The 71,669-nt window shown below is 44.3% G+C and overlaps 2 protein-coding genes across 8 annotated transcripts; both read left to right on the top strand.

Moving 5' to 3' along the window:
* The first annotated feature begins 981 nt into the window (after positions 1-981).
* On the top strand, positions 982-29,767 carry GTF2A2 (general transcription factor IIA subunit 2). Of its 7 annotated transcripts, none has more exons than XM_033920654.1 (6): positions 1,003-1,038; positions 2,651-2,762; positions 5,889-6,060; positions 19,345-19,449; positions 27,123-27,249; positions 29,293-29,767. In XM_033920654.1, the coding sequence occupies exons 3-6, from the start codon at positions 5,989-5,991 to the stop codon at positions 29,316-29,318; spliced, it is 330 nt and encodes a 109-aa protein (XP_033776545.1). In that variant the 5' UTR covers positions 1,003-1,038; positions 2,651-2,762; positions 5,889-5,988; the 3' UTR covers positions 29,319-29,767. The 7 variants fall into 7 exon arrangements, with proteins under 7 accessions (XP_033776547.1, XP_033776545.1, XP_033776550.1 ...); XM_033920655.1 differs by lacking the exon at positions 1,003-1,038 and adding an exon at positions 1,072-1,090; XM_033920656.1 differs by lacking the exon at positions 2,651-2,762 and having other exon boundaries at positions 982-1,038.
* Positions 29,768-62,532: 32,765 nt separating this feature from the next.
* LOC117348549 (beta-1,3-galactosyl-O-glycosyl-glycoprotein beta-1,6-N-acetylglucosaminyltransferase 3-like) lies at positions 62,533-64,900 on the top strand. The gene has a single exon (XM_033920799.1). It carries the CDS (start codon positions 62,533-62,535, stop codon positions 63,838-63,840), a length of 1,308 nt encoding a protein of 435 aa, XP_033776690.1. The 3' UTR covers positions 63,841-64,900.
* The last annotated feature ends 6,769 nt before the right edge of the window (positions 64,901-71,669 follow it).

Raw genomic sequence — 71,669 nt, forward strand, 5'->3', positions numbered from 1 at the left:
AAACCTGATGGAGAGATAGTAGTACAAAATGGTTGAAAGCGGTGTGTGGACTGGGTTTCGTTTACAAGCCTCCCTATGTAGTACTTAAGAGTAACAGACTCAGAATGCTGGATTGCAAGATCACCCCCCCGTCCCCGTTTCTCCTACCGATAATCATTTTTGTTACAGAGCTACTCTAGTCACTTCACACCCAGTTACCTCGCATACAGTGTTGATTTGTAACTTACATTTGGAAAGGTGAAAAATTAAATCTTGTATAATCCCAAATCCTCTTTTAGAAGTATATGGTAACCGGTGGTTACCTAGTCAGAAGCTCGTCTAAAATAAACGGCCGTCCACCGTTAGCTCACTACTCAGGTGTACAGAACCCCTTCAAAACTAAACCCATACGCTTAGTCTGAAAGTTAAATGTGTGACTAAAACATTCATTTTAAAGAAACTGTCAGCGCGAATGCTTTATGAAATTATCTTTAAGAGCCAGCAATGTTGCAAGATCACAACAGCAACATATAAAGCTACACAGCAAGTTTACAGATTCAAAAGTGGAAAGGGACGGACTATGCAGTGCACGTGCAAGCGTGCATACAGCTGAGCGCACTACAGGCTAGGAAAGGTTGATAGGCAAGTGATGCCCTTTATTGGACACACGCACGGCCTATCAAAAACCGGTTCTGGATCTTACGGGCCAGATTTGTTAAGAATGTCCAAGGACGGGTCTTCATCCAGACAACCCTACCACAGGGACGTCCAACCAGACCAAAGCCAGCCCGTTAACAATATCTCCGAGTGCGGTGAAAGACAATCCAGAGGAACTGAACAACCGAAACCCACCTTTCCTCAACCGTACCTCAGAGGTAACTGGCAGGAGTAGTAATTCATACAAATACCCTACGGCCAACCCCGAAGCGTTCTCTCTCCCTAGTCCCGCCTCCTCTGACGCAACTTTCATTAACCTTCGCCCCCCCCCCCCTCTGATGGCATTTCCTACTTCCGGGAGGGCGGGGCGTGGCTAAGGGGAAGTTCCGGAGGCTTTCGCAGGTACTTGTATAAATTGTTGCTGCTGGAGGTGGCTTTAGGGGCAAGTGTGGAGGTATGGCTTGCGAATGGATGAGGGCGGATAGTCATGTTGGACTGGGGAAGGTGGAATAGAGCAAGAAGAGAGAGATGCTAGACTGCGGAGGAGGGAGCACGGGATCCCTGAATGTGTGTGAAGAGAGCTGCTTGGCGTGTGAGGGCAGCCAAATGAGTGCGATTTGGTATCGCTGCATTTTTATATACTCGCGTGCAATTTCATTTTACATCCTGTTCTGGGTGGATGAAATAAGTCAGTACAAGATTGATCACTTGCTGTTTCTAAAATTCACACATTCCGCCTTCCCTCAAAATGGAGTTTGTGCTAAACACTTTGAGTGATATCTGCAGAGAGGGATGAATGTTGTTGTATACCTCGCAGGTCATACTAAAATCATATGCTCCAAACATGAGCCACCTCATCTCCCTCCCACGAGCCTGTCCCATTCTTGAATTCAAACACAATCAGGAGACTATTCCACACATCTACCACCCTTTCTGTACAAAAATATTTCCTTAGATTACTTGACAGCCCTTGGCTTGTACCTTACCTCTTAACTTCATTCTATGCTCTCTCATTTTGGAGCTTCCTTTTAAATGAAAGAGATTTGCCTCATGCACAATTATGCCACATAGGTATTTAAACATCTCTTAAAATAGCTCCCCTCTTATGCCTTTCCTTCAAAGTATAGGTATTGAGATCTTTAAGTCTGTCCACATATACCTTATGACAAAGACACTGACCATTTTAGTAGCCTTCCTCTGGACTGACTCCATCCAATTTAATATGTTTTTGAAGGTACAGTCTTCAGAATTATACACAATAATCTAAATGAGGTCTTGCCAGAGCCTTATACAGCGGCATCAATACCTCCTTTTTCCTACTTGCCATACCTCTTCCTATAGCACCCCAGCATCCTTTTAGCTTTTGCTGTTGCCTTTTCACATGTTGGTCACCTTAAGATCATCACATACTATCACACCCAAGTCCTGCTCCTCTTACGTGCACAAAAGTTCCTCACTTCCTAAATGCACCATTCCCTCGGGTTAATGTAGCCCAAATGCTACTTTGTCACTCATTGATGGGATGTTCAAAAGCATTTGCAAGTCAGGAAAAAACCATTAAGGCCCAGATTCTATAAATGGCACCAGTGGCCACCGATCGTGTGTCAGTCACAGAACGGTGCCGTTTATAGAATTGCAGCTTTGTGAAATACAAGTGCTGAAAATATAGGCCAGGGTTTTCAAGGCCTACATTTCCAGCACCTACCTTTTATGTAAATCATGGCTATGGAAGTGCTTTATGATGCCTAACACCACTTCTGGCATTAGCTACGCCTATAGTGGCATTAGGTGCTATAAAGCACCTCTGTAGCTTTGATACAGATGTCAGTTTAAAAAAACAAACAAACACTTTTAATCCTTTTTAAATGGTGTTTTCCACTTAAGTTAGGTGCCAGTAGGGTACCTAACTTAGGCTCACATTATGTAAATGGCGCCTTGAGTGTATTTTTGTAAAATCTGCAGTTTAAACAATTCTGTTATGCTGTGCCTTTTCTTGTTTTGTGCTTAAATAAAGCTTGACAGCCCTTGGCTTGTACCTTGCCTGGCTATCAGGAGTGGAGCCTAGGTGATGAGGTAGCCAATTTTGCTAAATTGGCAATGGCTTAGCCACCACTGATCAACGCAAGGTAATTAACATACCACAGTTTTGCAACAACTTTGATGACTAATTTATGAAAAATAATTGAGCAAAAATGTGTTATAAGCTTAAAGAATGGTAAGCACAAGCTTAGCTGCATTGTAAAATGTCATATCTCTAGCTCATTTGCATGTTACTCAATAGGGCACCAAAGATGGCTCTGTATAACATAGTGTTTCTGCACATACAAATGATGCATGTTTTTAGGACCTTAATTCTAACCAAAGCAAGGCTGGGTCCAAGATGAATCAAGGTGGCTTTTGCAGCAAAAAAGATGCTCTTAAAAGTGATATAAAAAAGGAAAATATTAAAAACTGTACAATAGAGAGATATTTGTTCCCCCAAATGGCAAAAGTTTGCATAAAATGGTGACATCATGTCTTTGTCATTAAGTTTGCTACCAGTTAGCTGCAAAGCCTTCTAAAGCAAATCCTAGAAATACATCATAGGCAATGACTACGACTCAGATCAAAGTAGAGGTCAGGAGCAAAGAGGAGTCAAAGTAGGTCTTAAATTTTTTATTGTAATATTTTATAGTTTGCTGGCCTATAAAAAGGGAAGCAAGGTCATGTTAGATTCCAAACTTTGCACAAGAACTTAGGGGTTGTACTAATCCCCCCAAAATTTAGCCCCCCTGGCAGGTTTTGTCGGTGTGCAGTTCCTGCACAAAGTGATTATTTTGTGTTATGCAGAAGGTGACCTCCATTCAGCTGCCTGAAAGGTTCAACCATATAGAGATCCAGCTGAAAAATGTTGCATGATTTAGTTTGAGACCTTAGTGAATGTCAACACAAAATTTTATCCAATCTGGAAGAGGTCGATTGTAGACGATTTTTAAAATTGGTGTACTTTACGTGGAATGACTCATCTAAACCATCCATTTTCTTGAGGTAGGGAAAGCTTTTTTTTGTCAGACAACTAGAGGTTTATTCCTTGAAAGTGCATGACGAACAAAAACTCCACAATGGTTGCTTTAACATAAAATTTCAACCAAGAACACTTGTAAGGTAGCGTTTGACAAAAGGCTGTATTGACACTTGCCTTGAAGAAGCATATTAGACAAAATGGGACCCTTTGGGACTTTAGTTTTTTAACCACTTCTGACCGCGTTTCTTGGCAGAGAGTGCACTTGCTCAACAGCACACGTAACATAATTGTTCTTATTTGAACTTTTATGTTTAAAGTAAACCCTTGTGGAGTTCTTGTTAGTCATTCTATATTTTTCACAAGGACTCTGCTGCACTTTTTATCAACGGTGGTTATCATCCAACATACTAAGGGCTAGATTCACTAAACCCGATCGGGCCCGATCCGGGCAGATCCGATGAATTCACCAAACTGCAACATGCAGATGGGGACAATCGAAGGAACACCCCCATCTGCCGGCACACCCCCATCTGCCGGCACAGATCACTCTATAGCGATCCCCACACATGTGCAGACCATCTTTAGATGGTCTGCGCATGCACTGAACCTCCAGCCCGGCACTTTTTTTATTTTTTATTTTTACAGCCTGTGGTTTTAACCCGCTTTAAAACCTGCGGGTTAAAACCACAGGTTTACACTGCAGGGAAGGGTGGGAAAGTCGGGGCAGGCAGGTGATCAGGGCAGAGTCGGGGCATGCAGATAATTAGGGCAGCTACAGTTGGGGCAGGCAGGCAGGCAGAACGGGGAAGTAGGAGATCGGGACTGAGAGCAGGGCGGCAGAAGGCAGTCGGAAATGGCTTCAGCAACTGGTCCTCAGCAGTCGCTTTTTGGGTTGATTGGCCAGCTCAGTCGACTCGGCAAGTTTGTTTAGTGAATCGCATCCCTGCCTACTTTGCATGCAGTTCCCCTCATTTGCATGCGTAGATCGGAATCAGATCGCAAAACAGGTTAATGAATACTGCAGGAGGAAAATCGGGTTGTAAAGGGCTGGCAAACTGTTGGTTTGCTTAGTGAATCTAGTCCTTAGTGCCGTTTAAAAACAATGAAGTCGACTTTTTGTTCTTTACCATACAATTACAGTCTAAAGGATTATAAAAGATAAAAGAAAAATGTTTAATGTAAGACTTTTTGTAGTAATACATTTTATAATGGATTTTATTAAGGTGGGGTTTTTTTTTTGGATCAATGAAAGAAAATTTAATCCAGTTATAACCAATGGATGTCAATCTTGTCCATGGTTTGGATTTCTGAGATCCTTTTCCATCATATATTTGTGTGCAGTGTTATAATGGCATGCACTTTGAAGGAATAAACCTCTAGTTGTGTGACACTTTGAATTTTTTGGTTTATTACCATTTTTTTGCTTTGATACTTACTGAAAGTTATTTTTTTGTCTCGCACTATTGTAGAGCTGCCTACTATAATCTGGGGCTCCTTTTACGAAGGCACGTTAGGGCCTTAATGTGCGGAATAGTGCGCGCGCTAGCCGCTACCGCCTCCTCTTGAGCAGGCGGTAGTTTTTCAGCTAGCGCGCACTAATCCAGTGCGTGCACTAAAAATGCTAGCGCACCTTCGTAAAAGGAGCCCCTAGTCTGCTGTGTGTGTTGGGGTGGGGGAGTCATCTCCTGAATAACCATGAAGGCCAGACAAACTAAATATTTTTCCATAGCGACAGAAGATGATTGGACTTGAACCTCTCTTCTCTTTTGTTTTCACCCTAATCATGTGTAATAAGGGACATTTTTATATACTTAAAAGTTTTATAAGATGTACTATGGGGATTATAGGATCCTGTGGATGACTAAGGGGCTCATTTTGAAAGCACTTAGAAACACAGAGTACCATAGAAACCTAAACCAATTAAAAACTTGAGTGTCATAAGATAAAGAGAATCTTTCATTATCTTAGGAAAAGCAGAGCAGTAAATTCCATTTTGACAAGAGCAAAGGTCATTCCACTAGGTGTGTTTGCTTATATTAATAATTTTTTTAAAGATGTATAACTTGCATTATCTAATGTTCTAAGCAGGGTGCAACCCCCCCTCCCCCCCTCCAAAAAAAAATATAGAACATAGACAGACATCATATCTTTTTATTTATTCACCTTGCCTTGTGAAGGTTCAGGAGGAATTTGTGAAATTTATTACTGGATCCATGCAGAAGGTATTCATTTTTTTCTCATTACATAGGTTTAGAAGAAACCTGTGCTTCCTAGAACAAACAAGACGAAGAGTGTGGGAAACAGGGTCAGAACTGTGAATGGTCTTCAGTTTTTTACCCTTTTAAACCATGGCATACCAGCTGTACAGAAACACCACGCTGGGGAACAGCCTGCAGGAGAGCCTGGATGAACTCATACAGGTACCAACTATAGATACAGAATGGGGGAAGATTTACTAATGGTTGGTACATACTATCTGCTGTGGTGCCACATTTTGTTTATTTATTTATTTATTCATTTTTATATACTGTTCTCCCAGGGGAGCTCAGACGGTTTACATGAATTTATTCAGGTACTCAAGCATTTTTCCCTGTATGTCCTGGTGGGCTCACAATCTGTCTAATGTACCTGGGGCAATGGGAAGATTACATGGCTTGCCCAGGGTCACAAGGAGCATAGGTCACAAGGTTGTGGATTTGAATCCACAACCTCAGAGTACTGAGGCTGTAGCTTTAACCACTGCGCCATACTCTCTCCCCTCTTCCTTTGGGCCCTGCAGCAGGTAGCATATGCTGTTAGCTCTTGTGTATCTTGTTAGGGATTATTACTAACTAAATTCTTAAGTACTACATAGTTTTTCTCAAGGGGTTTAGATTATTTGACTTGCTTCTTATCATTTGCATTAAAATAGCTTTACAGTCTCAGACTCAAATATAATGTTCTAGAGCAAAAGGCATATGAGTCTTGAACCAGTGGGTTATTCTCCTTTACTCGCAAGTTTGTAGGCGGCATCATCTTACCTTTTCTCTCAGCTCCGCCTCCTAGCATTTCTCTAAGATGGTCTTGAGAAGGGTTTGGCCATTGGCTCCCTCAAAGTACAAGTGGCAAGACTCTCGTGTTTTAGGGCTCGAGTAGAAAATATCCAGTTGTCACCAGATTTTTGAAAGAAGCATTGCAGGTGCATCCTCCTCTGTGACAGCCATTCCTGAGGTGGAAACTTAACTTGGTTATCCCAGGACAAGCAGGCAGCATATTCTCTACATGTGGGTGATGTCATCCACGGAGCCCTGTCACGGACAGCGTTTCAAGCAAACTTTTTTTTTTTTAACTTTAATATTTATTGAATTTTTTCAATATAATCAAGCATAAAACTTGTACAGAAAGGAAATTCAGCATGAAATTAATACAACTGAAAACATATATAAAAGAATATCAAATATAAGCATAAATTTCTACTCAAGTCCTCAATCAGATCCAAGAGGGATAATAGGCGAATCAAAGTAATTATATATATATATATAAACCAAGCAATAACTAGTTGAATGAGATTAAAGCACCCTTTCTTAAACTAAGCACTTTCTTTCTCCAGAGATGCAGTTGAGAGAAAGGTTGTCAGTTGAGATGGCTCAAAGAAAACGTATTTATGAGAATGATAATTAATTACACATTTACATGGATGTCGCAAGTAAAAGCAAACTTGATTGAAGTTCTCAAGTTTTCTAGCATTGCCCACGCATGCGTGCCTTCCTGCTCCACTAGAGGGCGCATCCCCTCCTCGTGGTCTTCAGTTCTTAGTTTTCCGCGGAGCCAGAAAGCCCTGTCTCTCTTCTCTGCGTTCTTTAAGTGCCTTTCTAGCACCGCGGCTTCTTTATTTTCTTCGGGAGTCGCTGTGCAGTTTGTTGTTTATCTTTTTTACACGTTCGTACAAATTTTTTGTTTTGCTTCGGCGACCGGGGGCTCCCGGTTCGCTGTGGCCGTGGCCATATTTTTTACTTATGTCCCAGCCTCTCACCGGATTTAAAAAGTGTTCCCAGTGCAGTCGGGTTATTTCAATCACAAACTCACACCGCTGGTGTATTCTCTGCCTCGGAGCGGACCACCCAACAGACTCCTGTTCTCCCTGTGCCACTCTCCAACCTCGGGCTCTTCGCCTCCATAGGGCCCGGATTGAAAAGCTCTTTGCCATGGAAACCGCTCCTGCTTCGACCCCGGTCTCGGCCTCGACCCCAGTCTCGGTCTCGACGTTGGCCTCGGAATCGGGCAGATCTCCCTCGACCTCGAAGGCCTCGGTGGCCTCGGCCTCGAAGACGGCTCCGGATAAGTCCCCTCTTCCTTCTTCAGGTTCAGTTCAGCTACCGAAGAAGCCTTCCTCGGAGTCTCTGGCCATCCAGGTGGTGAGTGTAGTCCCGCAGGCCTCGACGAGACCAACCTCGAAAACCTCCAAGCATGCTTCCACCATATGGGAATACTCTTCCTCGAGGTCGCCCCCGGTGAAACACACTGCTGCACCTACTCGACCTTCTATGGTCACGGTGCCGATGTTTGAGGAGGTGTTGAAGGTGATAATTTCCTCGGAACTCTCCTCGGCGTTGGCTCATCTTGCGCTGTTGACCAGCCTAAGCACCCTGTCGAGGTTCTTCGGGAACGGGTGCGCCGGTCTCTGCGGCTCTCCTCGTTGGAATCCTCGCCTCTTCCCTCGAGGCACGCTTCTCCCTCGGATCGACCTCGATCTAGGCATTCATCGAGGCATTTCGCTAAGTGTCCACGGGCTTCCCCCTCGAGGCGGGGTAGATCCCCGGGTCCCTGCACTACTGGGTCCATTAAAGCTTCGGACCTTACCTTGTCCATCCCGAGTCTGCTGCGCTCTCCTGTTCGCGAGACTTCAGAGGGTGATGGTCAATGGCACCCTCTCTAAGACATCGGGGGTGACTAGCGGAGTGCCGCAGGGCTCAGTCCTGGGACCATCCCTTTTTAACATATTCATAAGGGACTTGACCCGAGGGCTTCAGGGAAAAGTAGCGCTGTTTGCCGACGACGCCAAACTGTGTAATATAGTAGGTGAGAGCGATCTCACGGATGGTATGGCGCAGGATCTGATCAAGTTGGAAAACTGGTCCTCAACATGGCAGCTGGGCTTCAAAGCAAAGAAGTGTAAGGTGATGCATCTCGGCAGCAGAAATCCATGCAGAACATACACCTTGAATGGAGAAACACTAGCTACGACCTCAGAAGAACGGGACTTGGGAGTAATCATCAGTGCAGACATGAAGGCTGCCAAACAAGTAGAGAAGGCCTCATCCAAGGCAAGGAAGATGATGGGATGTATCAATAGAAGTTTCGTCAGCCGTAAACCTGAAGTCATAATGCCACTGTACAGAACCATGGTGAGACCTCATCTGGAGTTCTGTGTGCAGTTCTGGAGGCCACATTACCGTAAAGATGTACTTCGAGCTGAGTCAGTCCAGCAAATGGCCACTAGGATGGTCTCCGGACTCAAGGGTCTCTCATATGAGGAAAGACTGGGCAAGTTGCAGCTCTACTCTCTAGAAGAGCGCAGAGAGAGGGGTGACATGATTGAGACATTTAAGTACGTCACAGGTCGTTTCGAGGTGGAAAACAACATATTCTTTCCTAAGGGACCTTCAGTCACAAGGGGGCACCCGCTCAAACTCAGAGGAGGGAGATTTGGTGGTGACACCAGGAAGTATTTCTTTACAGAAAGGGTGGTGGATCACTGGAACAAACTACCGGTGCAGGTGATCAAGGCCACTAGCGTGCTTGACTTTAAGAATAAATGGGACATCCACGTGGGATCTCTACGTGGGTTGAGCAGCACTCTGACTTAATGGGGTGGGACAGTAGAGTGGGCAGACTTGATGGGCTATAGCCCTTTTCTGCCGTCATCTTTCTATGTTTCTATGTTTCTATTGTTGGGAGGAGATTACTAAGGACTCTTGGGTCCTCTCCGTCATTCGGGGAGGATACTCCCTCAACTTCCGTACTCTTCCACCGGCAGGCCTCCAAGAGAGTCGCTTACGGAAGGAGATCAGCTGCCTCTGCTGCTTCAGGAAGCACAATGCCTTCTTTGTCTGCGAGTGGTGGAACGGGTTCCCCCTTGTCAACAGGATTCAGGAGTGTATTCCAGGTACTTTTTGGTTCCCAAAAAGACCGGGGACCTTCGCCCTATCCTGGATCTCCGAAAGTTGAACAAGTTCCTGGTTCGGGAGAAGTTCTGCATGCTTTCGCTTCCCATCTTGAATCCCTTGATGGACGAGGGGGACTGGTTGTGTTCCCTGGATCTGAAGGAAGCCTACACTCACGTTCCGATCCATCCAACTTCCCGAAGGTTTCTTCGCTTTCGGGTGGGGAACCTTCACTTGCAGTATCGGGTCCTCCCATTCGGGCTCGCTTCCTCCCCACGAGTCTTTACGAAGTGCCTCGTGGTGTTGGCGGCTGCCCTACGGTCGCGGGGCCTTTAGGTTTTCCCGTACCTCGACAACTGGCTTATCAAGGCCCTGTCGAGGGAGGGGGTTATTTCAGTGCCCCGTCGGACTATTACCTTCTTCCAGAGTCTGGGGTTCGAGATCAACTTCCCCAAGTCCCAGTTGTGCCCCTCTCAGTCCCTGCAGTTCATCGGGGTGGTGCTGGACACGGTCCACCTCCGGTCCTTCTTGCCTCCGCCGCGGCAAGCCGTTCTCCTGCGGCTGACTCAGCTGGTGCTTCAGAGGTCGTTGGTTTCGGCCAGGCAGATGATGATCCTTCTGGGACACATGGCCTCCACCGTTCACGTCACGCCGTTTGCCAGGTTGCTTCTGCGTGTTCTTCAGTGGACCCTGGCGTCTCAGTGGCGGCAGGATTGGGAGTCCGCTTCCAAACTTGTTGTGGTGACTCCCTCCTTGAAACACTAGCTCCTTTGGTGGACCAACTTGTCCAATCTGTACAGAGGATTGTTTTTTCTCACGCCCCCGCATCAGAAGGTTCTGATGACGGACTCCTCAGCGTACGCTTGGGGAGCGCACCTCGACGGCCTTCGGACTCAGGGTCTGTGGTCGAGTGTGGACCGTCGCTGCCACATCAACATTCTGGAGCTCCAGGCCATTTACTGCGCCGTGGTGGCCTTTCATCATTTGCTGCAGGATTGCGTCATCCTGGTGCGTACGGACAACCAGGTGGCGATGTATTACGTTAACAAGCAAAGGGGGAATGGGTTCCCTATCGCTCTGCAGGGAGGTCCTTCAACTTTGTTGGTGGGCGCTGTGCCACAACATCTTTCTTCGGGCGGTGTATATCCAGGGCGAGCAGAATTGTCTGGCAGACAAGTTGAGTCGCCTTCTTCAGCCGCACGAATGGTCGCTCCATTCTCAGACTCTGCGGCAGGTGTTTGTTCGGTGGGGAACTCAAAAGGGAGATCTGTTCGCTTTGCCCCTCAATCACAAGTTGCCTTGCTACTGCTCGAGGATGTTCTCCCAGGATCGTCTCGAGGCGGATGCTTTCCTTCTCGATTAGACGGGTGGGTTCCTCTTTGCGTTACCACCCTTTCCGCTGATTCTCAGGACTCTGGTACACCTCAAGTCGGTCCGCGCCACCATGATCTTGATTGCTCCTTGGTGGCCCCGGCAACCGTGGTTTTCCCTGCTCCTCCAGCTCAGTGTCAGGGAGCCTCTGCTTCTGCCTGTGTTTCCTTCTCTGCTGTCTCAGAGTCGGGGTTCGCTTGGTTCCTCTCCACATGTCTTCCGCCTTAGACTTTTCTTAGTCGGTGAGGGATGTTCTGGAGGCCTCTCGGAAGAGCTCCATGCGTCAATGCTATTCCCAAAAATGGTCCAGATTTGCTGCATGGTGTGCTGAGCACCGCATGGAACCACTCTCTGCTTCCTTGACGTCAGTGTTAGATTATCTGTTCCACCTGTCTCAGTCTGGCCTCAAATCGACATCTATTCGAGTCCACCTCAGGGCGATTGATGCCTTTCATCAGCCGCTTGATGGGAAGCCGCTTTCAGTCCATCTGACGGTTTCCCATTTTATGAAGGGTCTCTTCAATGTTCATCCTCCTCTCAAACCCCCTCTGGTGGTTTGGGATCTTAATGTGGTTCTGGCTCAATTGATGAATCCTCCGTTTGAACCCCATTGATAAGGCTCTTCTGAAGTTCCTCACCTGGAAGGTGATTTTCCTGGTTGCTCTCATGTCTGCTCGCATAGTCAGTGAGCTGCAGGCTCTGGTTGCAGACCCGCCCTTTACTGTATTCCATCATGACAAGGTGGTCCTCCATACTCATCCAAAGTTCTTGCCCAAGGTTGTTTTGGACTTTCATATCAATCTGTCTGTTGTTCTTCCGGTATTTTTTACAAAGCCCCACTCTCATCCTGGGGAGGTGGCACTTCACATTCTTGATTGTAAAAGAGCATTGGCCTTTTACCTGCGACGCACCGAGTCTCACCCGACGGCCCCTCAACTGTTCATCTCTTTTGATCCTAATCGGTTGGGCCGTCTGGTTTCCGAGCGCACCTTATCCAACTGGTTAGCTGCTTGTATTTCTTTCTGCTACGCTCAGGCTGGTCTCTCACTGCACGGTCGAGTCACGGGACATAAGGTCCGAGCGATGGCAGCCTCTGTCGCTTTCCTCCGAGCCACGCCTATTGAGGAGATCTATAAGGCTGCCACTTGTTCTTCGGTTCATACCTTCACCTCTCACTACTGTCTGGATGCCTTTTCCAGGCGCGACGGCCAGTTTGGCCAGTCAGTTTTACGTAATCTGTTTTCATAAATTGCTAACTTTCCCTCCGTCCCTTTTTGGTTAGCTTGGAGGTCACCCACATGTAGAGAATATGCTGCCTGCTTGTCCTGGGATAAAGCACAGTTACTTACCGTAACAGGTGTTGTCCAGGGACAGCAGGCAGATATTCTGGCAACCCTCCCACCTTCCCGAGGTTGACTTCTTTGCTAGCTATCTGAATTGAAGACCACGAGGAGAGGATGCGCCCTCTAGTGGAGCAGGAAGGCACGCATGCGTGGACAGTGCTAGCAAACTTGAGATCTTCAATCAAATTTGCTTGAAACGCTGTCCGCGACGGGACTTCGTGGATAAAGTCACCCACATGTAGAGAATATCTGCCTGCTGTCCCTGGACAACACCTGTTACGGTAAGTAACTGTGCTTTTTGCAGGCCTCCCAAGGCTCTATATGAACTTTTACAAGAGGCATCTCTGATGGGTCTTAATGTTAAGGTGTTTTTTCCTAGTAGCTATTGCTCCTGCAAGAAGGGTTTCGGAGCTATAAGCTCTGTCATGTAGAGTTTTATAGAGGCAGGGATCTCTCTCTTCACGGTGTCTTCTTTCTGCCAAAGTGGTCTCGGATTTCAATGTAAATCAGGAAGTTCGCCTGCCCGCGTTCTTTGCCACGAGTTCGCATAATTAAAAAAAAAAAGAAGAGAGAAGAAAAAGTTGTCATTGCTGGATGTTATGAGAGTTCTTCTCCACTAGCTAGAGGTGACGCATGATTTTTGCCTCTCAGATCATCTTTTTGTGCCAATGAGCCCTAGCCATCTGGGAATTACAGCCTCTAAGGCTTCTATTTCCAGGTGGATTCATACAGCTATTGCTTCAGCTTATATTGGGTGTGGTAAACTACAACTGATTGCTTTGTGCACACTTTACGAGGGATGTGGCGGCTTCATGGGTAGAGTCCCGGGCAGTGTTGCCCGAGGAAATTTGTAGGGCAGCTAAAATCTCGGAGAGAGCGGGATCCAGAAGGCCTTGAGCATGCGCAGATTCTCAAGACCCAGCAGAGATCACCGGCAGGCTCTTTCGGCACCGGCACGTCCTGTGGGATGGTGCTGCGTGCCAGTGCCCGTCGCGGTAAGGGTTTGGGCGAGGGGAGGGAGGGCATGCATATCGAGTCAATGCTCGGTTTGTGAGGCAAGATTTGCGAGAGTGTTTTGCTCGTCTTGCAAAACACTCGCAAACCGCATTACTCGCAAGCCGATGTTTGACTGTACAGGTATATAGAATTTACAGGTGTACAGGGAAATAACATAAGTTTAGAGTGGGAATAGATAAGCAGATGGGAAGCAAGATACAAAGTTAGTAGGATGAGGGAGCGTGTTACAGGTGGAGTTAGTGAGGGCTTAGAAGTTTGGAAGTTCAAACAAATTTGTTGAATAAATGGGTTTTCAGTGATCACATCAGAGGGAAGGTTTCCAGGTCAGCCACAAACTGCGTGCAGGAACCAGCAACCGTGGCTTCGCGAAGAGAAATGCCACTGGAAGGGTCAGCCCTGAGCTGCGGTTTTGCAAAGAGAACTGCGATGGGAGGAGGGAGCCAGCCAGAGGAGGTAAACACCTGCAGAGGCACTAATTTGGGGCCTAGAAAGGAGGGAAAGATGACTAGGGTCGCGTTTGGACGGGAAAGGAGGTAAACAGGGCATGTTGGCACAGGAAGGGAGAAGCAGGGTCACATTGGGACACAGAGGGAAGGGAGGGAGCAGAAACCGGACAAAGGATAGAAGGAAGGAAGAAAGGAGGGAGGAAGTATGAACTTGGGAGATAGGATGGAACAATGGAGGGAGTGAGGGATAGAGATGCTGAGGTGGGGGAGGGAATAGAAAGGGAGAATTATTGGGCATGGGTGTCTGAGTGAGAGAAAAAGAAAGAGAATGCACATGAGGAAATGAAGAAAGAGGTGAATTGCTGGGCTTAGGGAGGGAAAAAGAAATATTGGACGTGGTGGGAGAGGTGTGAGGTACAGATGAATGGGGAAGAGAAAGATGAGAGGGAGAAATGTTGATGTGGTGGTGGAGAGGGAACAGTGGGACGGATGAAGAACAAAAGAAAGTGTAAACATCCTATCTTTTCTTTCTATTTAAACTACAGTACTTTGTTTTGAAAACTGTTTCAGTGTTCTCCCCAGGGCCTTTTAGCCGGGCACTCTGCCCGACTAATTTTGTTTGACGCCTGCCTTTTTTTTTTTTTTGCCAGCATGCTTTTAGTTGCTTCGGGCCTTCCTCGTTGCCCGGTCCTGCCTACTTTCTGTTTCTGCGAAGGCAGGACCCGGCAGCGAGGAAGGTCCGAAGCAAGTAAAAGCAGCAAGTTGTAAGCTTCCCTCCGGGGCTCTAACGTGTGCGTACCGGCTTCCCTTCTCTTCTACCTCTCCCCCCTCCACGGGATGTAACTTACGATTTCAGAGGGAAGAGAAGGGAAGCCAGCACGCACACGTTAAAGCCCTGGAGGGAAGCTTACAACTTTCTGCTTTTACTTGCTTCGGGCCTTCCTCACTGCCGGGTCCTGCCTTTGCGGAAACAGAAAGTAGGCAGGACCTGGCAACAAGGAAGGTCCGAAGCAAGTAAAAGCAAGAAGTTGTAAGGTTCCTCCGTCACTGACCTATGGAAGATAGGTCAGCGATGGAGGGAAGCTGCGACTCTGCCGATGGGAGAGATAGGAAGAGAAATGCTGCCGCTGCACCGAATGGGGGAGGGGAGGGGGAAGAGAACAGCTGCTGCTGCACCCAATTGGGGAGGTGAAGAGAAGTGCTGTTGCTGCTGCGCCCAATTGGGGAGGGGAAGGGGACGAGAAGTGCTGCAGCAGCATCCAATTGGGGAGGGGGAGAGGAAGAGAAGTGCTGCAGCAGCACCCAATTGGGGAGAGAGGGGTGAAGGAAGACCAGGGAAGGGAGAGGAGAGGCAAGAGATGCCAAGACCATGGGAGGGAAGGAAAGGAACTACCAGACCATGGAGGGGGGAGAGAGATATCAGCACATATGGGGGGAGGGGGATGAGGGAGATGCCAGGGCATGGGGGGAGAGAAGGGAAGGAGATAGAGATGCCAGACCATGGGGTGGAGTGGGAAGGAAGGAAGGAAAGGAGAAGAGAGAGATGCCAGAGCATAGGAGAGGGGGTGAAGCCGAAATGAATCATGTACAAAGGAGATAAAGGGCACAGGATATACAGTTTATTGAAGGGACATAGAAAGAGGGATATACAGTTTATTGAAGGGACATGGAACAGAGAGGATGTAACACTGGATGTAAAGGGCAGAGAGGGTGGACAGTGGATGCAAGGGGCAGAGAGAGGGTGGACAGTAGATGGAAGGGGTAGAGAGGGCAGAGGCTGGGTGGAAGGGGCAAAGAGAGGACAGATGTTGCATGGAAGGGAGCAAGGACAAATGCTGAATAGAATGAAGAGAGTGAAAAGAAGATGATTAAAGCAGAAATGACAAAAGGTAGAAAAAAAATGTTTTTGTTCCTTTACGTAAAATCAAGTAGTATTGTAACTGTTTTGATTAAAGTTTATAAATAGGAAATGGAAATAAGGCAGTTTTTTGGGGACTAAACCCCTTTCATCAGGTCAGGACAAGGATACCATAATAGCAGGGGTGCCCAAATGGTTGATCGCGATCGACCAGTAAATTGCAAAGGCAATGTGAATCGATCACGTTGCCTTTGCAGTCTTTTTCTTCCTGCCTCCCCAAGCCAGGCCAGGCGCGTACAAGCGCCAGACTCACAAGACTTCACCTCCGACATCAATTCTGACGTCGGAGAGGAAGTTCTGGGCCAGTCAATCGCTGCCTGGCTGGCCTGGAACTTCCAATTGACGTCAGAGGTGAAGTCTTGTGAGTCCAGTGCTTGTACGTGCCTGGCCTGGCTCGGGGAAACAGCAGGGAGAAATCGGTGGCTTAGGGGGTAGGGAAAGAATCGGGGAAGTGGAGAAATCAGAGTGATAGCTTGGGGGGGCAGGGGGAGAGAGAGAGAAAGAAAGGCAGAAATAAAGAGGGGGCAGGGGGAGAGAGAAAGACAGGCAGGAGGGGGAGAGAAAGAAAGAGAGACAGAAAGAAAAGGGGAGGGGCAGAAATAAATAAATATTGGATTTACAGTCAGAAGAAGGAAGTGCAACCAGAGACTCATGAAATCACCAGACAAAAAGGTAGGAAAAATGATTTTATTTTCAATTTAGTGATCAAAATGTGTCCTTTTTGAGAATTTATATCTGCTGTCTATATTTTGCACTATGGCCTCCTTTTACTAAACCGCAATAGTGGTTTTTAGCGCAGGGAGCCTATGAGCATCGAGAGCAGCGCAGGGCATTCAGCGCATCTCCCTGCGCTAAAAAACGTTATTGCGGTTTAGTAAAAAGGGAGAGGGTATATTTGTCTATTCTTGTATAGTTGTTCATAGAAACATAGAAATAGATGGCAGATAAGGGCCACGGCCCATCTAGTCTGCCCACCCCAATGACCCTTCCCTACCTATCTCTGTGAATAGATCCCACATGTCTATCCCATTTGGCCTTAAAATCAGACACGCTGCTGGCCTCAATGACCTGAAGTGGAAGACTATTCCAGCGATCAACCACCCTTTCAGTGAAAAAGAATTTCCTGGTGTCACCGTGCAGTTTCCCGCCCCTGATTTTCCATGGATGCCCCCTTGTTGACGTGGGACCCTTGAAAAAGAAGATATCCTCTTCCACCTCAATGTGGCCCGTGAGATACTTGAACGTCTCGATCATGTCTTCCCTCTCTCTGTGTTCCTCGAGTGAGTAGAGCTGCAACTTCTCCAGCCGCTCCTCGTACAGGAGATCCTTGAGTCCAGAGACCATCTGGGTGGCCATTCTCTGGACCGACTCTAGTCTCAGCACATCCTTACGGTAATGCGGCCTCCAGAATTGCACACAGTATTCCAGGTGTGGTCTCACCATGGATCTATACAATAGCATAATGACTTCAGGTTTACGGCTGACGAAACTCCTGCGTATGCAACCTATGATCTGCCTTGCTTTGGAGGAAGCTTGCTCCACTTGATTGGCAGTCTTCATGTCCTCTCTGACGATCACCCCCAAGTCTCGTTCTGCTACAGTTCTTGCTAGGATCTCGCCATTAAGGGTGTAAGTCTTGCATGGATTTTGGCTGCCCAGGTGCATGACTTTGCATTTTTTGGCATTGAAGCTGAGTTGCCAGGACCTAGACCAGCGCTCCAGTAGAAGTAGGTCGTGTATCATGTTGTCGGACATCGAATTTTCGTCTGTTGCGCTTTTGCCCACAACATTGCTTAGTTTGGCGTCATCGGCTAATAATGTTATTTTACCTCGGAGCCCTTCTGCCAAGTTTCTTATATAGATGTTGAACAGGATCGGGCCCAGGACGGAGCCCTGCGGCACTTCACTGATCACCTCCGTCATTTCGGAGGGAGTGCCGTTCACCACCTACCTCCAAGCCAGTTCCCAATCCATTTCGTCAATGTGTCGCCCAATCCTATAGAACTCATCTTGCTCAGCAACCTGCGGTGTGGTACGCTATCAAATGCTTTGCTGAAGTCCAGTTAGACGATGTCCAGGGACTCCCCAACATCCAGCTTCCTCGTCACCCAGTCAAAGAAGCTGATCAGATTGGATTGGCAGGATCTCCCCTTAGTAAATCCATGTTGATGGGGATCCCGTAGATTCTCCTCGTTCATGATCGTATCCAATTGGTGTTTGATTAGAGTTTCCATTAGTTTGCTCACTATTGATGTGAGACTCACTGGTCTGTAGTTTGCTGTCTCCGTCTTGGAGCCTTTCTTGTGGAGTGGAATGACGTTAGCCGTCTTCCAGTCCAACGGGACGTTACCTGTACTAAGGGAGAGATTGAAGAGCCCGGATAGCGGTTTCCCCAAGACATCACACAACTCCCTGAGCACCCTGGGGTGTAGGTTGTCAGGCCCCATCGCCTTGTTAACCTTGAGCTTTGACAGCTCGCAGTAGACACTGCTGGGTGTAAACTCGAAATTACTAAATGGGTCAACTGATTCAACCCTTGTCTGTAGCTGAGGGTCGAGTCCCAGTGCCTCGCGGTTCCTGAGGTGACATTGCATAAAGTCATCTGCCTTGACCTCTTTGAAAACCCGCGGAATATAAATGATAATTAACATTTTATCTGCATACAGTGTGCTTTGTGTTTTTTTAAATTTTATTGTTGGTAGATCATTTTGACTTGGTCATTTTAAAAGTAGCTCGCAAGCCCAAAAAGTGTGGGCACCCCTGCTGTAGAGCCATTTCTTGTATGACTGGATGAGCTATATTTATCTTTTTTTTTAGTTGTTTAAATTCTTGCAGAAATAAATGGCTAGATTGAACCTAATGACTTCATTAACATCTTTCCCTTTTTTAAACCTTTATACCATTTGAAAGAGGGCAAATATCTAATTATTCCCTTCTAGAATTAGATACTTCTTAAATTTAGTAAAAATATTCTGGCAAAAGTGTCAAACCTTAAAAAAGGAAGTCATATTGAGCATTGGAAAATAATAATAATTAACTAATAAAAATAGTACACATTTAGGGCTCCTTTTACTAAGTTGCGATAGTGGTTTTAGCGTGCGCTTAGCGCGTGCAGAATTGCCACGCGTGCTAGACGCTAACGCCAGCATTGAGTTGTCGTTAGTTTTCCCTTGTAGCACGGGGGTTTGCGCGTGCTAAAAATGCTAGCACACCTTAGTAAAAGAGGGGGTTAATTTTCCCCACCACCAAATTTCCCCATCCCATCCCACCCGGCTACTTTTTCATGCCACCCGGCTGGAAGAAATTTCTGGAGAGAACACTGTGTTTCTTTAATGTTTTTATAGACTCTGTACTGTATAGGATCTGAGTTAAGTACAAATTCAACTCAAGAACTGTTTAAAAAACGAAACTTGTTTTTAACCTGGAAACTGCATGTTTTCTTTAACACCTGCTTTTCAATGCTTAGTCCCAACAGATCACACCTCAGCTCGCTCTGCAAGTACTTCTTCAGTTTGACAAGGCAATAAATGCAGCGTTGGCTCACCGGGTCAGGAACAGAATCAACTTCAGGGTAAGACTATCAGGCTAACACTGAATTACCCAGTGGCCTGTCTTCCATATTTTCTATCTAAAAGCTTTATGTGCTCTTTAATGTTTTCCTTCTCATTTTCACGGTTTAAAATCAGCCCATGTCAGTAGAGAGTAAAAGTGTTCTTCAGTACTGTGAAGTACTTGAGTTATTTGGTGGCCTGATAAAAACTGGTAAGCAGATATATTGACTAGGGGTTTGCAGAATTTTGGGGATTATTTTGTTTTAGTTTTTAAATATTTGTTTCAGGGGGTTATATCATTAATAATGCACCTTTTTTTGTAAAAGGTGCACTCTGTTTTTCATTAATGCATGTTCGTTTAACAACATTTTTTTATATACAGTGGAACCTTGGTTTACGAGTGTGATTCGTTCCAGAAGCATGCTCGTAAACCAATTTACTCGTATATCAAAGTGAGTTTCCCCATAGGAAGTAAGGGAAACTCGCTTGATACGTTCCCCCCCCCCCCAAGGCCATTGGTACTGCTCCATCTTACCCCTCACCCGAGGCCACCGGCGCTGCGCCACCCTCCCACCCACCCCACCCCTGTGATCCTGCATCCCCCACTCACTCACCCACCCACCCAAGCACAATCTCTTATTCCGATGTGGCACCAGAACCAACACACAAGACATGCCGGTTCCGGTGCCTGAAAATCCTCACTCTTCCTTAGGCTAGGCTTTGAGCATCTGCGCATGCTCAAGGCCTTCTAGTTCTCGCTCTCTCACTGCAACCTTAAAATCTTCCACAAGGGGGCTCTGGCAGCAAACAATCCTGTGCAGCAAATTTCAGATTCTGAATCTACCACAGGTTGTCTATTTACTGTAGGATGTTTCTTGGTATAACAGTTTGTTAATCATACTTGGAAATTACAACACTTTCATTTTGAAATGAAGATTGTGGAGGGGATAACAAGTCCTGGATGAAGTTTTCTGTACCTTATTTAAAAAAAGTATCTTGTAAACTAGTCTCATCTTTGTGGAGACGCTATGGCCATACACATGCTTTGGTTGATGAGACCCAGTTGTTGGAGACCCAAAGCACATTTAATGTGTTATTGCATCAACAAGCCAAAAAATCAATGGAGTATTATAAATTTCAGTTATACCAATTTGCCAATAAAAGCAATAAAATGATGGCTAAATTATTGATACAACAGCAGAGAAGCACCCGTATAACTGCATTAATAGACTCTAAGGGTCCGGCGCCACAATTAACAACATTATGTGCTCTTTTTTGTAATCGATCTATGCCCCTCCCATGACATCTCTTGTGGCAGGGGATGTTTATTTGTCTGGTCTAGAGCTACTGGTCTTATCCAGGGGAGACAGGGCCAGGTTGGATGCACCTTTCACCTCTGAGGAGATTGAGTGGGCCATTCAGCAGAGTACCCTGGGCAAGTCCCCGGGCCCTGATGGATTAAGTAGTGAATTTTACAAGCTACTCCAGGCAAAGATTGCGCCTTTATTGTCCTTGGTCTTTAATGAAGCTGTTCAGGAAGGAACTTTGCCATGCCATCTGAATTTAACAAGTATAATAGTATTGTTAAAACCAGGTAAGGATGCCAATAGACTGAAATCATACCGGCCGATAGCGCTGTTAAATTTTGAGGCGAAACTATTCGCCAAAATTTTGGCCAACAGACTGGCCCTTGTGTTGTCCTCACTCAAATAGGATCATCAGGTTGGGTTTGTTAGGGGTCGGGCGGTAGCAAAAAATATGTGCCTTATCTTATCTATGCTAGAGAGGGCATCCCTTGATCGGCTTCCTTCTCTGCTGATTAGTTTCAATGTGGAGAAGGCATTCGACCAAGTGGCTTGGGCTTTTGATTTCACATTTTACATGGTTATCCCAGGACAAGCAGACAGTATATTCTCACTGATGGGTGACGTCACCGATGGAGCCCCGGTACGGACCTCTTTAAGAACTTAGAAAGTTCTCAATTACCCGAACCATGCATGCGCGAGTGCTTTCCCGCCTGATGAAGACGCACAGTCCTTCAGTTTCTTAGTTTCCGCGGAGCTAAGAAGTCGCGTTTCATGGACAGCAGAATTCCATAGCATACAACCTCAGCAGAATTCTTCAACGACTGGACTCTAAACTCTACAACTCTCCAGTTCATCGATGGGGCAACCCACAAGTAGACTTGTTTGCTATCTTTTCACAATCATCAGTTGCCCCAGTTTTGCTCCAGACTTTCCCACTTCTCTGTCTGACAGCAGCTGTTTTTTCTCCTGGATTGTTTATATATGCATTCCCTCCATTTCTTCTCTTGTTGAGCTTTTTATTCAAGCTCAAGAGAGAAGTAGCCACCATACCTCTCTTTTCTTCTTGGTGGCTCAAGCTACATGGGTTCTCCCTTCTCTTTCAACTCAGCTTCAGGGAACTCGTACCTCTTCTGATATTCCATACTTGGTTCAATCCGACTCAGAGGTCTCTGATTCATTCTAATCCGCACTGAATTCCATTGTCAGTTGCTTTTTCTCGGGCTGCGTCCTTCTCAGCCTATTTGTTATTTTCTGGATGTCTTCAGGAAACTAGCCACTTAACAATGTTTCCATTAAGAGTGGTCTTGGTTTTTCTTATTGGTGTATTTTTTATCTTCATGTCCTACATTCCTACATTGATAGATTCATCTCCTAAACAGAAGCCTCACTACTTACAAAGTTATATTTTCCCTCTGACTATTTCTCGTGTAATATGTTGTTCCCTCACTTTCTGAATTCCACAATTCAATGGTTGTCCAGTTTCATTCCTTGGGTTGCATACATGAGCAGTGTCTACGGTGAGCTGTCAAAGCTCAAGGTTAACAAAGCAATGGGGCCGGACAACCTGCACCCCAGGGTGCTTAGGGAGCTGAGTGATGTCTTGGCGGAGCCACTGTCCGCGCTCTTCAAACTCTCCCTTAGTACAGGCAGCGTCCCATTGGACAGGAGGACGGATAATGTCATTCCACTCCACAAGAAAGGCTCAAAGATGGAGACAGCAAACTACAGACCAGTGAGTCTAACATCGATAGTGAGCAAACTAATGGAAACTCTAATCAAACACCAATTAGATAAGATCCTGGATGAGGAGAATCTACGGGATCCCCGACAACATGGATTTACTAAAGGGAGATCCTGCCAATCCAACCTGATCAGCTTCTTTGACTGGGTGACGGGGAAGCTGGATATTGGGGAGTCCCTGGACATCGTGTACCTGGACTTTAGCAAAGCATTCGATAGCGTACCACACCGCAGATTGCTGAGCAAGATGAGTTCTATAGGATTAGGTGACACATTGACGCAATGGGTTGGGAACTGGCTTGGAGGTAGGCTTCAAAGGGTGGTGGTGAATGGCACCCCCTCCAAAATGACGGAGGTGATCAGTGGAGTGCCACAGGGCTCAGTCTTGGGCCCAATCCTATTCAACATCTTTATAAGGGACTTGGCAGAAGGGCTTCGAGGTAAAATAACATTATTCGCCGATGACGCCAAACTAAGTAATGTAGTGGGCAAATGCACAACAGACGAAGATTCAGTGCCCGACAACATGATGCACGACCTACTCCTACTGGAGCAATGGTCTAGGACATGGCAACTCAACTTCAATGCCAAAAAATGCAAAGTTATGCACCTGGGCAGCCAAAATCCATGCAAGTCTTATACCCTTAATGGCGAGATCCTAGCAATAACGGTAGCAGAACGAGACTTGGGGGTAATCGTCAGTGAGGACATGAAGTCTGCCAATCAAGTGGCGCAGGCTTCGTCCAAGGCAAGACAAATCATGGGCTGCATATGAAGGGGTTTCGTCAGTCGTAAGGCGGAAGTCATTATGCCATTGTATAGATCCATGGTGAGGCCCCACCTGGAATACTGTGTGCAATTCTGGAGGCCGCATTATCGCAAGGATTTGCTGAGACTGGAGTCGGTGCAGAGAATGGCCACCCGGATGGTCTCGGGACTCAAGGATCTTCCATACGAAGAACGGCTTGACAAATTACAGCTATACTCGCTCAAGGAGCGCAGAGAGAGGGGAGACATGATCGAGACGTTCAAGTATCTTACGGGCCGCATCGAGGCGGAGGAAGACATCTTCTTTTTCAGGGGTCCAACGACAACAAGAGGGCATCCGTGGAAAATCAGGTGCGGGAAACTACGAGGTGACACCAGGAAATTCTTTTTCACTGAAAGAGTGGTTGATCGCTGGAATAGTCTCCCACTACAGATGATTTAGGCCAGCAGCGTGCCTGATTTTAAGGCCAAATGGGATCGGCACATGGGATCTATTCACAGGGCAAAGGTAGGGGAGGGACATTAAGGTGGGCAGACTAGATGGGCCGTGGCCCTTATCTGCCGTCTATTTCTATGTTTCTATGAGACCTATATTACATACTTAAGATTCATATTTTCCTTTTATCTATTTCTTGTGTAATAAGTTGTACCCTCACTTCTTGCATTCTGTAATTCGCTGATTGTTCAGCTTTATTCTGTAAATTCGCCTTATTATCCAGCTCTATTCTGAAATTTGCAGATTGTCCAGCTTTATTCCTTGGTTGCATACATGAGATCTATATTACATACTTAAGATGCAAATTTTCGTTTTATCTATTTCTTGTGTTAATAAGTTGTACTCTCACTTCTTGTATTCTGTAATTCGCTGATCATTCGCCTTCTTCGATGTGAACCGCCTAGAAGTCATTTGACTATGGCGGTATAAAAGAATAAAGTTATTATTATTATTATTATTATTATTACATAGTGGAATTGCTGATGCATTCTTTCTACTTTTGTTGCTTTTAGTCTCGAGTCTATATTTCTCGGACTTCTTTCCAGTGCTATTGCATTTTTTCCCTTTCTCATTCGAGGGTCAACCTCTTACTGCTTCTCCTCTGGTTTCCAGATTCCTGACAGGGGTTTTTAATGTGTAACCACACCTCCTGTCGTTTGGGCCCTATTGTAGCCCTTTTTCACTTGGTTTTTAGGATTATGATAGGGGTTTTTCCCCTGTGAAACCACCTCTCTAGTCCCTTCATGTCGTTTGGGACCTTACTGTAGTTTTTTCCAGTTTGTTGAAGCCTTTTTTTGGCGGTTCATCTTTAGTTTCTTGCAAGTGTGTTTCCTTATTTTTCTCACCTCTGCCAGGAGGGTCGGTGAGTTACCTGTATTAGTAGCAGATTCATCCTTTGCAGTTTTTCATCATTCCAAAGAGGTTCTTCGTACCCATCCAAAGTTTCTTCTACGAGTTATCACTTTTCTTTTCACTCAGTCACTTGTTCTGCCTGTGTGTCTTTCTACACCTCATTCTCCTACTAGAGAAACTGCTTTGTTTACTTTGGACTGTATCTGGGCTTTGGCCTGCTACTTTGACCGGACAAAGCCTCAACGAACTTTTCTCTAACTTTTCATTTGATTTACAAAAGTTAGGTTATCCTTATTCAAGAGAATGTTTTACGCCCGGTTGGCTGTCTACATCTCGTTCTGCTATTCTCAGTCTGGCCTGGCACGAGACAGTTGTGTCACAGCCTACAGAGTTCGAGCTCTGGCAGCTTTTTGTTGCTTTCCTTAGATCTTCACCATTAAGGACCTCTGTAAAGCTGCCACCTGGTCCTCAGTTCATATCTTCACTTCTCATTATTGTCTGGATTCTTTCTCCAGATGGGATGGGCACTTTGGCCACTTTGTATTTCAAATTATATTTTCTTTGGCCAACACTCCCACCATCCCATCTCTGTTAGCTTGGAGGTCACCCATCAGTGAGAATATGCTGCCTGCTTGTCCTGGGATAAAGCACAGTTACTTACCGTAACAGGTGTTATCCAGGGACAGCAGGCAGATATTCTCACAACCCAGCCACCTCCCCGGGTTGGCTTCTTAGCTGGCTTATCTTAACTCATCAGGCGGGAAGGCACTCGCACATGCGCAGTTCAGGCAATTGAGAACTTTCTAAGTTCTTAAAGTGGTCCATACCAGGGCTCCGTTGGTGACATCACCATCAGTGAGAATATCTGCCTCCTGTCCCTGTCCTGTCCTGTACCTGTTACAGTAAGTAACTGTGCTTTATGGTTTGGGACCTTGGTTTATTCAAGCTGTCCGCACATTATATAAGAACCCTAGGGCCTCTCTCTGGATAAATGAAGTGCTTTCTGGCCAGATTTCCATTGAGAGGGGTACACATCAGGGGTGCCCCCTTTCCCCACTTTTGTTTATATTTACCCTAGATCCCTTGATAAAGGAGATCAGAGCAATCCAGAAATTCAGCGAATGATGATTGGGGCCCATCACATTAAAATTGCAGCTTTTGTGGATGATCTTGTGTATTTATCTTCACTGCCGATACTACTGGAAAGTTTCCATGAATATGGAGATTTTTCCAGTTTTAAATTAAATTATCTGAAATCTGAAACTCTGGCTCTCCTGAACTCTTTGGGAAACTTGGAGACCCCATTTTCCTCTTCGATGGGCCAGAGAATCTTTTCGTTATTTAGATATCAGACTGCCCATAGAAGTCAAATCCCTTTACCGTTTAAATGTTGGCGTTCTGTTTCAGGAGACTAAGGGTCTTTTGGAGAGTTGGCACAACCTTCCGCTATCCTTATTGGGATGTATAAATCTCTTTAGGATGGTCATCTTCTCCAAATGGTTTTATGTTCTGCAAATAGTTACTAATACTCTTGTTGAAGAAAGATGTAAGACTCCTCCAGAGACTATTGGCATCCTTTTGCTGGGATGATAAGAAAAGTAAGCTTTGTTGGGACTGTTTACAAGGCTCCTGATCGAGGGGTTGGTATTTCTTATTGTCCATGTCAGACCAGGCCAGATGGGTATGTTATGTTATGACCCTGTGTCAGTAGATGAAGATGAAAAAAAAGCTCAGACCTAACTTCATTCCCTATAAAGGGGGATGGTTCTACTGAGGCAGCCTTCAGAAGTGGCACCCGCCCACAGAGCAGCGCGCTTGTGCGCTGCTGGCCACGACATGCAGGTAATCAGCAGGCAGCAGCCCTGCAAAGCACCAGCGACCGGCCCAATTAGAGAAGTGTCCGGGCCCAGACATTAGCGTGCTTGTGCGCCACAGGCCCCGACAAACAGCAGGCAGCCGTCTACCGACCTCCAACATTTAAAGGTACCGCCGGGGTTTTTTTTGTGTGTGTGTGTATTTGCTTCATAAAGCGCACCCTTATTTCCGCCCACTTTTTTGGGGGGAAAAAGTGCATCTTATGGAACGAAAAATACGGTAATTCTGATTGGCCCAGGAAACTAGATCTAGTACGGCTTCAATGTCAGGTTCCAATTCTCATGAGGATCAATCTCATTTTGATTTTATGGCCTGGCTATTGAAAAGTCAAAGCTGAGATGCAGAGATATTCTGCTTATGTTATTACCACTCTTCTTGCTATGAAATATCTGTCTGAAGCATATGTGAGGGTTTGGAGGACATTTGAGAGTTGGTTTTCTCTGAGATCTGTATCTCCTTTTCACTCTTCTGTTGCCAATATCTTGGATTTTTTACAGGAAGGCTTTTGAAACAGCACGTTTTTGTTCTTGGTTGACATCAGAGACTACTTTTTCACCTAGAATTCCTATCTGCATATTGATATGGGTATGGGTAGAAAAAGGGTTAGAGGAACAATTTACCATGATATGTAACTGATTTTTGCATTTTGTTTAAGGGTTCACTAAACACATACAGGTTTTGTGACAATGTCTGGACATTTGTGCTGAATGACGTTGAGTTCCGAGAAGTTACAGATCTCGTGAAAGTAGATAAAGTGAAAATTGTAGCCTGTGATGGAAAAAGTAAGTCTAGAAGCACCTTTAGGAGTACGACTAATTTGTGTCATGTTCAAGAAAACTGTTCAGGGTTGCTAGAGAATATTAATTTAATTGATAGTTTTATGATTCATTTAGTTTCTCAAGTAGTATTACCCCTGGGGAAATTCTGTGCTACTGTGCATTGCACAATCTCTGCAAGTTCCTCCACCTCTCGGCACATCTCCAAAACTTAGTATTTCTCTTCCTCCCGGCAGGATCCCCACCAGTGCCATAAACTATTTCAAATATTTTACTTTATCTTAGTGCTTAATCTGTTAATAGCAGAGCAGGAGAAAAGTGACTACATGTCAGGCTGTGTCATCTTCCAGCACTCAAGGCTGACTAAAGTTCTTGAACTGTACATAGCGTATTGTATGGTTCAAATATTTCAGACTAAAGTGCAGGAGAAAGCTACGGCCTGATGTACAGCTGCTTTGCTCTTCCTCAACTGCTAACAGATTCAGCTCCAGTGTAAGGAAAACATTTTAGATTAGTTTATCCCATAGGAGAGAACATAAGAACATAAGCATCTCCTCTGCTGAGTCAGACCACAGGTCCATCGTGCCCAGCAGTCTGCTCCCGCAGCGGCCCACCAGGTCAATGACCTGTAAGTTATCTATTACTCTAAAGCATTTTGTACTGTATAGTACCCCTCTATTTGTACCCTTCAATCCCCTTTTCCTTCAGGAACTTGTCCAGGGAGTGTACTGCAGGGAGATAAGGAATTAAGAGCTAAGTTGTAGAAGGGGGAAGCTTTGAGAATTATGTACCTCAAGGGGGGAAGGTGTGCCATGTGTGAGGAGGAAGTGCAGATATGGGCTTTGCCTGGGGGCAAGAGAAAAATTTAGGCTGTGTTTTAGAGGGGGTAGAGTGGAAGAGAATAGATTTGCGCCTAGGGGTGGGGGATGAATGTGTGCCTTGGGGAGGAGGAAGAGGCCAAACTTGGGAGATGTTAGAAGAGGGAGTGGGAGGTGTGTACTTTAGGAGGGACTATTATTTGCTTGGGAGCAAAAGAGAACTGGGGGAGGGGGTGCCACAGCAGGATTCAGGAGAATAAGCTTTGAGGGAGGGGAAGGAGTGGTTGTGAGAAAGTTATGGTGCAGTGACTGCCAGGTGAAGGGGGATTGAAAGAGAGCTGTGGTGGAGTGAATGTCTAATGGGTTATGAGAGCTGTAGTTCTGTTTGTTCCTGGCAGGTTCTGAGAGAGTGTAATATCTGTTTGCAAGGATTAGGATTTGAGAGAGAGCTTAAGTTTTTTCCCACTCTTGATTTAGTTGGATTTATTTACCATCTGTTTGGAGAAATTTATCAAAGACAGTGCACAACAAGAATAAGCCAGGCCTAGGCAATAGGCCAGCCATTCCCAACCCAGTCCTCATAGCATACCTAGTCCCATCGGGTTTTGAGGATATTCACTGCCTCAATTGTAAGCACATCTAATTCATGAATATTCATTGTGGATGTCCTGAAAACCTGATGAGAGGTGCTCTGAGGATTGGAATGGGAATGGTTGCAATAGACAATTACAATAGTAAAGATATTCTAGTGATGTACACTAAGGCATAATATGCTACTTAAAACATATTAATAGATAGCATAGCATAGGATATAAGAAGAAATACCAGAGAGGTTGACCTTTTTTGTTTTAAATATCTATATCTAAGTGCAGAGATGGGAAAAATAAATTTTCCTCTAGAACAGTGATTTTCAAATCTGTTCTGGGCAACTGCCAGCAAGTCGAGTTTTCAGGTTATCCCTAATGAATACGCATGAGACAAATTTACATGCCTGTCACCTCCATTATATGGAATCTCTCTCATGAATATTCATTAGGGATGTCCTGAAAACCTGACTGGCTGGTGGTCTCCCAGAATAGGTTTGAGATCCACTTCTCTAGAAAACAGTTGTCCCCCAGTATATTGATATGTTCAGGTCTGGGATTTGTTGTAGCACTGTGAACTTGGAGTGATAAGAAATAGCAGATCTGCTGACATTTTCATTTTGATGTACTTTTTATTTCTTTCCCAGATACAGGCTCCAATACTGCAGAATGATTCCAAGAGTGGTTGGTTTGTACCAGAGTCTGCTGATGTTGGGCACTTTGAAACCGAATCAAGGATAGGACTGTTCATATTTATTCTAGTGGCACATGCAGGAGCTCACGTTGCTGGGGAACATCCAACATGTTACCCTTGAGAAGACGTAGATCTGTCTATAGTGTGTCATCAAGTCAACTTACTATATGCTGTTGAGTATAGGCCTGATTTACTAAAGCTGTTTTCCCATTCTGAATATATGAGGTAGGAGGGAAAAGCTTAGTACATTAGATCCTGTGGGCCAGAAACACTTAAAGGGCTTTTCCCATTTTGTAGCTATGGAAAAAGTGCTTGGTACATCTGGGCATACTGCTTTTTTTATTTTTGAATGACTGATGGAAAGAAATTGCCTTTTTTTGTTTATCAAAGTACAGTATCTTTAATAAACTTTTATTTAAAGATTGTCAGTTATAATTTAAAAAAGTGATTGTTTTATTAACAGTATTGAGACATGGGGAAGCACTGTGTTTCATGTTATAAAACAGCATCCATGCATTGAACACAGAATGGAGATTATCATCACTCTTGAAACTAAAATATCCAGCAAACTTTGGGCAAAGTGAAAGTAATTGGAAAGTTCAGGTTAGTATGGAGAAAAGCAAATAGTTAACAGAGAAACCAGTGAGGATAAATGGGGCCTGGGATGGCATGTGGAGGGCCAGGACCGGTCTTAGCAATTGTGGGGCCCAGTGCAAACCAATTCGGTGGCGTCTCACTGGCCTCTAGCCTAGCCCTGGCCTCTGTTGACAAGCGTCAAGTGCAAAGGTTCCCAAAAGGACATATTTCATTGGCTTTTATTAATTTCCAGAGAGTATTTCCTCCTCATGTCTCCCAGTGGTAGCTTACCTGGTCCAAATGAGTTTTGAAGTTCCTTTCTTGTTTCCCTGGCTCCTTCGGAGGAGCGGGGAGAGATCAGCAGTGGCCTGACAATCGGAGTAGGCTAAGCAAATGGGTTAATAGCTGAGCGCCAACGCCAGTGCACCAATGCTAGCCCAGACCCTGGATCAAGTTGGATTCAGAAGGCAAGTGGCAACAGCCCAATCTGATGTCCAAAAGTAGCTAATCACCGACCAGATTGGGCTGGGATTGCATTCACAATCTCAGCTTGCACTTCTTTGGACTCAACCATGTATTTTTCACAAGGCTGAGCTATGAAAGTGCAGCAGTGATTAGTCAAGAAGCCTTGTTTGCTTGGCATAAGCGGTCGGTGGCTCAGCTGTTTGGGGAGGCTAAAGTAGCTGGGGCTGGGCTGAGTCCTTAATTGTCTGAAAACATGCAGAAAGAAAGATCAGCAAAATAGTTGCAGACAATACATATCTTAATATCTAAATTAAGTAAAAGGTATCAAATGCTAAAGAATAAAGTGAGAGAAAAATAAGCAATAAAAACTTCTGTAAATGTATATTAGTCTCTTAGGCAACTGAATTAAAAATAGTGTCAGTAGATGATGCCTACACTTCTACAGAGGCGTGCAGCCAGTCAGTCTCCTTCTCTCTCACCTCTTCTACCTGCCTGCTGCCTCTCTCTCACACATATCTTTCCACCTTCCCTCTGATCTTCAAAGAGCTTATTGAGTTTACTGGCTTATGAGGATGGGAACTACAAGGTCAACAGGTTCTTCATCATCACACAGGTCTGCTATAAAGACAAGCACCTCAACACAACAGATTTTGCAACATCGTCTAAACCATGTCTGATGTTATGAAAAACTAAAATTTAAGTTTTGATGTTACCTCAGTAAAGCCAATACACATACTCATAAGAACATAAGAATAGCTTTACTGGGTCAGACCAATGGTCCATCAAGCCCAGTAGCTTGTTCTCATGGTGGCCAATCCTGGTCACTAATACCTGACCAAAACCCAAGGAGTAGCAATATTCCATGCTACCAATTCAGGGCAAGCAGTGGCTTCCCCCATGTCTTTCTCAATAACAGACTATGGACTATTCTTCCAGGAACTTGACCAAACCTTTCTTAAAACCAGCTATGCTATCCGTTCCTATCACATCCTCTGGCAATGCATTCCAGAGCTTAACTATTCTCTGAGCGAAAAAAAATTTCCTCCTATTGGTTTTAAAAGTGTTTCCCTGTAACTTCATCGAGTGTCCCCTAGTCTTTGTAATTTTTGACGGAGTGAAAAATCGATCCACTTGTGCCCATTCTACTTCACTCAGGATTATGTAGACTTCAATCATATCTCCCCTCAGCCGTCTCTTTTCTAAGCTGAAGAGCCCTAACCGTTTTAGTCTTTCTTCATACGAAAGGAGTTCCATCCCCTTTACCATCTTGGTCGCTCTTCTTTGAACCTTTTCTAGCGCCACTATATCTTTCTTGAGATAAGGAAACCACTGTAAAACGCTATGAACAAACTTGTATAAAAACACATTCAGAACCTTAATGTACCTTAACAGCACTACGAGTAACTCCCAAGATTAAAAAAGCAGCAACCTTATGCATAAAAAGGCATCACTGTAAATACTGTATTACCCCCATGCCTTAAAACCACAAAGCAAACATGACTTCAAAAAGATGTCTACACAGGCACTACATGCTAATAGAACACCACACCTTAGTCCAGCGATTCCCACACTGGATTCCACAGAACCCTAAGGATCCTCAAACTCTCTTCAGGGGTTTTTCAAGAAATTAGATTGTAGAATCTGCATGAACATAAATAAATGTTTACATAAATTGAGGGTTCCATGGTGTATGAAAAAAAATATTTTAAGGATTCTGCATAGGTAAATTTTGGAATTCATTGCCTTAGTCGCACACAAATCCCAGATTGACCCTGAACAAATATGAAATAAGGGACCACACATCAGTAATAGAGGTATGAAGGCAAGAAACTGAACTGGAAACCTCAGGAAAGGCTACATACAACAATAATACAGTAGTGAGAAAATACCAGATATGTGCATTTCTGAATACACAAATGGAGCTGTGGAGACAATGTGCTTGATGTAAAAAGTTTACTGACAGTAATTCTTCACAAAATTAAAAGCGATGCAGTCTAGATAAGGATAATTCATATAGCGCACAGCAAAAAGTTGTGATGCAGACCCAACACAGTCCATGTAGTGGTTGTAAATAACTGTCTTTTGGGGTTCAATTTGTGAATACCACAAAGTGTAAACATGCAATGAAGCATCCAAAAAATGTGTGAATAAAAGCACCGAGTGCTGACGGCGTTGAGTGCTATGCACGCCAAATTGCCTTTTAATTTTGTGAAAAATTACTAGCAATAAACTTTTTACACCAAATACATCGTTTCCACAGCTCCGTTTGTGTTTTTGGTTCTCCTTTGTTCTGTGGAACCGGCTGGTGTTTCCTTTGTTTTGGCATTTTCCAAAGCTGACATTCCAATTAATTCAGAATAAAATACTTTTTTCTGCCTATGTTGTCTGAGCATTTTATTTTTCTATTTGCTTTGGTCCCAGTATCTTTTCTGTTATTTTTCCTGTCTTTGTAGAGTCTCCTGTTTATCTATCCCTATTCCTCCCACCCACAGGTTCAATAGAGCAGCACCTCCTTTCCACCCTGACTCCAGCATTTCTCTTTCCCCCTACATCTGGCAGGTCCAGCATCCTCTTTCCTTCTCCTTTTTTAACTTTATTTTTATTGATATTTGTTACATTAATAACAAAAAAAACAGGAAAAATATAAAGTCATAAACAAATAGTCATACAAAATAAACAATAGTTTCATTCAAGTCCACATAATTGGAGCCGGACATTGCTGGATATTTAAAACAAAAGCTTAGAAAAGAAAATTGCTAACCTAATATCAGGCAAATAAGGTCTTTTCCATTTTTTTGTCACTAATTCTCTACAACCTAAGTATTAGTATCTGAATTTTTTAAAACAGGTTTGTCTTTCAAAAAGGTCTCCAATTGTAAGGGATCCACAAAAAAATATATAAGTAATGAGACATTTGCATGGGAATTTTATGAAGAAACTTGCTCCCACTGCCAAAACCTTAGATTTGAACAGTAGGAACTTTCCCAGTTCTAGTGCCTGTCTCATTCCTTCTTCCACCCTCTCCTGGTTCTGGCTTCTGTCCCCTTTCCTCCTCCCTTCCCAGTTCCAACGTCTGTCCCCTTCCATCATCTCCTGGTTCCAGTATCTGTCCCCTTCCACCATCTCCCAATTCTAGCATCCGTCTCCTTTTCCCCTGTCTTTTCCAGTTCCAGCGACTGTCCCCTTTCTTCTTCTACCCTTTCCTGGTTCCAGCTTCTGTCCCGTTTCCGCCCCTTCTCAATTCCAAAATGTATCTCCTACTCTCTCCTAGTTCCAGCGTCTGCCTCCTTTTCTCCTAGTTCCAGCGAATGTCTCCTCCCCTCCCCTCTCCTGGTTCCAGTGTCTGTCCCCTTCCCGCCTCCCAGTTCCAGCATCTGTGTCCTCTCATCCTTTCTTGGTTCTAGCATATGTCCCCTTTCCTCCACCCACTCTCTCCTGGTTCTATCCCTTTTCCTCCCCTTCATTAGTTCCATCCTCTCCCAGTTTCAGTATTCCCCTCCTCCCCATGATCCCTCTCACTTTGTCCCATTGTGCAAGTAGCGATACTGCATCGATTGAATCTGCCTGCTTTAAGCCTTCCCTAGGAAACATCCTGCCATTGTGAAAGCAGGAAGTTGCATCAGTGAGAACGGAACATGTCATAGGAAAGTCCTGAAGCCCCAAAGCAGGCTGATTTCAATTAATGCAGCACCGCTATCAATGAGAGGGGAAAATGAGGAACTGTGTGGAGGGAATGCTGGGAAGGGGTGTGTGTGAAAGAAAGTATAGAGAGAGAAACTGGAACTGGGATGGAGGTTGAAAGGTGCTGGACCCAGGGTGAGTGATGCAGGTTACCAGAGCTGCTTGGTGAAAGTTGGAGGCTTGTAGCTAGCCTCCCCAAGCCTCTTGTACCAGGCACCCATGACTAATTGGCCAGAACCCAAAGACTGGGAGTGACTGGTCTGGGTGGAATTTGTTTGCCATGACAATTTTCAAATAAACCTAAGCTGAGGGAATATTGGGTGGGAAAGGTTCCCAGATGAGGTCAGTGAGGTGAGAGAAATAGATGTCATGACAATGCTGTGCCAGCAGCCCCTGTCACCCCTGCCTAAGACGAGCCCTGTGGAGAACAGGATATGAAATGTGGACTGGATAGCCTCTGAGCCAATATTCTAATTGGGAATTTCTATTTAAGAATGCTGGACAGTTGGCATAGAATCACCTGGGGGGGGATCACTGCCTTGAGTTGTACAGTATAACGTCTTAAGTGCATATTTTGCATATCTTGATGACTTTTGCTTTAGAATTGATTTGTGATCTGAAAATGGAATTTGAATGAATATAGAGTAATTAAAGAGGTGCATTTTAAAACCTTTGAAGTACAAAAATTTGTTCTCTGGATAAATGCAAATTATTATTGTCAAGCAATCTATCCAGCATAAGAAGCTTTTATTCTACGGAATATCATATATGGTACTTTATGAATAAGATGCTTTTTCATGTACATTTTACACATCCTATGGTATATGTAATGGCAGTCTTTTCAGTATGAACTCATTTTTTTAAAACCATGTATTAAGAGGTTTTGGAACTCACCTTTTCAGTTGTGCCTGGGTTAAAATACTTTGTCTCTGGGAAGGCAGAGAAGTCCCACTACAAAAACTCCACTTAAACAGAAATAGAGCCGGAAGCTTAAATGGTGTGAAAACTTGTGTACACAGTGAAAGATTTTTTTTAAAATGTCTCAAATGTCTTTTTGTTTAAAAGGTTTGAGACATTTTTAAAAAATCCTTTCACTGATGTATGAGTGCACAAGTTTTCACACAAAGCTTCCACCTATATTTTGTTTAAGTGGAGATTTTGCAATGGGATACTCATATATTAGCTCTACAGATTTCAATATTTAATTTGACGTAAGGGCAGAGAAGTCCTTATTTCAGAGAGTTCACTGGGGGATGTGGTAAGTGCATACTAACAAAATCTATGGCTGTTATTCACATCCTTCTGCACTTTGATCTAGTAAGTAGGCTTGTTGCTAGATTGATATCCACATGTAGGGCTGGTTTACCTGCTGAAGGTGGCAGCCTTCCAGTAGTGTTGCTTTTATGGTTGGCATACTATGTAAGTTCAAAACAACAGAATTTAATTTAAAAAAATTTTGAAGCATATAAAGCTTTCACTGAATACACAAACATATTCTCAACAGCCCTTATACATCCTGGTTAATATATAACCTAAGATTAGCATGAATTATATGAAATACTGTACTTGTATTTGTAGTAGACATCTCATTGTGGTGTAAAATTTGGTAATTAAAAACCATTGCTGCATTTAAGCAAAAGTTTGTGCTTTTAAGATATTTTTTTTTAATCTGATTCTTCTCCCCTTAACACATACAAATTAGAGAAATAAATATTTTCAATGTAATGTAAAAATCTTAAATAATTTTTGGTAATTTTATTGAATCTCCACTGAGTTTATAAGAGTACAGAATATGAGGGTGGAGTTCCTAAGCAAGTGGAGGAGCTAATATTGTGGTAAGGACCAACGTATGCATTACTGAAGATGTTACAATTTACATATTTATTTATTTATTTTGCATTGTAGAACTTGGCTAGTCTTATTTTGGTTCCCACCTGCTTACTAGCTTCTCTTACACAAATTGGTCCATACAAACTACCATGCTAGGTCAGACCAGTAATCTAGCACTAGGACCTAGATTCACTAAAGATAGCGACTCAGTTGCTGTTGACCGATTCTCTGGCCGATTTTGAAACAGTGATTGATTCACTGTCTTGTTTGCATGCATGCAAACTCACCAACTCAATCGCTCAGTGAGCGATTGAGTCGGGGCAGAGCCCTGACAGTAGTGACAGGAGAAGCAGCCTCCTGTGACTGCTGTTCGAGCATCTGCCGGGGGATTTTCTTTTTTTTTTTTTTTAATACCACAGATATTTTGCATGTATTACACACGCAAAATATCTGGCCAATTAAAAAAAATGGAAAAAAATGCCCCCTCCCCAACAAAGCGCCCTTTCCCTCCCCAAATCAAAAAAAAAAAAAAAACAGCAGGAGGGATGCCCACTCCCTCCTGCCATTGGGCCCGTCCGCTCCCCGAAACTAAAAACAAACAAACAAACGGAAGGAGGGATGCCCACTCCCTCCTTCTGGCAAATACTTCCCCCCTACCCCAAAAAAAACCCAGCAGGAGGGATGACTACTCCCTCTTGCCATCTCCCTCCCCTTACATTTACATTGGGAACAGAATTTGTTTTATCTTCTCTGCCTGCTCACAGATTAGTTTTGGGATAGGGTTGATTAAGGGAGCATTCACACAAATGAGGGTCCTGTCAAAGAGTTAGATCAATGTTGTCAATGCAAGATTTTCAGATTGTGGTCCAAAGTCTTGTTATTAACAAGCTTCACTTTTGTAATACTCTATTTATGGGCATTACTGGAGCGAGGATGCAAGCCCTGCAGGTGATACAAAATACAGCCGCTAGGTTGATTGCTGGGACATCAAAATATGATCATATTACTCCAGTGTTAAAGAAATTACATTGACTGCTGATTGAGGCTCAAATTAAGTATAAAGTTTTGGCTGTAATACACCAGGGGGTTCATAATCAAAAAAACAAAATGTCCAAAAAGTGGCCTATATCGGTACCTGGATGATCAAAAAGCCAGATCATCCAAGTACTGCTAATCAAAGCTGGTTTTAGACGTATCTAAAACCAGCTTAGGCCTTTCCCCTGCCCCTAAACACCTAGAGTGAAAAGATTCATTTTTAGAGGAGGGGAAAGGGAGGCGGGAGGTGGGCCGACCTAGATGTAGTCGTACAGCAAGTATAACCAAACCCTTTAACAGGTTGCCTAGTTGGAACTTATACGTTTTGACTTAGACCAAGTCAAAACAGGTATAAGGGCCGCTGAGCTGATCGCGGCTGCCTCGATCAGCTCAGCAGCTCCAGCAACCTGCTCCCCCCCTCCGCAATGATCGCAGCAGGAGAGTTGGCTCATCTCCCCTGCTGCGATCACCCCACCCCCGAACAGCTGCGACCCGCAGCAGGAGAGATACCCAATCTCTCCTGCTGCGATCCACCCCCGAACCAATACGGGCAAGAGGGAGCCCAACCCCTCCTGCCCACGATGTACACCCCATCCCGAACCAATACAGGCAGGAGGGGTCCCAACCCCTCCTGCCCAAGATGCACCCCACACCCCCGACCCAATATGGGCAGGAGGGAGCCCAATCCCTCCTGCCCATGATGCACCCCCACCCCCCTTACAATATGGGTAAGAGGGAGCCCAACCCCTCCTGCACAAGACGCACCCCCCTTGAAATATGGTCAGGAGGGAGCCCAACCCCTCCTGCCCAAAACACCCCCCCCCCCCACAGCCACCCACGATCAGCACTCCTGATCACCCCCCCCCCCCTGGACCCAGCGACCACCCACCCCCAACACTCCCCTCACCCCCCGCCCTTAACTTACATTAGTTGGCCAGACTGACGGGTCCCAAGCCCATCTGCCCGGCAGGCCCACCATCCTCCGAATTGGGCCAGGCGCCTAAGGCCTCACCCACCAGAGGGTCCTTAGGCACCTGGGCCAACCAGAATTGGCCCAGTTGCCTTAGGCCTTTCTGTGGGCAGGGCCTTAGGCATATGGACTGGGTTGTGAGCAGCCAGGTTTGCTCATAGGTGGTTAAAGTGTACATGAATGATGGCACATGACGCAAAATGTATAAAAAAGTATTAATTTTATTTATTTCTATAACATTCATCAAAAGATTATTTACGTCATCGGTGGGAGTCTTTTACAGGCGCCAAACACTGGCATTTCTGACAAAGAATCCCCACCAATAATTCGTTGCTCACCAATATATATTTTCTGTCCAGTCTGACATCATTACTTGTAAGCCAATCAGCTAATAGAGGCTGTCCTTAGGTTTAAACAAAGAACATTTCTTTACATAGGAACAAGTTTTTCAAACTCAAAGACAAAGATTTTAAAAGTTTCAAGTTTAATAATTCTCTTGATTAATCGCTTAATCATACTTCAAAGCGATGAACAATTTAAAATACATTCAACTGAAAACAATACAGTACACACTTTAAATAATAACATTGGGTTAAAAACTAACACATCATTTTGGTAACATAAGGTAAAAAGGGATTGTGAAATACAATTCAATATAGAAAAGCAATACAAAGGAAAAGTACAAGAGGAAGACAAGTAAAAACATAGTTTAATACAGTAAAATCTTTGGCCTAAGGATTAGTAAATTAAGCACCAAAGGCATCTTTAAAAAGAAATGTTTTTAGATTACTTGTGAATTTTCCTAGATCCTGCTCCTTTCGCAAATAAATTGGGAGGGAGTTCCAAGTCTGTGGGACGGTTACCGAAAAAATAAGCTACCGTCTAGTATTGATAATCTTAAGCGAAGGAATAGTTAATAAATTTTGTTCATTGGATCTTAAAGTTCTGTTTGGATGATATGGAATTAATTATGGAATTAATTAAAACTCTACAAAATACTGCACCATGTCTTGCACACTATCCATTCCATTAGCGCCTCCTACCGCCCACGAGCGAGTGCCACTCCACAGTTGGCCCCCATGTGCCTAAGGCCTCACACACAGGAGGGGCCTAAGGTAACTGGGCCAATTCCGGTTGGCCCAGGCACCTAAGGCCCCTCCTGTGGGAGGAACCTTAGTCACTTGGCCCAATCAGGCCCTAAGGCCTGCCATTTGGAGGATGGTGGGCCGGGCGTACGGGCTTGGGACCCGTCCATCCGGCCAACTAATGTAAGTTAAGGGGGGTTGTCGGGGGTGGTCATGGGGTTCAGGGAGGCTGAACGGGGGGAAAGGGGGTGCATCGGCAGAAGGGGTTGGGCTCCCTCTTGCCCATATTGGTTTGGGGGTGGCGGGTGGATCACGGCAGGAGAGATTAGGTATCTCTTCTGCCGCGTGTCGTGACAGTTCAGGGGTGGGGCGATTGTTGCAGGGTGGAGGGTTGGATTCTGTAACTGATGTTGTTTTTGACAGATGCCAGATACAGAATCCAGCTTTTAGGCAAAGGACTAGCCCCTCCTTTTCATAAAAGGTCTTGTTTTGGGCGTTTGGGACTTAGGCTATTTTTTGGTTGATAATGTGTTGTACGGTTTAGACGTAGTGGTGGTCTGGGCGTTTAAACAGTTGAACGTAGAGGTAGGCCATTCTCAAAACAAACCTCATTTTGGATGTTTTTTTGAAGAATGGACATTTTCCCTGTTACTACTTTCAGCGTTTAGGGCCTTAGGCCAAAAGGGGAATTAGATGGTTTTTTTTTATTATGCCCCTCTATTTGCTTTATGGTATGGCACCGTGGTACCTGTTTCAAATTTTGAGAACGTATACTCCAAATCGAAATTTATGTTCTGAATTAACTATGAGACTAATTGAGGAGAAGAATCATGAAGAACATTACAAAAAAACAGTATGGGGCTCATAATGACAAAAATAAAAACAATTAAAAATTGGCCTAAATCAGTACTTGGATGATCAAAAAGACAGATCGTCCAAATATTGATAATCAAAGCTGGTTTTAGACATATCTAAAACCAGCTTAGGCCTTTGCACTGCCTCTGAACGCCTAGAGCAGGGGTGTCAAAAGTCCCTCATTGAGGGCCGCAATCCAGTTGGGTTTTCAGGATTTCCCCAATGAATATGCATGAGGTTTATTTGCAAGCACTGCTTACATTGTATGCTAATAGATCTCATACATATTCATTGGGGAAATCCTGATAACCCGACTGGATTGCGGCCCTTGAGGAGGGACTTTGACACCCCTAGTCTAGAGAGGAGGTGAAAGGGCGGGAGTTGGGCCAGCCTAGACTTAGTTGTACAGTAAGTATAACCAAAAGTTTAACAAGGTTACCCAATCGGAACTTATACGTTTTTACTTAGACCAAGTCAAAAGGTATAAGTTCCGAATAGGGGCCTGCTGAGCTGATTGCGACTGCCGCGATCAGTTCAGCAGCCGCAGCAATCTGCCCACCCCCCACCGCAATGATCGCGGCAGGAGATTGTTAAAATGATGGTTCTACTAGGATGCTTTTGAAACCTAATCATCAGTCTCTTTTGATCCCATTCGTTGCTTAAACTCACATGTACTCTATCTTTAGGCTCAAAGAAATTGAAAGAAAAAAAAAAGTTCTTAATTTTCTATTCCATTTTATCATTACTTTTAAAATTTCTTACCCTCCTTCTGTACTTTCCTTTCATGTGTCCTTTACTATGCTTATTGTAGTTCTCCCTACTTCCCTTATGTATTGATACGTCATGTTCGTGTGTGTCAGTAAGACCCTGTTTTTAATTGTAAATTGCTTTGAATTAATGATATTGCGATACATCAAAATTTTAATAAAACTTGAAACTTGATGCCTAATCTCTCCTGCTGCGATTCCCTTCCCCCCCCCCTGAACTGCCTTGAACCGCATCAGGAGAGATGCCCAATATCTCCTACTGGCACCCCAACCCTCCCAACAATACCAGCAGGAGGGAGCCCAAGCCCTCCTGCCGAGGTGCAGGCCTCCACCCCCTGAACCTCCTCCTTAACAATACCGGCAGGAGGGAGCCAAAGCCCTCCTGCCAGAAGGCAACTCCCCCACTCCCCTCAAATACGGGCAGGAGGGTCCCAGGCCCTCCTGCCCATGGCGCAACCCCCCTGATCGAACCTCCGATCACCCCCCAAACCACACCCCTTATCCCCCCAACTTACTGTAAGGTTGGGCGGACAAGTCCAAAGCCCGGCCAGCAGGCCCGCCATACTCTGAATGGAGGGCCTAGTGCCTGATTGGGTCAGGTGTCTAAGGCTCCACCTATAGGAGGGGCCATAGATGCCTGGGCCAACCAGAATTGGCCCAGTTGTCTTAGGCTCCCTACTGTGGGTGGGACCTTAGGCACATGGAATGGGTTGGCCCCATGTGCCTAAGGCGTCACCCATAGGAGTGGCCTAAGGAAACTGGGCCAATTCTGGTTGGCCCAGGTGCCTAAGGCCCCTCCTATGAGATGGCGGGCCTGCTGGCCGGGCTTGGGACCCATCCAGCTGGCCAACCTTAAAGTAGGTTGGATGTCGGGGTTAGGGGGCAATTCGGGGGGGTGTCGCGGGTGGTGCACTGTGGGCAGAAGGGCTTGGGATCCATCCTGCCCGTATTTGAGGGGGGTTGGGGGGTCACCTTCTGGCAGGAAGGCTTGGGTTCCCTTTGTTATTTTGTTATTTTTTTTTGTATGTAATAACTGTTACCCGCTTAATTAATAAGCGGGATAGAAATTTTTAAAATAAATAATGTGAGCAAGTGCAAAGTGATGCTTGTGTGAAAGAGGAACCTGAACTCTAGCTATATGATGCTAGGTTCTATGTTAGGAGTCACTGCCCAGGTAAAGGATCTAGGTGTTATTGTTGAGGATATGTTGAAACCTTCAGCTCAATATGTGGTGGCGGCAGCAGCTAAGAAAGCAAATAGAATGTTAGGAATAATCAGGAAAGGAATGGAAAACAAAGATGAATATGTTATAATGCCCTTGTATCACTCTATGTATGGTACGGCTGCAACTTAAATACTGTGTGCAGTTCTGGTCACCGTTTCTCAAAAAAGATATAGTGGAATTAGAAAAGATACATAGAAGTTCGACGAAAATGATAAAAGTGATGGGACGCCTTCCCTATGAGGAAAAGCTACAGTGGCTAAGGCTGTTCAGCTTGGAAAAGAGACGGCTCAGAGGTGATATGATAGAGACCTATAAAATACTGAGTGGAGTGGAAAGGGTAGATGTGAAATGCTTGGTCACTCTTTCCAAAAATACTAGGATGAAGCTACTAAGTAGTAGATTTAAAATAAACTGGAGAACATATTTCTTCACACAACATGTAATTAAACTGGAATTCATTGCCGGAGAATGTGGTGAAATCAGTTAGCTTGGCAGGGTTTAAAAAAGGTTTGGATAATTTCCTAAAAGAGAAGCCCATAGGCCATTATTGAGATGGCTTGAGGAAATCCACTGCCTATTCCTAGGATAAGCAGCATGAAATCTATTTTATTACTTGGGATCCAGCTTGGTACTTGGGACCTGGGTTGGACACTGTTGGAAACAGGATACTGGGCTTGATGGACCTTTGATCTGTCCCAGTATGGTAATTCCAATGTTCTTAAGTAAAAGGTCATCAATCTTCAGATTTATACTTAATTTAGAAACAGAATTTTGTTTTAAGAAGTCCTATATTTACTTACATTGCAGCAGCAACTTAGCTAATACTCTCAGGAAATTCTAGAGCTTTTTCTTGCCATTTAGATGTATCTGTAATTTTATACTTCATTGTATTGTGGCTGAAAGCAAAGAGCTGGAACTTTGTCCTAAGGTGGAGCAGCAGGTTTCAGTATTGTAAATTTAAAAAAAGATGTGGAGGGGCATAATAATAAAAAAACAACAACATCTAAGTCCCCTTTTGGCCTAAGGTCTTAAACATTGAAAGTAGAAGCAGGGAAAATGTCCATTATAAAAAAAAAAAGCGTCCAAAAGGAGGGTTTTTAAAATAATGGCCTGCCTCTACGTTCATCAGTTTAAACGCCCAACCGGAATAGGCCTAGTAGGCTTAGGCCCCTCCTGTGGGTGGGACCTTAGGCACATGGGCCTAAGCCTACTGGGCCTATTCCAGTTGGCCCAGGCGTCTCAGGCCCCACCTGTGGGCGGGATTTGAGCCGCCTGAGCCAATCCGGTCCTAAGACCAGCCATTCAACGGATGGCTGGCCTGTCGGACGGACGGGATTGGCATCCGTCCGTCCGACCAACATTACTGAAGGTACGCGGAGGGGGGGTGGTGGTGGTGGTGGGTGGGTCACGGGTCAGCAGGGGGGACAATTGGAGTTCCGGGGGGCCCCTTGCATCGAGGGCAGAAGGGCTTGGGCTCCCTCCTGCCCCGATCCTGTCGGGGAGTTCGGGGCTGCCCGGGGCAAGAGGGCTTGGGCTTCCTCTTGCCCCGATCTCCATTGGGGGTTCGGGGGTGCCACGGGGCAGGAGGGCTTGGGCTCCCTCCTGCCCTGATCGTTGTCAGGGGAGGGGAAGGGTGGATCGTGGCAGGGGAGATGAGCCATCTCTCCCCTGCCGCGATCGTTGCTGTAGGGGGTAGGCAGGTTGCTGGGGCCGCTGAGCTGATCACAGCAGCCACGATCAGCTCAGCGGCCCCTTTTCGGCACTTATACCTGTTTTGATTTTGTCTAAGTCAAAATGTATAAGTGCCAACTAGGCAACCTGCCTAAAGTTTTGGTTATACCACTACACGCCTAGGTCTAGGTCGGCCCACCTCCAGCCCACCACTCGCCCTATCCCCTCCTCTAAAAACACCTCTTTTCTCTCTGTGCATTTAGAGGCAGGGGAAAGGCCTAAGCTGGTTTTAGATACGTCTAAAACCAGCTTTGATTATGGGTACTTGGACGATCAGGCTTTTTGATCGTCCAAGTACCCACGAAGGCCACTTTTTAGACCTTTTTTTTAATTATTATGAGCTCCAAAGTGTTTAAAAAGATTAAAAGTGTCGTAAATTTAAAAAGTTATAATACTTCAATTTGCAATTGAGACAGTATAAGTGTCAGAATAGCATGCTGTTTCTTTTAGGACTGTAATTTCCCAACAGAAAGCTTCTATCACTTTTAAAGAACCTGTAATCCCTCTGACTCTTGGTGAGAGTTGCTTTCACTTCTATTGAGCCTTGTCCAAACACTAAAAGATCTTTGTAATCTATTCCTTGATTGTCACACAAACAAGCACATTTGTTGTGTTACTGAAACCTTGCTTCGACCAGGAGACATAGCTCTACTGCAGGAAGCTTCTCCACCTGGTTTTTCATTTCTGCATGTTAAAAAGAAGAATAAATGGGAAGGTGGAGTTGCCATTTTTTTCTCTACCAGTTTAAAAATTTATCAAGCTCCATCCGTTTGATGTCTTCTTCCGCCATCCTTTTGATTGCCTTAGCTCCTCTGATTTCCCTCCTGCTGTTTCTCTACCCATTGAAACTGCTCTATATTAGTGAACTTCAAGTGCTTGTTTTGGATCCTCCTTATATAACGTTCTACACATCTCAAATTCCTCATGAAAATTGTCTCGGTATATAGTATATAGTTCTACCTGTCTTCTTTCCAAGACCACATTCTCACCCTGGAGAAGTTGCACTCCACATATTGGACTGCAAACATGCACTGGCTTACTACCTGGCAGTGGTGTACCTAGTGCACCTGGGGTCCATCATTTTTTAACACCTCCCTTCTTATATGAAATTTTTTTTAGTAATATTCCAGGAGTCATGCAACAAGGGTGTATCTAGAAACAGGCAAGCAACTTAAACATTGCAGGGAGCACTACAGCATCATTACATCCACTGTAAAACTAAACAAGTCAGATCATTATAGATCGATCTGCACAGTCATTGCTAACAGAAAACCATGTTTTTTCACACACACAGAATAAAAATAACCACAAAATTAAATAGAAATATATAGACAAAAATTAAACTGAACTAGCAAGAAGCCAGATTCTGCATACAATGCAACATCATAGAAATAGAAACAGCGATGCATGTCCCCTAGTACTGTACAAATACCAATCACTGGTTTAAAATTAACAAATAGAAATAAAAGTGGAAAATAAGATAACACTATTTTATTGGACTAATACATTTTTCAATTACAATAGATACTGCTGTTACAGTATCCTGTCCTGACCTGAGGAAGGGGGTTTTGGCCTTTGAAAGTTAGTCAAAAATGTATTAAAGTTAGTCCAATAAAATATCACCTTATTCCCATGTTCTAATTATAAACATTTATTAAAACATCTACTTTATCCTAAAGCAAGAAAAAAAAAGATTTTTTTTAAAAAAATCTTTGTCATCTCTGATTTCTGCTTTCCTCATGTTCTATTCACTCTCATCCTTCCTTCCATCATTTGCTCTCTTTGCCCTTCCTACCCCCCTCCCTCCCCTCCTTTTGTACAGCATCTGCCCTCTTTCTCCTTTCCATCCACTGACTGTCCTTGTTCTGTGCCCCTTCCATCTAGCATCTCATCTACCTTTGTTGACTGGGTATTTTTTTTCTTCCTTTTCGGGCAGCCCCAGCCTTTTTTTATCACTTTCCTTTTTGTCTTTCTTTATCAGGTTTGCCTTTCCATTCCTTTGCTTCATTTTTCTGCCACTAATCTTTCCTTTTTATGTTTTTTCCCACTTTTCTTTGTGTTTATATCTGCTATTTTAATTTTTTTCTGCCATTCTTCTTTCATCCTCTAGTCTTTAGTCCACTTTTCATCTCTCATCTACCCACCAGCTATTCCCATCTCTCTTTTTCCACTCTCCAGCACTCCTGTTGCTGCCATTCTCTCTCTCTCTCTCCTTCTCCAGTTTCCTATCACCCCCTCTCTAGTCCTGCATTTCTATTCTCTGTACTCATCCTCCAGTGCCTCTCATTTCCTCACCACTGAATCATCCTGTCCTAGTCATCTTCTGCTGCTATCCTTTTCCCTTACCCTTAGTCCTTTTCTCTTCTTCCTTATCCTTGCCCCTAGTCATTTTCTCTTTTCTGCTGTTCCCCCCACCTCCTAGGCCCATCCATCTTCTACTCTGCCCCCCCAGACCATTCATCTTCTACTTTGTTCCCCAATCCTTGAGTGACATCCATCTTCTGTTATTTTTCTCTCTCCACGTCCACCATCATTCCCTCATCATTCATTCCCTCATCATTCCTAACTTTCCTTTCCAGCCTCTCCCACATGTTTTTGTCCCTGTTCCCTCTCCAAGGACTTTGCATGCCTGCCACGTTCTGTTTTATTCATGTACATACTTGTGCAAATTTTTACTGAAATTTAATATTTTAAATAAACATATGTGTCCACAAAGCGGTTTGACCAGTGTCCCTTCCCCACTTCCTTCTCTGTTCTCATAGTTTGCCCGTGGGGTTGCGTTTTTTCCTTTGTATTGTACAATACCCTCCCCATGTTCAACATCTGTGTCCTCATCCCCACCCGTATCATCTTCCATCTTCTCCCTGGGAACGAGAAACGGTGAGCAACATTAGCTTTAAATGGGGATCTCGTTCCCCTCCTGAATCTGTCAATTGCTTGTTGTCCCTCTTTCCTTTCACCTGCACTAAGCTCATACATTCTCACCCCCACCCAAGGGCCAGAATCTCTCTCCCCTACCCCCTCCTTTCCTTTCTCTGGCGTTCCCCTCATCTGATCTCCCCACACTCATGTTCGCTCTCTTTCTCTGCCACCCCTCTTCTCCCTGAAAACTTGCATTTTATCATGGACAGCATTTCAGAACTCATTATTCTTGCTGGCATTGGGCCTTCCACTCTGCCGGTCCCACCTACTTCCTGCCTCCTCAAAGGCAGGACCGGCAGAGTGGAAGACTCGACATCGGCACTCAGCAGAGGAGTGAATTGTGAACGCTTCTGGAAGAAGTTCCCTGATGATGCCAGCCCTGAAAGCATCCATTTAAGACCTGCACTCGGGGCGGTCCGCCTCCACCCTCCCTTAGTACGCCACTGTTACCTGGATTGAACCAAGTCTCGACTGTTCATGTCTTTTGATCCTAACAAACTTGGATGTCCTATCACCAAAAGAACTATCGCTACATGGCTGGCGGACCGTATCAATTTTTGTTATGCTCAGGCTGGGCTTGTTTTGGAAGGTTGTGTCAAAGAACATAAGAGCAATGGCAACCTGAGTACATCTGTAAATCAACCACTTGATCCTCAGTTCATACCTTCACATTCCACTACTGTTTGGAGAATCACTCCAGAAGAGATAGTCAGTTTGACCAAGCAGTTCTACAAAATGTGTTCTCGGTTTAGATGCCAACTACCCTCCAACCCTTTACATTTTAGTTAGGGAGTCTCACATTTGAGAATATACTGCCTGCTTGTCCTGGGATAAAGCACAGTTACTTACCTGTAACAGGTGTTATCTAGGGACAGCAGACAAATATTCTCACAACCCTCCCACCTCCCCTAGTTGACTTCTTAGCCTTTATACTGAACAGACGGTCCTGCGAGTTGACATTGGGCAGGAAGACACTGGTGCATGAGCAGTACAAGCAGTCTCAAGATCCTCAAAAGATTAAAGTGACGATACACTTTTTTATAATGTGTATACCTGGCAACATGGATGTTGTCACCCATATGTAAGAATATCTGCCTGCTGACCCTGGATAATACCTGTTACAGGTAAGAAACTGTGCTTTATACCAAGGACTGAATACTTTAGTATCTAAATTAATAAATAATGAAAACCTTATAAAAATATCGACAATTTATTGATCAAATCCTTTTGGTACCACTGTATCATATTTAAAAATCAATTTTTGTTCCATCTGTAATAATTGTTTCTTTATATTTCCTCCTCTCCAATTGGACTGTGCCTTATACAGTACTGCACAATTCTTCAAATCTGTGGGGTATGTTTTTTTAGGGCAGAACATTTAATTTGTTAATACGGTAATTAGCGTGTTAATTGTTTAAAGCCATTAAATAATTTTAACATGATTAACACGGGCCTTGATGCTCGAAGCTCCTACACCAGAAGTAAAAAAGACCATGGTGGGATTGATTTTATTTACTAGCAATACTCAGCACAATAACATGCAAATTATATACACACTATTGTGCAGAGAATTGCAGGAAAAGGGGGGAGGAACTGTGGTTGGTGCTTGCTCAAAAGAGCAATCACTAGGCACAGCTTCTCCTCCTACTCCCCACCTCTACTGTCAAAAAAAATACCCTGCCATTGCTGCTTTCCCTGCCAGCTGAGCAGATTGCGGCATGGGGAGCCCCAATCAGCTGAGCTAACAGGACTTCCTGAAGCCAGCTGATAATGGATTCTCCTGTTGCGATCAGCTCAGCTGGCAGGGAGAGCCCCCAATTCATCCATCCCACCCTGAGCCCTCCAGATAACCCCCTCACCATGCCCAGCCCCCGAACCCCCCAACCAGGCTGAGCCCCCTGACAACCCCCACTTTTAAATTGAATGGGCAAGAGGGATATCCACTCTCTCCTGCTTCAGGGATCACCCCAAAAAACCCTCACCTTTAAATTGAATTAGCAGAAGGGATGCCCACTCCTTCATGCTTCAAGAACCCCCAATCTGGCCACACGACCCCCCAACTCATCCCCAATACATTTTTTAGAAGACTTGGCTGGAGTGGACTAGCAGACCCACCTCTTCAAAATGGTGGGCCTTTACCTTCCCAGTGCATCCTGGGATGTACTGGGAGGGCCCTAAGGACCTGATTAGCTCTGGCACTTAAGGCCTCTCCCCTGGGAGGAGACTTAGGTATCCAAGCCAATCAGGAACTTAGACCCATGCTCTGTGCATCCTTGGCAGGAGGAGAGGAATTTGGGGTCCCCTCCTTAATTTCTGCTCTGAGCCCCAATAGATCTAACACCAGCCCTGCTTAACAGTCTTGACCACCCTTCACCTTTGAACAGCTGGTCTCTCTCCATCCAGAGATATGCTAGTGCTGTTGCTGGTACCATTGCCCCCCAATTCCCCAGCAAGCTGCTGTTCCACTGCTCCCATCACCCACAGCAAGCTGTAGGTGCCGTTGACCCCCATCCCCCTGGCGATCCTGCTGATGCCACACAGGACTGTGCTGAAAGCACAGGGAGCAGAACCAGAGTCAGGAGATGAAAAGATTAGCAAAAAAATCACATGACAACAAAGATAAGATAAATGATTTTATTTTTAGTTTAATTGAAATATGTCAATTTTGAGAATTTACATAATTGTGTAATTAAATTTTTAATCCACGTAAATATACATGTCAGTTTTGTTATGTGTTCTTTTTTGTAACGCCATTAATTTAAGTTGTATCTTTCTTTTTAATTGTACTGTCATAAGTGTATTTATTTTTTATTTGTTTCCCCCGTTTTTATGTATAAATCACTTAGAAATTGTATAAGTGATAGCATCAAATTTTAATAAAAACTTGATTATTTTGCTCTGTGCTTTGATAAGTTTGGGGAGACAAACTCAATTGTAGGTTCCCTTCTATAGACAGTTTAGATCTTAAAAGAGCAAACTTTACTTAGGTAGTCTCCATAGGATAATAGCTGCTAGAGATAGTTTCTGGCAGGTAGAGCAGGGTCTGGCTTAGTCTCCATTCCCTCCCACTCTCCCCTCTCCCACCCATCCCTAGCTCATTTCTATACTTATAGTCTTAATTTATTGTCAATTATTCTAATTAGGCCAACAGGAGAACTCTTTAGATTTCATTGCCTGCAAAGAATCAAACAGTAAATAAGCATACAATATAACCCTAAGACTATCTAAGAAACAAACACTAAATAAAGCATGTAATAAAATCCTAAGGCTCTCTATACTAGTCTACTATATTCCTAGTAGCTTAATGAGGTTAATTAATTAATCAATCAATCACCTCAATAACAAAATGCAGACAGTAGTCCAGCAGCAAGAGGGTTGCTATCCAGTCTTTTGCACTGAGTGTCACATGTATGATTTTCTCCCAGTTGGCAAGAAGTTATATGTGTGTGCTCGCTGCAAAGAGCTCCTAGCTCTCAGAAAACGAGTCCATTTCCTTGAGACTAGCGTAGCAGTCTTGGAGGAGCTGAGGGAGAAAGAGAGGTAAATAGAGTAGACCTACAGAGATGTTGTAGAGAAGCTCCACCTCCAGTCTGGTAGCCTCGGTGCTGCCTTGGAGGAGAGAGGTCTCCTAGAAGAGCATCACCCTAGTGAAGTAGGAAATACCGTATTTTTCGCTCCATAAGATGCACTTTTTCCCCCCAGAAAAGTGGGTGGAAAAAAGGATGCGTCCTATGGAGCGAATACCCAAATCCCCCCGCCCCATTACCTGGCAGGACCGCCGCCCACCCCTCGCCCACTGCCGCCGCTGCTGGTTGTTCTCTGCCACCAAAAGTAGAAGGGAAAGGCCAGGCAGGTGCACCGATTGCATGCTGCCGGCCCAGAAGCCTTACCCCCGATGTCAATTCTGACGTCGGCGAGAAGGTCCGGGTCAGAATTGACATCGGGAGTAAGTCTTCTGGGCCAGCGGTGCGCAATCATCACTGCACCCGCCTGGCCCTTCCCACCAATTCTTTCCGTTTCAGGTGCCACGCTGCTGAGCCAGGTGTCTGCTCCCCTCCTCCCCCCCCTCCCCCCCGCTGCTGCTGCTGCTTCGTCGACATGTCCTCACAGCAGCAGCAGCAGGAGGTAATTAAATCCAGCGGGCAGGCAGGCAGGATTGGGGGAGGGGCAGAAGAGGACAGAGGCTGGAAGGCAGTGAGGGGAACAGGAGGGAGGGAAGAAGGGACAATTGTTGGGCCTGAGGAAGGAAAGAAAGAAATCACCAGACAACAGGGGGGGGGGGGGGTGAGGAAGAGGACAAAGGCTGGAAGGCATTGAGGGCCTGAGTTTGGGGGAGGGAAGAGGACAAAAGCTGTAAGGCAGTGAGGGGAACATAGGAGGGAGGAAGGGACAATTGTTGGGCCTGAGGAAGGAAAGAAAGAAATCACCAAACAACGGGAGGTGTGTGTGTGTGGGGGGGAGAGTACAAAGTCTGGAAGGCATTGAGAGGGACATAGGAAGGAAGGTGGGAGGGAGGAAGGGACAATTGTTGGGCCTGAAGAAGGAAAGAAAGAAATCACCAGACAACAGGGAGGAGGAAGAGGACAAAGGCTGGAAGGCATTGAGGGGAACATAGGAAGGAGGGAGGGAGGAAGGGACAATTATTGGGCCTGAAGAAGGAAAGAAAGAAATCACTAGACAATAAAGGTAGGAAAAATGATTTTATTTTCAATTTAGTGATAAAAATGGTTTGAGAATTTATATCTGCTGTCTATATTTTGCACTATATTTGTCTATTTTTCTATGGTTGTTACTGAGGTGACATTGCATATTTTAAAAAGTCATCTGCCTTGACATCTGTGCCCTGTTCCTGCCTGCCCTATGCCCTGTCCCTGCCCGCCCTGTCCCGGCCTACCACTAGACCACCAGAGGGAGGACAGGGTACATTGCCTGGCAGGGAAGGGAGACAGGGTGCAGAGCCTGGCAAGGAGTGTGGGGTTGGGTGCAGAGCCTGGCAGGGAGAATTATGTTCAGAATGTTTTTTTCTTGTTTTCCTCCTCTAAATCTAGAGTGTATCTTAAGGTCAGGTACGTCTTATGGAGCAAAAAGTATGGTAATTCTGTAGCTAGGACCTGCCCAATATCCTCTCGCACCAAGGATGTGTCTCCAGGGTCTTCTGCCCAGGAGGGAAAAGTTAGGGCAGCAGTTGTAGTTGGTGATTCAATCATTAGGCATGTAGATAGCTGGGTGGCTGGTGGGCATGAGGATCGCCTGGTCACTTGCCTGCCTGGTGCGAAGGTGGCAGACCTCAAGCGTCACATAGATAGGATTTTAGATAGTGCTTGGAAGGAGCCAGCTGTCCTGATACATGTATGTACCAATGACATAGGAAATGTGGGAGGGAAGTTCTGGAAGCCAAATTTAGGCTCCAGGGTAACATTTTCAGAAATGCTCCCAGTTCCACGCGCAGGACCCAAGAGGTAGGCAGAATTCCAAAGTCTCAATGCATGGTTGAGACGATGGTGCAGGGATGAGGGATTTAAAGATTTTTTAAGAACTGGGCAATTATCTGGGAAAGGGGAAGCTTGTTTCGAAAGGATGGTCTCCACCTTACCGGGATGGAACCATGCTGCTGGTGCTAACATTTAAAAAGGAGATAGAGCAGCTTTTAAACTGAGATGTGAAGGAAAGCCAACAGTTGCCCGGGACTGGTTTGGTGTGAGGTATCCTTGGAGGATACTATTGAAATAGGATATTTAGGGCATCCCAGTAGAAAGATTCTAATAACGGTGAAAGAAAGCCAGGAGGGTTTAAGAGGAAGGCAAAGTAAAAGACTCAAATTTTCCCTGTCTTCAGCTTGTAGCTGCAAGGAAAAAATACAATTTGAAGTGTCTGTATACAAATGCTAGAAGCCTAAAAACTAAAATAGGAGAGTTAGAGTACATAGCACTGAATGATGAGATAGATATAATAGGCATCTTGGAGACCTGGTGGAAGGAGGCCAATCAATGGGACACTGCATTACAGAGTACAAATTATATTGCAAGGATAGAGTAGATCAAATTGGAGGGGGGGGGGGGCTGCACTATATGTTAATGAGGGATTTGAACCAAATAAAATAAACATTCTGCATGACATAGATAGTGTGGAATTCATATGAGCAGATGAAGAAATGTTTTCATAGATTAGGAAAGCTGGAGAATTGTGCAACAGTATAATAATGGGTGATTTTAATTACCATTATAATAGTTGGAAGAAGCATGTTAAACACTATAATTTAGAAAATAGCCTGCTCCAAAAATAACTTGCAACATGTCATCTAGAAAACAAAATACCAATATAGGAATAAAAGGAGTGGAGAAAAACCTCAGTTATACTTCATGAGTTTTAGGAAAAAACCTCCACTCTAACTCTAATCGTAACTTCCCCCGAAGGGGCACTGTTACTTCAAAATGATTCCAATAAGGCAGTTTGAATGAAATACTGCTTCAAAAAACTGTTCAAACATGTTCAAAAAAATTCTCTCTATAAAGGCATTTCTCAAAAGGAACTAAGGAGGCTACAAATAGTACAAAACATTGCAATAACAATCATTACCAACTCAAAAAAGTACGACTACGTTACACTACTACTAAAAACAGCATATTGGCTTCCAATCCAACATAGAATTTCCTATAAATTAATTCTTTTAAAGTTCAAAATTAGACAGTCAAAATTGCCAACTTTCTTGGATACGTTCCTTATTCCACATTCTACATCTAGAACTCTAAGATCTACAAATCAACACCTTCTTACAATCCCCTCTTTAAGGGTAATTAATACAAGGAAAAATGAAATATTTTCGGTTACAGCCCCCCAACAATGGAATCATTTACCTATTCAACACTGTTTGTCCTGTGCGCAAGACATTCTTATGGTGCTGGGTAGGATATTGGAAGCGCCGTAATCTATAGTCCCTTATCTGTCGCTCCAGGGCCAAAATCTTAGCAGCCTGTATTTTCTTTTTACGGCTACTATACGTATGAATGGACCCCGCAGCACCACGTTTGCCATTTCTCAAAAAACAATGCCATCGTTCATATGTGCTCCATTAAACTCTAAGAATTCCCGCCATTGTGTCACTAAATAGGGCTTAAAGTCAGGGTCATGGTATAATGCTACAGGAAATCGCCAGCGCCCCCCACCCTTAATAGAGCCATCCCCTATGCCTACATCTATCCATATGGGGGAATGATCAGAGACAGCCAGTACTCCAATTTCTGCCTTATGTACAGCATAGAAGGAAGAGCAAGAAAGGAAAATGTAGTCAATTCTGGAGGAGATATGATGAACCTTAGATATATGCATATAGTCCCTCTTCCCAGGATGAAGGGTTCTCCACTCATCCAATAGATCAAGAGTGCAGAGCCAGTCATTCAAACCATTATCAGATTTTCTAGAGCGAACAGGGGAGCCCCTGGAGTAGTCTAACTCTGCATCCAAGACTGAATTAAAGTCACGCAGAAAAATTTTATGATCTATGGCAACATCAAAGAGGCTAGAAGTCATCTGACTATGGCGGTATAGAAAAATAAAGTTATTATTATTATTATTATTGAGGCTATTGAGGAGGGAGAGTCACGGAGCTCAGGAGAAACATGTCTTCCCTGCTCACAGCATGGCCATGCCCCCTCGCAATGACTGAATTTAAAGTTTACTGCCCCAAAACCTAATAGGCCTTAAAAATTGGAATGTAGGATCCTTTTATACAACCCAAAATGTGTCCTACATTCTGGATCCTATTAATTAAAATGTCCTAGAGGCCTCATGTGTTTGATAATTGTAAGCAAGCAGAAGGAGAGTACCCTGGAAAGTGGAAGGTGCAATCAGGAGAATGCCCATAGGAACTTGGCTAGCATTGGACTGTATTCCTGAGAAAGAACCATATCCTAGAGAAGCCATGATAGTTTATAAGGTCAGAATCCAGGTAGAACTAAAGGGATAAAAGTGTTAATCCCTTCAGGGTAAAATCTGGGTTGTATTAATTAAAGTGTCGTACATTCCAGTTCTTAAATAAGGCCTGTTATGAGAGTGTCCTACATTCTGGGTCATATTATTTAAAAACTAATAAAGTTCTTATGGCCTATTTTGGTAGCTAATTTTAAACAAGAAGGAGGGTATCCTCCATAGGGTAGGAGGAGTCAGCTTGCAGTCCTGAGAAAGAGGAAGAGCCACAACCTAGAGAAGCTACAGCAGCCTAGGAGACCAGAACCCAGGTAGGGCTTCAATGAGAGTCTCAGGAGGAAGAGGGTCCTGGAAATAGCTAGGTTCAGTTAAATCCTTTTTGTGCAGCATTATGGAAGTATTTAAGTACCTGTCAGAGTAAGGCTGCAAAGGTGCAGTGGTTTGGAAATGTCTGTTAAAGGGGGAGGAAAACACCTTCTGTTATGGGGAAAGGTAGGATAAAAGGTTAGTTCATGGGTGGGCAACCTCTGTCTTCAAGGGTTGTAACACAGTTTACAGGATTTCCCCAATGAAATACAATCAGTGCATGCAAATGGATCTCTTGCATATTCATTGAGGAAATTCTGAAAAATTGACTGAGTTGCAGCCCTTGAGAACTGTCCTGGGTTAATTGTTTGTTAAGGTGCTTTTTAGGCGTTTGGTTAAAGTAAACCGGAAGCAAGGTGCTGTTTTAAAAGATTGTTGGTTAGAGGGGAAGGACCACCATATAGTCTCATTCTGTTGCAAAAGAAATAAGTCTAGCAGCATTATAGAAATGACACGTAGTAGTAGAAATGTTTACAGGGGTTGTTAAGCTGTTTGTGAAAATACTTGTTAGAATACTGTATTTAAGGCTCCTACAGAACCTTGTGAGTGCTAAAGAAAAGAGGGTTTGTCTGAAAGGGGGAGGGGCACAAGGACCTCAGTTATATTGTGTTGCAAGCAGGGCTGGATTAAAGGATAGGCCCAGTAGGCATGGACCTAGGGCCCAAAAGGGTCAGTGGGGCCTGCCGGTGCGTTTTTTTAGGGTCTCACCCTTGCTGGATTCGCAGGTGGCAGCAGCAGCGTCATTGTCCCTGTCGTCCCCCGCCGACCTGACCCTCCTATCTCCCCCTCACTCCCATGCGAACTGCGCCGACCCTCCTACCGCAAGATCGACCTACAAACCTCCCTCCAGCAGCATCGGCAACCGCAGCACTCTAAACAGGCTGCTTCGGGGCTTTATCCTGCCGGTGATTCCCTCTGCCGCGTCACTGATGATGTCATCAATGATGCAGCAAAGGGAATCACCGGCAGGAGAAATCTGCAAAGCAGCCTATTTAGAGTGCTGCGGCTGCCAATGCTGTTGGAGGGAGGTTTGTAAGTCGGATGTTCAAGTTCAAGTTCAAGTTCATTTTATTTGATAAATCGCCTATTTAAAACATTCTAAGCGATGTCTCGCAGTGGGAGGTTCGGTAGAGTTCGCATGGGAGGGAGGGAGAGATAGGAGGGTCAGGTCAGGCGGAGGGGAGAGAAGCTGTCTGCCCCAGGTGCTCAGCCTGGCATCATGAACTTCTTTGGCTAGCAACAGCATTTACAATTTGCTCCTGTTGCCGGCTTCAACCCTTCCTCTCTGTCGGGTCCTGCCTACTTCCTGCCTTCCATGAAGGCAGGAGAGGACAGAGAAGAAGGCCCGAAGCTAGCAACAGCAGCAAATTGTGAATGCTGCTGCTGCCCGAAGAAATTCATTTTGCCAGGCCTTGGGTGACAGAAAGAGGAAAGGGAGCAGAGGGGGAGAGAACTGCTGCACCCAAATGAAGGGAGAAAGAGAGGGAGAAGGTAGATGAGGGAGGGAATGAAAGGAGATGCCAGGGCATGGAGGGACGAGAGGGAGGGAGGAAGAGATGCCAGGGCATAGAGGGAAGAGAAGGAAGGAGATAGAAAGAGATGCCAAGGCATGGAGGGAAGGAGGAAGAGATGCCAGACCAAGGGAAAAGGAAGGTGGAAAGGAAGGAGGAGATGTCAGAGAATCAGGGAAGGGAAGATACCAGACCGTGGGGTGGGAAGGAAAGAAAGGAGAAGAGAGAGATGCCAGAACATGGGGGTGGTGGTGACAGAGAAAAATGGAGAGGTGGCAGAGCTGAAATCAATCATGTACAAAGGAGCATAAAAAGAGGGAAGATGCCATATGGAATGGGGAGAGGGCGGACAGTGGATGGAAGGGGCTGATGCTGCATGGAAGACAGAGAGAGGACAGATTCTGGCTAGAAAGAAGAGAGTGAAGACAAGATGATTAAAGCAGAAACGACAAAAGGTAGAAAAAATATTTTTTGTTGTTTTAGAATAAAATAGTATTGTAGTTGTATTGATAAAACGTTTATAAGCAGAAAATAAGGTAATCTTTTTATTGGACTAATTTTAATACATTTTTTTTACTAACTTGTAGAGACCAAAACCCCCTTTCTCAGGTCAGGACAATATGAAAGAAATGCCCCCTCTTCAACAAAACTGCAATAGCAATTTTTAGCGCGGTGAGAGTTCCTATGAGCATTGGGAGCCGTGCGAGGCATTCAGCACGGCTCTCTGCGCTACAAACTGCTAGATCAGTTTAATAGAAGAGGGGGTTGATTTTCTGTTAGCGTTGACTAGCCTTATTTGGTGAAATGCAAAATATAAATAAAGCAGATGTAAATTTGAAGAAACTGACAATCACCACTTTACAAACTAACAAATAGAAATAAAACAAAAATTGAAAATAAGAATATACCATTTTATTGGACTAATCTATTTTTCAATTAACTTTCAGAGACCATAGCCTCCTTCAGGTCAATATAGTATATACTAGTGCTGCCCGATTTCTGATTCGAATCGATTCACCGATTCACTTTGGGTGAATCGATTCGAATCGATGTGTATTTTTTAAAAATCGGCATCTTCGATTCAGGGCTCAATCCTCCTCCCCGCGCCGCTAACCTAAAGCTGTCTCTCCGGCTCTTGGACAGTTTCTATCTCTGAGGCAGGAGACTGCAGTGTTCTCCCTAGCACTTTTTAGCTGGGCGCAAACATTTTTTAAAACCCCTCTCACCAACTGGGGGATTCCCCGGCCTGACTCTGCGATTTCACTAGCCCTTCCCCGGCCTAACTCGGCCCTTCCCCGGTCTGACTCGGCGATTTCAAACCCTCCCCGTAACACTAGCCTGAACTAGCAGCAGCACCGCTCTCATAGTAACATAGTAACATAGTAGATGATGGCAGATAAAGACCCGAATGGTCCATCCAGTCTGCCCAACTTGATTCAATTTAAATTTTTTTTTTTTTTCTTAGTTATTTCTGGGCAAGAATCCAAAGCTTTACCCTGTACTGTGCTTGGGTTCCAACTGCCGAAATCTCTGTTAAGACTTACTCCAGCCCATCTACACCCTCCCAGCCATTGAAGCCCTCCCCAGCCCATCCTCCACCAAACGGCCATATACAGACACAGACCGTGCAAGTCTGCCCAGTACTGGCCTTAGTTCAATATTTAATATTATTTTCTGATTCTAAATCCTCTGTGTTCATCACACGCACAGTTTTACTCTCCACCACCTCTCTCGGGAGCGCATTCCAGGCATCCACTACCCTCTCTGTAAAGTAGAATTTCCTAACATTGCCCCTGAATCTACCACCTCTCAACCTCAAATTATGACTTCTGGTTTTACCATTTTCCTTTCTCTGGAAAATATTTTGTTCTACGTTAATACCCTTCAAGTATTTGAATGTCTGAATCATATCTCCCCTGTCTCTCCTTTCCTCTAGGGTATACATATTCAGGGCTTCCAGTCTCTCCTCATACGTTTTCTGGCGCAAGCCTCCTATCATTTTTGTCGCCCTCCTCTGGACCGCCTCAAGTCTTCTTACGTCCTTCGCCAGATACGGTCTCCAAAACTGAACACAATACTCCAAGTGGGGCCTTACCAATGACCTGTACAGGGGCATCAACACCTTCTTCCTTCTACTGACTTTGCTTCTCTTTATACAGCCCAGCATCCTTCTGGCAGCAGCTACTGCCTTGTCACACTGTTTTTTCGCCTTTAGATCTTCGGACACTATAACCCCAAGGTCCCTCTCCCCGTCTGTGCATATCAGCTTCTCTCCTCCCAGCATATACGTTTATTATACAGTTTGATTAATCGCCTAATCTATATTCTAGGCGATATACAAAATAGTACGAATATTTAAAAACATAGGTAAATTATTACATAGACAAACAATATTTCAAAAACAAACAACTATGAAAAAAAAACAAAAAAACAATATAGAAACAATAGGAAAATTCTTTAAAGGTTACAATCTGTATCAAGTTCAATAAATAAAGGTAACAACATTAGGAGGGAAGACGAACATAAAAAGAAGGAAATATAAGATAAAGAGGGATTGTAGAATCATTTATTCACTAAAAGCATCATTAAAAAGGAAACTTTTAAGCTTAGTCTTGAATTTGTCTAAGTTCTTTTCTTCTCTTATATAAAGTGGGAGATCATTCCAAGACTGGGGGGCAGTCACTGAAAAAATAGTAAGACGTCTCGTATTAATGACTCTCAATGAGGGAATGGCCAATAAATGTTGATCCTGAGATCTCAGTGTTCTAGAAGTAGTGTAAGGAATTAAAACTCTAAAAATGAAAGTGGGGGTTTGAAATATTAATGATTTAAAAGTAAGCATTACTCTGCATTTCTTTGCATTGAATTTTAGTTGCCAGGCATTAGACCATTCCTCTAATTTTTGCAGATCCTTTTTCATATTTTCCACTCCCTCTTCGGTGTCTACTCTGTTACAAATCTTGGTATCATCTGCAAAAAGGCACACTTTTCCTTCTACCTCTTCCGCAATGTCACTCACAAACATATTGAACAGGATTGGACCCAGCACCGATCCCTGAGGGACTCCACTACTCACCTTTCCTTCCTTTGAGCGACTTCCATTAACCACCACCGTCTGGCGTCTGTCCGACAGCCAGTTTCTGACCCAGTTCACCACTTTGGGTCCTAACTTCAGCCCTTCAAGTTTGTTCAACAGCCTCCTATGAGGAACTGTATCAAAGGCTTTGCTGAAATCCAAGTAAATTACGTCTAGCATATGTCCTCAATCCAGCTCTCTGGTCACCCAATCCAAAAATTCAATCAGGTTCGTTTGGCACGATTTACCTTTTGTAAAGCCATGTTGCCTCAGATCCTGTAACCCATTAGATTCACGGAAGTACACTATCCTTTCTTTCAGCAAAACTTCCATTATTTTACCAACAACTGAAGTAAGGCTCACCGGCCTGTAGCTTCCTGCTTCATCCCTGTGACCACTTTTATGAATAGGGACCACATCCGTTCTCCTCCAATCCCCAGGAATCACTCCCGTCTCCAGAGATTTGTTGAACAAGTCTTTAATAGGACTCGCCAGAACCTCTCTGAGCTCCCTTAGTATCCTGGGATGGATACTTATTATAGTTTGCCTGACTGCTACCGTAGCTTTAGCGAGTCAATTCCCTCCAGCAGCCTCGGGGTCTCTGCTAGGCCGTCCCGCCTCCAAGGAAGAAGGAAGTTGCATCATCCGAGGTGGGGCGGCGTAGCAAAATCCCCGAGGCTGCAGAAGGGAATTGACTCGCTAAAGATACGGAAGCTGTCAGGCAAATTACAATAAGGAGAGAGCGGTGCTGCTGCTAGTCCATGGCAAGTTCTCATAGTTCATTCTAGGGCCTCCAAAGAGAACTAAGCTTGTTGTACAGCCTGAGAGCGGCTGAAACCCACTAAACAGAAATGAGAAGAAAGATCGGCCAGGCAGCTTGCCCCCTCCCTGCGGTTCCTGCTCACTTACTGAAAACCACTTTGCATCCTGGGCTTGTTCCAAACCACTGCGGAGAAGGGAGAGAGAGTACAGAAGATACTGTTTAGAAAAGAGAAAGCTGTGAAGAAAGAAAGGAGAGAAGATAGAATGAGGAGAAGAGGGAGCGTGGAAAGGAGTGAGAAGGGAGAGAGAGAGAATAGCAGAAAGGGGGGAGAATAAAGATGAAAAGACAGAAGGGAGAATGGAGAGAAGAGGGTGAAGAAAGGGGAGAGTGGAGAGAACAGGGAGGGAAAAGGAGAACATAAAGAGGAGAGAAGAGAAGGGAGAACAGAGAGGAACTCAAAATGCTGCTAATGGTCTAGTTAAACATTCTTTTAAAAGACATGAGAAGACAAAGAGTGACCCTGTCCCATTAGTGCTGCCCGATTCACGATTCGAATCACCGATTTACTTCTCGTGAATCGATTCGAATTGATTTACCAGGAGAAAAAAATCGGCCTCCCGATTCATTGACTGACCCTCCCCCCTAAAGCAGGAGCGGCAGCGCTGCCTCTTGCTGGCCTGCCGCTCCTGCTTTAGAGGGCGAGTGGGGAGTGTCAGTCAGGAAGTGGCTTACCCGCTGGCCTCCCACTACTGTGCTGTCCGTCTTCCCCACTGGCCTCCCGCAATCAATTCCCCTAATTTCAGCAGCTTCAATAAGGAGGGGCGGGACCGCAGCAGAGAGAAGATGCTCCGAAGCCGTATGGCAGCTTGCAAAGATCGCTAGCGCCAGCGATCTTATTGCAGGCTGCTGAAATTAGGAGAATTGATTCCGGAGGACAGAGGGAACACGCAGGCCTTATGAGGGTGTGTGTGTGTGCAGTCCAGGGGAGGTGCAGCCTTCTGTGGGGGTGTAGCCTTCGGGGGGGGGGGGGTAGGCCTGCAGGGGTGGGTTGTAGATCTTCAGGGGGGACATGCCTTCAGGAAGAGATGCAGGCCTTCAGGGGGGTACAGACCTTCAAAGTGGGGGACAGGCATGCAGGCAGGCCAGGGTGGGGGATGGGACAGGCCTTCAGGCGAGACAGGCAGTCAGACCTTCAGGGTGGGGGTTGGAACAGGCCTTCAGGGGGTACAGGCAGTCCTTCGGAGGGGATGCAGGCCTTCAAGGGGAGGGGGCAGGCCTTCAAGGGGAAACAGGCCTTCAGGGGGGACAGGCAGGTCTTTAGGGGTGGGGTGCAGGCCTTCAGGAGGAGGTGCAGGCCTTCAGGGGGGACAGACTAGGAGAGGGAGTCTCTGGTGTAGAAGTACATGGAGGGAGGGAGGGAGGGAGGGAAGAGGGGTCAAAGATACGTTCATATCTCAGACTTTGTGGAGGGAAGAAATAATGGGTCTGAAAATAGAGGAGAGGAAGAGAGATGATGGACAATGGGATTTAGGGAGGGAAGGAACAGAAAGGGAGAGAAGTTGGACACAAGGGATGGTGTGGAGGGGGGATAGAGATACTGGATAGGAGGGTAGTTGGGAAAAGAAAAAGAGAGATGGTGGATCCTGGGGTGGTGGGAAGGAGGGAGGGTGTGCTGGATGAAAGGGTAGTTAAGAAAAGGTGGATCTGTGGATGGAGACGAAAAAAAGGAAAGATGTCAGACCTCCGGGGGAGGGAAGGGAAACGGAAGGGGAGGACAGAGATGGCAGATGGATGGTTAGCACGGAGAAAGAAGGAGACCCTGGCAAGCAAGTTATCAGAAGACAACCAGAGTCCGCCAGGTCATTTGAAAAAAAACGTCCGATTGGGCGGGAAAAGTGAATTCAATTGAAAAATCAATTCAATAGGTCAAATCGAATTGAAAACTTTTCCCTAAATCGGGCAGCACTGCTTCTTACCAGCTTTGTGCTTAGAGAGAAGGAAGTACTCCCTATTAGGGTGGAGTTGGGGGCTAGGTTTTACAATATTAAAGCAACAGAGAAAACCTGAAAAGCAATGCCAGAGTTTGAATAGGAGGAGGTCTCCAGAAAGAGCTTTCCTATTATATTTATTTATTCAATTTTTCTTTTTTAGCCTGTCCTCCCAAAGGAGCTCAGAACTGATTACAAATCAGGTCCTCAAGCATTGTCCCTATGTATCCCGGTGGGCTCACAGTCTGTCTAATGTACCTGGGCCAGTGGAGGATTAAATGACTTGCCTATAATCCCAAGAAGCAGCGCGGAGTTTGAACCCACAACCACAGTGTGCTGAAGCTGTAGCTTTAACAACTGCACAACCCTACAGGGAAATATAAACAATAGCTATAAAAACTGGCAAATCATCTAAATTTGAAAAATGAGTTGGAATAAGCTTAGCAAGAAATGGAATCACTCTTTCTTGCTCATTGGACTGCTTTCATTTGCCATCTTAATGCTGACATACATTTTGCAACCATGTACTTTAGATGATCTGCACCAAGATATATTCAATCTGAGAAACAATTACTGTAAGTCTCAGTTTGTCACCTCAATGAAATTGCCTTCCAGCAATCAAATCAGCTGCTCCAAAATCATACAAGGAGATCAAGACGCAGTGCAATTGGCACTTTTGCACCAAAAGAATGCCAGCAAAAAGGAGCTGCGTAAAACTGAAATGGACTATTTGAACCTTACTAAGGACTGTAACCATTACAAGATGAGCCGGAGGTTTATTCCTATTCCACTGAGCAAAGAGGAAGAGAATTATCCCATTGCATATTCTATGGTCATCCATGAACAAATTGAAATGTTTGAAAGACTTTTGAGGGCAATTTACAACCCTCAGAATATCTATTGTGTCCATGTGGATGAAAAGTCTCCTGAGATATACAAGCAAGCTGTTCGAGCCATTGTTTCTTGTTTTGAAAACGTATTTATAGCATCCAAATTGGAAAAATTGGTTTACACATCATGGTTCAGAGCTCAAGCTGATCTGAACTGCATGGCAGATCTGCTGAAAAGTAAAGTGCCCTGGAGATATCTGATAAACACTTGCGGAACTGACTTCCCAATAAAGACCAACATGGAGATAATCAGAGCCCTGAAGCTATTGAAGGGCAAAAACAACCTAGCCTCTGAAAAGCCACAACATAAAGTAGCTCGTTGGCAGTTTTCTTATAAAACTACTACCATTATAGGGAAAACTAATATTAAGAAGGATCCTCCACCAATCAGTTCTCCAATGTTTGTTGGAAGTGCTTATTTTGTGGTTACAAGGAAATTTGTGAACTACGTATTGGAAAATCCTGAAGTACAGAAACTAATAGAATGGTCAAAGGATACTCTCATGCCAGAAGAACACCTGTGGGCAACTCTAAATCGAATGCCTGGTGTCCCTGGATCTACTACACACCATGAATTTTATGATCTTTCAGACTTAAATGCAATTGTAAGGCTTCAGAAATGGAGGAGATATAGTGGAGATATAAGTAAAGGGGCAGAGTATCCCCAATGCACAGGTATTCACCGACGGGCTGTCTGTATTAATGGGGTTGGAGATCTCCACTTTATTCTTCAGCAGCATCATTTATTTGTCAATAAGTTTGATGTCAGGGTGGATGATTATGCTGTTCAATGCCTGGAAGAGTATCTGAGAGACAAAGCTCTTTATGGAGAGGAACCTTAAGATTTTCCCCATGGTCTTCATTTATGAGAAGAAAAAGCTGTAACTCAACTTTGAGATCATTTTTGATTTCAATAAACATAAGAATGATCATGATTTTCATCTACTCCTAGCACATAAATAAATGAATTACAGGTCTGAATAAATAGCAAATATGAAACTGATTTTCTCCTGTTCTGTATGTATTTGGGAGAGAGGGAGCTTAGTAAATCAGGCGCCATATTCTTCAGTGAATGTTTGAAATTGCAGTTAAATGTGCAGATTTACTAGCTAAGGTGGGGAGATCTGGGGAGCGCAGTTTGCATGTCATCAAGTAAAACACTATGTGAGATCCCTCAACAGAGCACAATTGAATTTGCAGGAATTGTTTGCTCGAGAGGAGGGGACGTCTCTTATGGTCTCTAGCATTTATGCTAGTTTGCAAGATTTACAACCTGCCAGGGACTACCAGAGCATCAAGGGTAAATGGGAAAAGGAATTACAGATCAATCTGAGACATTGAGATGTAGCCCGTACTTTGAGGGCGATGCCTGGGGTGACCCCGTGTGCTTGGTTGCGGGAACGTATTATAGGGTGACCTTAAGTGCTTATTACACTCGTACACAGATATTTAATAGTGGAGGTCTTCCTACACCACTATGTCATAAATATGGGACGGGGGTCATACTTTGGGACATGCCCATTATTCAGCGCTTCTGGAGGCATATAATCTCTTATATGTCAGGGTTAATTGGGAGAGTCTTACGCAGTACCCTGGACTACTTTGTCTTGGATTTGCCAGAGGCTTTTGGCCATATACCTAGGGGGCGTTGAGCTTTGTGTAGGAAGATGACTTTACTGGCCAGGGAATGTATTCTTCAGTGCTGGATGTTTTCGGACCCTCTGGCATATTGGCATTGGCGGAACCAATTGCATCAGTTGGTTATTTGGGAGGCGCGAGGTGCCGGAGGGTCTAGGAAACGAAAGATGTTGTTTTTGAATATATGGGAGCCTTATCTGCAAGTCTTACATCCTAAGGGTCGCAGTGCGGTTTTAAGATGGGTGTCCTAATTTGTTAGTTGGGTTGGGAGAGTAATGTTGAGTACTGGTGGGGCGGGGTGGAGAGTATCATTGGGGGGGGGAGGAGAGGGGGGTTTGAGGAGGGGAAATGGTGTGTATTTTATAGTTATAGTTTGGTGACATAGTGTCACTTCAAACTTTTATTTTAGCTAAAGTTTGTCCTTTGTTTTTACAAATTTGTACAACGCCTAGAAGACAGGCGGGGCTAGGGTGGGATTGGGGGCGGGACTGACAATTAATAGATGTCCCCTTTTGATGAAAAAAATAAATGGTCACATTACACTTGCCCTATGAAGAGAATAAAGGGGAGGGAGTTTGGTTGATGTTACTTTTTTATTGCATATGCCTGTTCTATTATTGTATATGATGCCTTATTATTTGTACTGTGCACCTTTGGGGTGCACTGGTGTTGTATTTGCTGTGTTTGCATCAATAAAAATTGTTTGAACCAAACCACAGCTAAATGTGAATTTCAGCTCTCAGTATTGTCTGTTTAAATGCAGTTTCCCAAACCTAGTTGGGTTTCAGGATATCCACAGTGAATATGCATGAGATCAATCATCATGCACTTGAGACTCATTATTCACAAATTGTATCTCATGTATACTCATTGTGGATATCCTGAAAACCCGACTTGTGGTGGTGTCCCCATGACAGGGTTAGAAAGCCCTGACTAAATGTCTATGGGGAAAAAACAACATTGACTCCCTCTGCTCTTTCACTTTCTCTTGTATTTTCACAGTAATCATCAAATGTTCATGTCAGATGATCAGTTTTCTTTTTTTTTTTTTAATTTATTCAATTTTCCAAAATACATTTCCAAGCATAATCATCTTGAACAGAAAGAAACAGAAATACAATCACAAATCTAAGGAAAACACCAAATCATATTTCAGGAAATCAAATAAATCTATCATTCTCAAGTCCTCAAAATCTAGAGATACCAAGATTCATTAAGTGACTAAACATAATATAGGAAACTTATGTTTCAAAAATGTAATACCTACCCCATCTTTAGCATCCTAAGCCCCCCCAATATCTTTCTCACTATACCCTTTAACCTCATTGGAGTTCCTTTCTCTCTCAACTCTTGTAAACCGTGCCGAGCTCTACGATTGTGGAGATGATGCAGTATATAAACCTAAGATTTAGTTTAGTTTAGTTAAAAAGAAGAAAAAGACAGCCTATAATGGTAGGAGATTAATTCTACATTTAGAGGTTGTTGTATCTTATTCTCTATCAAGGCGTTTTAGAGACAAAAACCCAGTCAGCTGGGATGGATCAGAGAAAACATATTTATAGAATTTATATCTAATTATGCATTTGCATGGGTAGCACAGGAAAAAAAAAACCACCAATAGAAATAACTGCTGGTCTCATCAACAGAAATTCTCTCCTTCTTCTCTAAGTATCTTTGGAGACATCAGGAAACATTAATATTTTTTGTCCCAGAAATTTTTTTGACTTATTCTTAAAAAATAACCTCATTATCTAATCCTTATCAGGCGCTAACGCCATTGTTACTAATAATGTTGCTGGTTTCACAAGTGTTTCCTCAGAAGTTTCCAATAATTTGGAAACATCCAAAGGCTTGTCCTGACAATTTTGATCTTGATCTGATTGTTCCTGGCGTTTCTTGTCAGGAAGATAATACACTTTAACAAAGGTGGGTAATGATTGTTTTGGAACATTCAGAACCTCCAAAAAATATCTCTTCAACATATCTGGAGGAGTTGTCGTAGGGATTTTAGGAAAATTTATAATCTGTAAGTTGTTTGCCCGATTATAGTTTTCAAGAGATTCTATTTTTCTCTGCATATTAATATTATCTTTAACTTTCATTTCCTGGAGGTTTTTAATTGTTTTCAATTCTATGTTCAATTTTGAGTCTCAGTTTTCCCTATTTCAACTTCCTGCTTCAACTACAAAATTTCTTCTTTCTGTATCTTTAAATTTCCTTCAATTTCCTTAACTTGTGGGGAAAAAGTTTTTCCTAAATTCACCACTAAGTCCCACATGGTCTCCAGTGTGACTTCTGGTGGTTTGACTAACAAGGAAAAGTCTTGCAAAGGACGTCAAAGTCTTACCAGCTGCTGGATTTGCTTCCAATGTCCCTTGTACCAGCTCCTCCGATGGTCTTCCATCCTCAGTCAGCTCCAGGGACGCAAGTTCCCCCGCTGATTCCAACAGCAAGCCCTCAGATGGACTAGCCTCTTGCGGTGTGAGCCCTGCCTCTCCAGGCATGCTCAGTTCCTGCAGAGAGCTTGCCTGCTGTGGCCGTGGGGGCGGAACTCTATGGTCTGGGCTCAGAGTCGCATCAAGCCCCAAGTCGTCTGCAGCGGTGTCACTTGCCGGCGTCGGCAGCAGGCGATTCCCAGACTGACCCAAACCTCCTGTAAGGCACCAAAGAATCTCATCTATCGTGCCACTAGAAGGGATCCCGGGTTGTCGGGAGGCTCCACCAACTCCTTTCCCCCTCCTTTTGGGCATCGTAGGAAGTGAAAAAAGTATGTAAATGGGAAAAGTTCTTAGGCGTCTCTCCCATTAAGCGGCTGCCGCGGGCATCTTGTTCTCCATCAGATTTGTAATGCTTGTTGGAAATATGAGTCTGGAGATCATTTTAGTAACCTCACCTGGTAATTCTATGTGGAAATCACAGTATTTACATGTGCAGATTGTATCTGCATGCAAATGCCAATTTTAGAATGTAGCTATTTACTCAAAAAATTGCCAAGGGATGCACAAATTCAAAGGGAGCATGTTCTGGGTGGTCCAAAAAGATTTATCTTCTTTCCATTTTATAATGGGAGTAAACATAACAGTCAATATTCAGCCATGGTGGGCAGCAGATTTTTATAAATGCATATTTTTAAATGCATGAGTATTTGAAGCCACTACCTGGCTAGTCAGCAGCGATGAATATATGTATAGCCTACTGACCACAAGCCACTATATCAGGTTTGAGTTCCTCATACTACAATGGCTGACCTCTTTAATTTTAACTGAGGAATATGCTAGAATTGTTCCTTTTTCTATCATACAGAACAACCTGAATGCACACAGACAACTGCTGCTAATTGGGACAGGGTGGAATATTTGCTTTGCAAGGAAAAACATTGATTTTGTGAAAGAAACAAGGTTACAAGATGAGCCTTGAAAGAATGTTGTAATAAAAAATAGATGCCAATCACAATTATATTCACCCAGTATGCAATAAAATAATAAATATATCTTAACGTTATAGATCCTCAGTAGGCTCTTGTTCCATATTCATGTTTTTTATGCTAACATAGCTGTTGTCTTCACCAGTTCCTTTAATAAAATTTTTTTGTTTTGCTTTTTCGTTTTGTACATACAAAACTTTATCATGCAATATAACCAGTGCAATAAACTCTTAAAATTGTGAACTTATCTTGTGTATTTTCTTAATTAGGGAATGCCTTCACCGACATGACTATATTTCATTTCTATTTCATCATGGTCGAGGCTCCCAGTGAATGATTTGTCAAGTACTTTTCATACCATGCTCCATCTAGTTCCAGCATCTGCTCCCCTCCCTTCTAGCATCTGATCCTGCTCTCTTTCCACTTCCACTCAACATCTTCTTCACTCTCTCTCTCCACTTCCTTTCAGCCTCTGCTCCCACTCTCTTTCCACTTCCATTCAGCATCTGTCCTCCTCTCTCTCTTCCCCACTTCCTTCCAGTGCCTGCTCCCCCTTTCACTCTCCCCCCCCCCACTTCCATCTAGTATCTGCCCCCTCTTTCTCCACACAATAAACCTGAAGTGCCATTCAACTTCTTTTCCTTTTTGGGCCATCTCCCTCCCTTCTCCTCACCTTCATGGGCGCTTTTCAAAATCAAAGTTTTTCTCAGAGGGACCATGACATAGCAGCCATTTTCACAAATTGCACGTAGCTGCCCCACAGCTTCTCCTCTGCTGTAATCTGTCCAGATGGAAACTGGAAGTTGCATTAGAGGAGAAGCTTCGGGACTGCCTCATGCAACTTATGAGAACGGCTGTCACATCATGGCTCCTCTAAAAGAGAAAACTTTGATTTTGAAAAGCAACTGCAAAGATGAGGGGAAGAGAGGGAGATAGCTTGACAAGGGGAAGAGATGTACAGACCGTGGAGTCCCCTGAAGCTGTGGGGCCCAGGGCAGCTGCCTGTTTGCCCTCCCCTAACACCAGCCCTACACCCCCAATAATTTTGAAGAGTTGTCTCCTATGATACACACATAACCACAGCACATATTTCCATACTGCTACACTTTAACACACACACAGTGATTGCAGATGTCTGAAAAAAAAACCAACAAGTGCTCATATCCTCCAGACCTTAGGGGTAACCCTGGATTCCTGAATTTTCTCATAAGCCCATCCTCCCAAACAACTCTATTAACATATGTATGTGAGTTGAGAAAGATTGAGATTAGAGCCTCACAGGTGCACCTTGAATCATTTGCCCTAATTCCTGATCCCCATGTTTGTCTAATAGCCTCTCATCATCTATCAAATCAATTTTTCTAAATTATAGCCTCAAAACAGCATGGAGGAGTGGGGCCTAGTGGTTGGAGGAGCTGCTTCGACACGCTGTGATTGTGAGTTCAAGTCTCACTGCAGCTCCCTGTGACTCTGGGCAAGTCACTTAACACTTCATTGCCCCAGGTAGAAAATAAGTACCTGTCTAAAATATGTAAACCACTTTAATTGTAACCATACAGAAAAAGCAATATATCAAGTCCCATCCCCTTTATCGTTACTAATTGCATCCCCTCTCCTGATTCATGCATATAGATGATACTCTAATTATTGGCCAGATCATTATTAAACAATGTGAGTGGCATAGTGGATCTTGTCCTATAAATAATACACCTGTGGGAAATTTATTAACCGTAAATTATTACTCCAAGAGTTATTCTCCAAAGTTTCCACTTAAATATAAGTGCCAGTATTCAGTGATATCTCTATACCATATACTGTGTGTGGCTGCATTCTGAATATTGGTAGACAGAGGGTTCAATTTGTGTGAGTCACAGTTAATTGGTCACAGGTGTTACCAATATTTAGAAAATAACCAGCTATATATTGATCACTTAATTATACCCAATTTAACCGGGAATCTGCTCATTAGCAAATACATAGCCACTGATATTTAAAGAGCTAAGTGACCACTGCTTTGGAAAGCTCTCTTCGGTCTTGTGAAGATGTCAGGCTTGAGGAAATCCAACTTTTAGCTTCAGGACACCCTCTTGGCAATTGACTTTGTACTGAAACACAGGGAAGGTCTGTTTAGCAATGGACATGCCCATCCGAAACACCACCTGTGGCAGCACATCACTGCCTCGGCTGAACACAGTCCACCACCACAACTACTAGGAAGCAGAGGTCAAAACTTATCAGTCGGCAGACCCAACATGGGCTGCGTTTCAGCTGTAGAGTATTCCTCAGGAGTCCTATTATATAACAGTCAAAACTAGACTATAGAGACAATGCAGATAATAATACTAGAACAGAGGAAACTGGTTCTCGTGGATGTAGTTCACAGATACGAGATGGAGGTTTCCTCAGGTCCAGAGTGAAGCAGTGAAGGCCCACTACCTATATCTTCACCCTGTATCTGCAATCACGACTGCCAGGTTCCTCTGTTCTGGTATTATCATCTGCACTGCCTCAATATTCTAGCCTTGTCTGTTATTTAAGATGACTGATGAGGAAGGCTGTACAACTGAAACATGGTCTGTGTTGGGTCCACTGTTTGTCTAAATATAAATAAAGAACTGATTGCTGAAGCCATGGTCTATTTGTGTGGTCCTTGCCAAGCATATACACATCACAACTCTGCTGTTCCACCCAAACTATGCCCTGTTCAAACTATGCCCTGTTAAAGCCTGTGGGGCCCATAATAAAAAAACAAAGATGTCCAAAAAGCATCCTAAATTGGCACTTGGACGTCCTAATCGCCAGGACATCCATGTACCGATAATCAAAAACATTTTTCTGTATGCCTACCAAGGTGCTCCTCTATACATTCAGAGCATGAGATGGACGTGGTGGAGGCATGTTATAGGCAGGCTTTGGGCAGTCTCAAGGGCTGGTCTTGCAGCAATGATCAAACATTTTGCAATACATCCTGGACATTTGAAACTAGACCTGTTTTAGGAGGGCCTAAGTGCCACAAAGGTGCCCAAGCTGACCAATGACCACTGCCGCTGCATTGAAGTAAGACACCTCCACACTCTCCTAGTGCTCACGGACCCCTTCACCCCCCCAAAGATCAGAATACAAAAATACAGACCTGTCTTCAGAACTTCAGCACCTGGTATAGGAAAGCCTAGTAGAGCTTCACAGAGGTGGCTTAAGTACTCTGGAGAGTGGGCTGCTGAACCATAGAGAGGAAAACCCAGGCCCATAAGCTACTCTAACCACTACATTCATGGTGGAAAGTATGATCCCTCAAAAAAAAAATTCAAACCCTACTTTACTGCCATATAGGTGCCACCTGTAGCCATAAGGGCTATTTGGTTTGCAGATAGGTACATATAGTGGGTTTTGGGGGGGCTTACCATAACCTAGTTCTGGTGAGATGTTTATCTGGCACCCTTTATGTGACGTTTACAGCAGTGCTCTCTAAGGTGTCCCACTGCTCTGGGCCCTCTCATATCCAAATGGTCTTGTTCTGGGCATTTGGGACTTGGATGAAATTTTGTTCAAAAATGTGGTATAAAGATAGACGTCCTGGCAGTCTGGGTGTTCCAATGGTCTGGACATCCA

This window comes from Geotrypetes seraphini, chromosome 14 (genome assembly GCF_902459505.1).
Source record: "Geotrypetes seraphini chromosome 14, aGeoSer1.1, whole genome shotgun sequence".
NCBI lineage: Eukaryota > Metazoa > Chordata > Amphibia > Gymnophiona > Dermophiidae > Geotrypetes > Geotrypetes seraphini.

Bases quoted from the DNA above. Each gene is read 5' to 3' on its own strand.
- LOC117348549 (XM_033920799.1), top strand. From the start codon at position 62,533: ATGAGTTGGAATAAGCTTAGCAAGAAATGGAATCACTCTTTCTTGCTC.
- GTF2A2 (XM_033920656.1), top strand. From the start codon at position 5,989: ATGGCATACCAGCTGTACAGAAACACCACGCTGGGGAACAGCCTGCAG. The intron at 19,450-27,122 runs GTAAGACTATCA...ATTTTGTTTAAG, and splicing joins GGAACAGAATCAACTTCAGG to GGTTCACTAAACACATACAG. The intron at 27,250-29,292 runs GTAAGTCTAGAA...TTTCTTTCCCAG, and splicing joins TGTAGCCTGTGATGGAAAAA to ATACAGGCTCCAATACTGCA.